Here is a 71,067-nt window from a genome sequence, read left to right on the forward strand (position 1 = left end):
GCCCCTTCTTCTATCCTGCTTTAACTGGACTCTGAAACAGGGAATAGCCCCACCATCATGGGGAGAAGCCATCATCACAATTTTACCTAAAGAAGGCAAGAACAAAGAGTATTGCAAGAACTATAGACCCATTTCCCTTCTTAATAATGATTACAAACTGTACGCCTCGATTATTAGCAAAAGACTTGAAAACTTTGTACCGGACTTGATAGAAGTGGACCAAACTGGATTCATTGAAGGATGTCAGGCACAGGATAATATAAGGAGAGTCCTTCACATCATCGACAATGCAGAAAAGACCAATATCAGTACTGTGTTAATAAGTTTAGATCAAGAAAAGGCATTTGATAGTGTTAGTTGGCTCTTCCTTTTTGAAGTATTGAAAAAATTTGGGTTTAAGGACAGTTCAGTACAATGTATAAGGACAATTTATAATCAACCTACAGCCAGAATCAAGGCGAATGGTAGCCTGACGGACAGAATTCGGCGACATAGAGGTACAAAACAGGGCTGTGTCTTGTTACCAATTCTTTTTGCTTTATATGCCGAGCCACTAGCGCAAGCAGTGCAGCAGCATCCAAATCTGGAGGGGGTAACTCTTGCCGGACAAAAACATCTTATTGGATTATTTGCTGACGATGTCATTGTTTTCTTACGAGATCCTGACAAGTGCTTTCCAATTTTGATGCAACTATTCCATACCTTCGAACACTTGTCGGGCTACAAAATTAATGTATCCAAAACACAAATTTTATCATTCAATTATACACCTTCTCAAAAGATTAGAGATGAATATAAACTAAATTGCCACTTGAATACCATGAAATATTTGGGCGTAACCTTGACAAAATCATTATCTGCTATGTTTAACACAAACTACAATCAGATGGAGGGTAACATAAAAAAAGACCTAGAACGGTGGTCAACAACACCTACAAATTTTTACTCTAGAATTCAAATAATAAAGATGAACATTCTCCCAAGATTGCTATACACTTCCTAAACCTCAAAGAAAATTTAAAATATGGGACAAGATGATCTCAAGGTTTATATGGGATGGGAAGAAGCCCAGAACAAGGCTAACAACATTGCAACTCCCGAAGTGTAAGGGAGGGATGGCTTTGCCTAACCTAAGGGAATACTTTTACGCAGCCCAATGAGGAGCTCTTGTTGGTGGGTGTAGACCAGAATATGAGGCACGGTGGAAGGAAATTGAGAAAGAAATTGAGGGAAACAAAATTCAAATTTTTATCTCTGACAAACAATTAATGACCTCTTACAAAAGTAGAATGAATCAAATTGTGAAATTTACATTAGACATATGGCACACAGTAATAGAAAAACATCACTTAAAAGAACAATTATTTTTGCTGAGATGGTTTAGACATGATAAAAAATTTAAGCCAGGACAATTGGACCAAACATTCAAACGGTGGGAGTTAAAAGGGATTACAGCAGTTTGTACTCTAATGAAAAATGGAACACTAATGAGTTTCCAACAACTAAAAAATAAATACAAATTGGAAAATAGAGATTTTTTTTAGATATCTGCAAGTTAGGGATTGTTACGTAAAGCAAATAAAGTCTGACTGGCTTGAAAAACCATTGGGTGTTATTGGAATAGTAAAAAATTGCTACGAACATAAACAATTCAAAGCAATTTCCACTTTCTATAGATCATTAGAAGAAGATAGACAGGACGCAACCTTTTACCTTAAAAAGAAATGGGAAGCTGAACTGGCCATAACTATAACAGAGAAGGAATGGGTCAGTATGTGTGAAATACAACACAGCACAACGAATTCGCCATTGTGGAGGGAACTTTGCTGGAAAAATTTGACACGTTTTTTCATTACACCCAAAATTAAAAGTAAACAGACCTCAAGTCCACAGAAATGTTGGAGACTGTGTGGAGAAACAGAAGCAGATCATTCACATGTATTCTGGAAGTGCATAAAAATTAAAAAGTACTGGGAAGACCTTAAAATGACCATGGATAATATTCTGGGTTATGCACTTCCAAACACCTGCCAAGTGATGTATCTTGGAAACATAAAGGAACAGATACAAAAGGAGGACTTATATCTAGCAAAAATAATTCTAGCCGCAACCAAAAAAGCAATCACAAAGAAGTGGTTACACCCAGACCCTCCCACTCAACGAGATTGGATTAGTATTGTAGAGGGTATCTCAGAGATGGAAAAAATAACATTCAGTATTAGACTGATGGGATGTAAATACAATAGACAATGGAGGAAGTGGAAAGCATTCCGAAGTGGCACCAAAAACACAACTTAACAGGAAATTTGCATGTGACATTAGGAAAAAGAAAAGGTAAACTCCAGACTGTTTGTATGTTTGTTTGTTTGTAATTTTCTTTACTGTATGGTTTTCAATGTTAACTAAAACTAATAAAAATTAAAGTTGAAAAAAAAAATCGTCAATTCATTGTATTTTGAATGATGATCATACCTTAATGATGTTCTGAATATCACCAGGGAGGTTTACTGCTGAGCCTGTTGGTTCTGTTGGTTGCTGTTGGTTGCGTTTATCTGGTGAGTATCATCATCGGCGCTAAGCCCTATTTTCCAATGCTTTCGGATCTCTCTGACACCTCTTTTATTCTGTTTTAGCTATTCTGGTCTTTTATGTCATTGGATAATGTTTGCATGTGTATGCACGTATACATGTATTGTTCAGCACTTTGGCCCACACTTGATGTCTTTTAAATATGCTATATAAATAAAGATGACTTGACTTGACTTGACTTGACTACACCCCTTTACTCCCTGCTGATCTTTCATACATTTGGTCATCATAATGGCAAATATCTTATAAGTTATCTTCTGTTTGCTAAAGGGAGTTTTCATTCTGCACTTCTGGAATCGGCTGTACGCTGCCTGGATTAAACCAGTAAGCATCCTCATGAGTATCATGCTCGGTATCCCTCAATATTCAACATAAACATATTAAGGAAGCCCTGTCTTCTTATGTTAAATAGACATATTTATTTCTGCAGATTTCTCTTCTCAAAAAACCTGTTGATGCTGAACACTCAGGTAAGACTCATGACATCACAACAGCAGAGCGACGTCCTGAAATCAGGTTTCTAGCACAATCTCCAACCAGTGAGAAGGCTAAATTTATAATGAAGGGTGATATATGCATGTGAATCTCCAAAAGTTGAATCTGTTCATCTGGACGTAGCGTTTTGTGGGAGAAACGTTTCGTCACTCATTCAAGTGACTTCTTCAGTCTCAGCTGACTGCAGGTTTCCCCAAACCTTATAAACAGTACATTTGCATAATGACTGAAACCAGCCCACTGAAGGAACAATGGGCTGTGAGGTCAGTTCCTTAATCATAATTATGCAAATTCCCATGACCATTGATCAACAATCACTGACCAAAACCTGCAGTCAGCTGAGACTGAAGAAGTCACTTGGATGAGTGACGAAACGTTTCTCCCACAAAACACTACGTCCAGATGAACAGATTCAACTTTTGGAGATTTACTTTCCTGGATGATTGAGAATGCATCAAGACGATATGCATGTGAATATATATTTAATGCTGCACATTTTCAAATAAAATAAAGCAACTGAAGATTTCTTTTATCAAGATTTTCATAAAGTAACACTTCAAACATTTATTTTCTCTCTGATCCTAAAACCTGATTTTTGTTACATTTCCCTACAGGAGTTGGGTCAGATGAGATTACAGCTGAAACAGAGGTAAAATGAAATCTTTGGTGGTTATTCTCGCAAAGATGAATTCTATTAATTTTTTAAAAATAATATATTTAATGCACATGTTCATAACCAAGCAAACAAACAAAAGACAAGACAAACTCATGACTGATTCCACTCATTACAACTCACATCCCTCAAAACAAACCCTCCAGCCAGAAAAAAAGGTCAGTGAAACTACAGAAAATTTACTACACAAATAATTAAATAAATAAACAAACCATCATCCGCTTTTCTTTCTTTCTTTCTTTTTTGTATTTCACTATTTTTTTTGTTGCCCTTTTTAGTATTCTTTCAAGTTTTGGGTTGGATCATTTCTCTTATCCAGTGTTTACCCTTTGGTTGCTGCTAGTTGGCACAGGACCATGCCAACAAAAAATACTAATATTTTATTAATTTATAAGAAGTCATCTGTTTTCCAATAAAGGAGATTGGAACCTTTTGGGTAGGAAGTACTGTCTAGGAGTGTCTTTTGATAACTTGCCATTCCTCATCCTCCAAAAAGTAAACAACCTGGCACGTGATTTTGAAATTACACTACAGTGACAGTAACAGTTCTATATCTTAACCTTTATTCCTGTAGCAAAATGCATGTAAAGCCACACCTTTAAACAAAAGGCATGAGTCTTTGGCCAATTTACTGAACTCCAATACTTTTCATGATAGAAAAACACACAAGTCCCACAATTCTTAGCAGAGAGTGTGTATACAAAAGGAAAAAACTGCATCAAATGAAGATGTTGGAAGATTTTACCCAGATCAGAACGGATGAGCAAATCAATGCTTAAACTTAGAGAACACATAAAATGTTTTGGTAGTGATAAAGGGAGTATGTGGGTTTGAAAATCAGGTTAACAATAAAACAAAATAAAGATAATAGAAATTTAGAAAGATTAAATTATTTCTAATTAATACAGACTGGTTCTGATTATTTACAGATGTTAAAAGCACCATCAACCATGCAGCTTGTGTTACGTTTGATTGACTATCGCTGCAGTCAGAGGCTGTCTTTTGACAAACTCTCTCTAACAATTACAATGTTGTCAGTTTTATTAAATATAAAACTAAAATTCCTTAAAATAAAGAAAAAAAAACCTGTGGTCATATTTATGCTGGAACAGTAGGCATCACTGGACGACTGAAGTTATATGTTATTTGTTCATTACTAATAAGTACTCACTCACGGCATAATAGTGAATAAAAACTTCAGCTTTTCTACAGTTTCTGCTTTTTAAATTCACAGTTTAACAGATGAATTCATCAAATATTTGTAAGGATGCACACAGAAACTCTAACATCATCCATTTTGGCAGCTCATTTGTTTGTTGTCATCTTTTTTCAGAGTGATCCTCTGTCCTTTGACAGCAAAATGTATTTCACTAGCAGGGACCACATCCTTGGTAACGATGGGAGATGAGGGATGAGGAAGCGTGAAATAGTGCTGCGGTTTGGGGAAGGCCTTGAAGGGGACTGGCGACGGCTCTCGGGCCGGGCAGATCCCCATGTACTAACGAGAAATGAATGGAGGAAAGGAAGAGAGGAGAGGAGAAGAGAGGGAAAAATAGGGGGGAAGGGTGGGGCATGAAAATGAGAACAGCAGGTATTGGAGAAGGGTTTTTTTTTATAGGCTGAGGCCGGAGGGGGCGTGAAGGAGGAGTGGTCCCGCTCCTGAAATTCAGATGATATCTCCACTTCACTAGCAGGGACCACATCCTTCGTAACGATGGGCGATGAGGGATGAGGAAGTGTGAAATAGTGCTGCGGTTTGGGGAAGGCCCTGAAGGGGACTGGTGATGGCTCTCGGGCCGGGCAGATCCCCCAAAGAAGGCATCCCCTACAGGAGCAAAGACTGGGCATTACAGAGGTCTTGGAGATTGTTGCAAATGTATAACAGGTAGGCTTGTGATGACCATCGACCCAGGAGCTTGATTAAGTGGTCGGGGATTCCTTTGCGGGAGGCAGAAGTCACGGCGCCGATGCGAAAGGAATGGCCAGAGAAGAGATTTGGAGGAATCCCAGAAGACGAGAGTACTTGGCGAAAGTATGAGAGGAACCATGACCTGGTAGGGGCGTGGCCAGATTTGTTGATGAACAGAGGATCTGAAGGTAAGGCGCGCTGAGATTTTCTGAGGTCGAGGTAATGGGTAAGTGATTTGAAGGGACTTAAAAGTCAGTTTATTTTGAAGTAGTATATTGGCGTGGGGCTGCCCAATTGATTGGTTTTGCTTCATTTGAGGGTGAAAATGAGGCAGTCTTCGGAGACTGGGTGGATGTCACTCAAGCACGGGTGAAGAGTCGGGTGGGATTTCGAACATGAGGAGGTGAATTCGGAACAGCGTAAAAAGCCGAAGAAGGAACATAGTTTCGAGTGTGCGTGCCAGGAAGTAGTCACTATACCTTTGGTGAGTAGTGATATCTGGGATGACGTAATGGTTGGGCATGGTGAACCTGTGAGCCCGCTGAGGTATGTCTTTATGGTGGGAATTTTGATGCTCAGAAACCGGCAGGCATGAGATATGAAGCTGGAAACTGTTGCAATGTCGAATGACGGGAAGGGCAGGTTGACGTTATGATGGAATGAATGGAACGCGTTCCAAGCATGCTTGCTGCAAGGCTATTTATAATCACTTCTTGGGAGGTGCTGATGAGTTCTGCAATGCTAGGGTTTAGATCTCGAACGTCGTGGCTGAAAATGGAGGGACTGGGGTCGGAGCTGCCTCTGCGTGGGGCGCCAAGGTCCTGAATGTCTGGAGGGAGAGACGAGACAGGGAGTCAGCAATGGAATTGAAGTGGCCTGGAATGTGTTCTGCTCTGATTAGGAACTGATGGGTGACTGATAGCCATGTGAGCCGCCGCATGAAGGGCATTATGGAGGGAGAATTGCTTTGGCCTTTGTTGATAATGTCGACTACGGTGAAGTTGTCGGACCGAATGAGGATGGATTTTTTTGACCATTTGTGGCCCCACAGTAAGGCTGCGATGACTACCAAGTAGATTTCGTAAACAGCTGATGAAGGCAGGAACCAATCGTGGATATATTTACGGAACTCGGAGGGCAAGCTCAAGAGAACCACCTTCGGCCGTAATAGCCCCCAAAGCCGGCAGAAGGGGCGGCATCTGTGAAGAGCTGAACGTCATCGGGGTGGGCCAGCTGATCGTCATAGAAGAAGGTGATGCCGTTCCAGTTAGCGAGCAGGAGTTGCCAAAGACGCAGTTCGGCCCTGGAAGAGCTATCCAGCGTGATGGAGTTGAGGAGTGACGGTTTAGATGCAGCGAGTGAAAGCAAGTGAGAGATAAAGGAGCGGCCTTGAGGGATTATGCGTAGAGCAAAGTTTAAGTGTCCCAAAAGGGAGAGCAGCTGTTGTTTGGACCAAGTGGGAGCGAGGAGAAAGTTTTGGAGGAGAAGGGTGACGCGATTGAGCTTTTCGATGGGCAGGGAGGCCTGGAAACGTTTGGCGTCGAGGGTTATCCCAAGGAACTCCAGGGATGTTGAAGGTCCCTCTGTTTTCTCTTCCAACAAAGGAATGCCGAGTTCGGAGAAGAGTGACCTCAGAGTGGATAACCCGTGAGCTGGTGGTGACGTGGGAGGGGAGATGACTAGGAAGTCGTCGAGGATGTGTACCAAAAAAGGCAGCTTATGGTTGTTAGAGAGGATCCAACATAGAGCTTCGGAGAGGGAATCGAAAAGCTTGGGGCTGCTTTTGCAACCGAAGGTCAGCCTGACGGCGAAATAATAGGCATCCCTCCACTTGATTCCGAACAGGTGCCAGAAGTCGGGGTGAATAAGCAAGACCTTACAGGCACTTGTGATGTTGGCTTTAGAAAGCCATACGCCTCTGCCGGCGAGTTTAATGAGAGAAATGGCATGGTTGACTGTTGAGTATTTAAGAGAGTAGTCGTCGCTGGGGATGAGGCTATTTATGCTTGGAATCTGACTGCTGTGGGGAGCAGAAAGATCAATGATGATGTGCTTTTTGCCTGAATATTTTCTGGTGCCAATGCCCAGAGGGTTGATGCAAAAGAGGGGGAAGGGAGGTTCGGGGAAGGGTCCGATCATGAAACCCTCCCTGACTTCCTTGGCGAGCAGGCTGTCGATGGTTTCTGGGTCTTTGAGTGCTGACTGCAGGATTTTGCAAGCACAAGAAACCGATGGCTGGGCGACGATCCCTGGGTGGAAGCCTTCTGAAAAACCTTTTACTAAGAAGTTGACGAAGTCTGGGTTAGGGTGATTTGTTAAAGCATCTTTTAGTGCCGGAATGTGGATGGGTGTGGAGGCTGACAAAGCTAGTCATGGCTTGGTGGGGTCGTGGGGACATGCGGGGCGGGAATGGCCACTGCCGCAAAAGGAGCAGCAGTGAAGATAGCGCATTGGGACATGGAACAGCCGGAGTCGTTAAAGTTATTGCAAATGGTACGGCCTCCAAGGTGCATGATGGGCCTGCCCCGCTTGTCTGAACCTTGAGGCAAAGGCATGCTGGGGGTGGAGATTGTGGGTTTAGAAGGTTCTGGAACGGGAGCTGGGATCAAGCGGGTGAGAACAGAAGGACGGCGCAAGGGCTGTGGATCGTTTTGGGCTGGGACTAAGCAGGCAGAAGCAGGATGTGACGGGGCGCCGCACGACTTATAGGGGAGAGAAGAACGGGCGGGGAAGACGTGACAGTAGATTTCCTGATCAAGGCTGCCCCAGAAGGTGTCTTGATTAAACTGCTGAAGGCGAGCAGCTGCCTGAGAAGCAAACTGGATGTGGTACTGATAGAAGCCAGTGTCGCCAAATCGAAATGCGAGATTGAGAATAATAGTCAGATAGGAGTCGAACTCTTGTCTTCGGGAGGGAAAGGTATAACAGTATAACGAGAAGGCAAGAGCAAACTCGATCGGAGTGAGCTCTTTTGACCGAGAAGGGGCCGCACCACGTATAATAATGGAACTGTCATGGGCATCAATCACCCTAGGAAGAGCAGGCTGCGTGAGAGGAGGAAGAATGAGCTCAGCTAAATCTACGTATTTACCGGCGATGATTTGTTGGCGAAGGTTAGCAGATACAGGAGAAGGCTTTGGGTCCCTGGGTTGGGAGCATTGACTGTAGAAAAGATGGACGACGCGACACCGCCTCCTCCCATTGTGCAAAAATGAAGCCAAAATACCCCGCTTGTGGAGGCTGCCATCTTGCAAATTTGGAGCCAGAGTCTGCGCAGTACTGACTTGAGGTGGAGCGACTGTCTAATGCTCCTGCCCACACACCCGCTGGACGTGACCGCAAACACGCCCCCGTACACTTTTTACATAGCCCGGCTGCTTGAGTTCTTTTGCTGGTTTACCGCGACTGTTGACTCGTTTAAGGTAAATACAACCATGTCACTGTTATAAAAAAGACACACAGCTTATCATCTTATAGTTCTAAAATCACTCTGTTGTTAATTTGTTAGTTAGATTAGCCGCTAACTGTGTTGGAGGCTTGTTGCTAGCTAGTTAGCGATGCTACACACCTAATACTCTAAATACTCTGTGTTATTGAAGGATTTATTCAGTCCTGTATAAAGTTATATATTTAAAAATATATGATCCTCTCTGGTTACTCTGGTATGAATAACTCTGAATCACTTTATGGTAAATAACACACTATGTGCAAAAAACTGTGAAAGAATTCCAGATGACAAGTTTGTAGTTCAACATACAAGTGACGACATTTGACCTTCATCAGGTTTTATTTAATTGTGTTAGAGAAACTCAAACGTGCTATTCATGCAGCTGAGTACATCAAGTGTTTAAAACGTAAGCTGTGCAGGTCTGAGATCAGCAGCTTTGTGAAACACCAAACTAAGGTCCTGTTAATGCTAATATATAGTGACACAGTTACATGAGTGATTAATCCTTAATCCTTTTGTTTTTTTGTCTTTAACCTTATCAATAAAGCTGCAGCTTTCACTACAGCACATGTGGTACTTTAACCTTTGTACTGTTTTCATCAGTTCATTTTGCAATTAACATGTGAACATGTTGGATGATCTGTCTGCTGTCACTGGGTGGTGCTGAGGTCTGAATCTGAGTGCAGCTCCTGTAATCACAATGAGAACAGAACCATCAAACTCAGATATAAATTGTATCTCTCAAAATTGAAATAAAGCTGATTCTTCTGTCCTCACACACTCAGGATCTGAAGTTCTTCTCTTACATTTTTTCAGTATTACAGTACACTACAGTACTTTAATCCATAGTTCCTGATTAATGAGGAGTTACTGAAGTACAAGCTTTTAAAAAAAGATGTTACTGTCTTTACAGATGTGGCAAGAGACTGAAAACATGCTGTTGTTTGCACATATTTAATAATCAGCTCTGCACAGGAGCTGAAGCAGGGTGCAGCCTGTTGCTTTTACAGTATAATACTTGTAATAAATGTACAGTAACAGTAATTAGTGACTGAGTAGCCCGGGGCGTTTCTCTTGATTTCTTTAGTAAATTTCTTTAGTAAATTCATTCACCTGCACAGATTAGCTAAACGAACCCTGCCAGCCAAGTGCTCATTTTAGCTAGCTAGGTCTCAGGAGCTAGCTAAGGATGGTAGTTACGGATTATCTTACAAACACGTTTAACTTACCGAAAAAGTGTAGCGGGGCCTCGGGTCCTTCTGTCGGGTAGTCCAGTTTACTGAAGAACACCTCAGGCTGTCAGGTTAAAACAGTCGGTCGTGTTTTCGTAGCGTAAATGCTGGCCCTCCTCTCAGAGCCTACGCTCTATCTGCTTTGTTATTGATAACAAAAGAAAGAATCTTTGGCAAAAAAAATTATCTAAGGAGAATTAATTTATTTTAGTCTGACCCCAGTCCCATCCGCTAACATGGAGGAGGCGGGGTTTATGACCTATACTGCAGCCAGACACCAGGGGGCGATAGAGCTTCATTTTTGGGGTGCTGTTGCGTCGTCCATCTTTTCTACAGTCAGTGGTTGGGAGGAGGAATTGCCGTGGCCAACGAAAACTGGGCAGTGTTAGCTTGAAGAAATGGAGCCTGGGCGAAAAGGCTAGGTCAGGTGCAGCTCTGAACTTCACCGATGGGAGGAAGAAAGGCTGCTGGGTTGGAAGGATGAACGGTCAGACGGCTGGTTGTAGGAAAGTTAGCTGAATTACGGTGGGAAGGAGCGAAGGTGAGAGGACCTGGCAACCCGGTGCCAAGGTTAGCTGTGGTGTTTATCAGAGGACGAATGAGTGGCTGAGAACCTAGCATCCCGGTGCTGAGGTTACCTGTAGTGTTTAGCAGAAGAGGAAAAGGTGGCTGAAAACCTGGCATCCCGGTGCCGAGGTTAGCGGCAGAGTTTAGCAATGGAGGAATATGTGGCAGAGGGCCTGGCAACGCAGTGTCGAGAGGGTTTGTTGGGGCGAGTTGCGAAGGGGGGATTGGAGCACGCATAACTGGCAACCCTAGATGAGTGTCACAAGGAGCAAGGAAGTGTTGTTAATGGAGGCACTAGCTTTATTTGAGCCCGGAGGAATATTAACTCTGTTCGGTGAATGAGAGCGGGAGCGCTGAGGTGTTAAGAAGAAACAGAATAATTTAGCCTTGTTATCGGATCGACGAACGTGAATGCCTCTCTCTTTCAGAACTCGTTGGAGACGGGCAACGGTCCAGTTGGAGATCTTCATCGGCAAAGAATTTTCGGGAGACCTCACGTGGGAACGGTGGCGCAACCTCGGTGTTGAACGCTGAAATGGATCGTGTTTCCGCAGGGCTGGAGACGCGCCTCAGGGCCTCAGGGTGATCCAGAGTGGAGCTCTGCCCAGAGCTTTTACTGGGAGGGGATCGTCCTCTAGTAGTATTTTGGAGGTTGTAGTTTTGTGGGGAAGGGGAAGCGACCGAAGCCACTGTATTGTTGAATGGAGCAGAGAGAGGAGTTCCGGGGAATGCGAATGGCAGACCTGATGGCTGTGCGTCGAGGACGGCTGCTGGAAGGTGCGCCGGATGGGCCGGCTATAATTGGGCACTCTGTGGTGGCTCCACTAGAAAGATCAGTTTGTTGATCCCGAACTGCCTGGGGAAAATCAGGTGGAGATGGACTGAGGTCTTGGTCCGATGGGCTGAGCGACGTTGGATCCATGGTGATGAGCCGAAGGATGAGTAGGAATCAAGCTCTTAGAATTACTGACGAGGCATGTTCGCATGAAAATGAGAACAGCAGGTATCAGAGAAAGGGGGGGTTATAGGCTGAGGGGGCGTGAAGGAGGAGTGGTCCCGCTCCTCAAATTCAGATGATATCTCCACTTAAGGCATAGGTGTAAAACTCTGGCCCGCAGCCTAATTGCATTTGGCCCGCGAGGCCATACCAAATTACTATTAGAGCTGGCCTACTGGTATTATACAACTAATATATGTATTGTTTAGTATTAAGCTTTGCTTGTTCCATATTCAGTTTTTCAGCAAAACTTATTTGAGTCCATAAGAAAAGATTCATTCTTATATCTGGAGGAAGATTTTTTTTTCTTAATAAATATTAACGTTAGCCCGTGACTTTGTTCCAGTTTTGAATTTTGGCCCACCGTGTATTTGAGTTTGACACCCCTGACTTAAGGGTTGCGATCACACACGTTATTAGAAAATTCAGCACAGGTCTTATACAGTTGATGAACTGCTTTGAGTGGTCGATAAGACTAGAAATATGTTATAGTATATAAATGTCAGTCAAATCATTTCTAAAATAGTTTACTGTCTTCTCACTAAAATACAAAGCAAGACCTTTTCAATCTGTTATTATATATGTCAGTGGTATTGACCTGATAAGCTAAATTTTAGGGTAATGCATTTACTCTTTCAGAGTGGTCCAGTGGGTGAACACATTGATGACCAGGAGAGAAAACCAGGCGATAAATCTTTAGAATCATCCAAAACTAATGACAACGGTAACATTTTTCATTATACAGTAACACAAAAATCTTAAAAATATAAACAGCTGAGTTAATGTTTTTGAAATAATTTGCAGCAACATGCATGGAGTATAATGCATTTGAATCTGGTTTATGCTGTCCTGCAGAAACCACAGATGGTTACACGAGTGGAAACAAGAAGGTAGGAGAATAAACGTTTATTCAAAAGATCAAAATTAGTATTTACTCTGTTCTGCCATATGACAATGAAATTTGATTACATATAGTACCTCTTTATTTGTTATTTGTAGAAGCCGAGTCAGACAGAAACTGAGACGCTGCTTGAGACACTTCACCTTCAAGATAAAGTTCAACAGAAGTTGTCACCAGCAAATTTTCTTCAAATACATGTACCTGGGAAACACATGGACCATGTGAAATCTGAAAAAGATCTAGCTCATACTTTTCTCCATAGTTTGATAATGTTGGACTACAGGGCCAGATATATTGCTGTAAGACCAGACAGTCCTGAGGTGACTACAGTGTCTGATGACACTGAGATAGATTACAATGATCTGGAGTATTTCTTGAAAACCAGTGCAGACACAAATGACAAAGAGAGGGAAGAGAATGCTCTTGTACATCCAATGGACGTTCAGATGGCAGTATTTCACTGTTCAGACAGCTTCCTGAAACAGATGATGATTACAAAGCTCTCTCAGTGTCAGTATGCCTTACCTTTGCTTGTTCCTGATCCAGTTACAATGGAGATCGAGTGTCCTCTGTGGACTTTCAGAGAAATAACAAAAACCTGGAAGGTAACTCAAATCAAAGATGGCTCAACAATCATCACCATGAAGAGTGTTCCAGTCTACAAAGCTGAAACACCCTTGGTGTCATTTTTCCGCCTGGGTTCTTTGTCAGTGTCTAAATCTCAGCTGATGAATAATTTGATCAACGACCGTCACGACACCTTCTTCCACAGAAACTTTAAAGGAAACAGCCAGTCTTGCTGTTTGATGGATGGTGTGGCAGAGATTGCCTGGTACTGCCCTGCTGGAAAACCCAATGATGCCTTCAATGACTGCATTGCCTTTTGTAATCTTCATGGTGATGCTCTGTTGACGGAAAGACAGCGTGACATACTGATTCAAAAATCCTCCATCAATATTTTTGTTTTTGAATCTCTGCCATGCAATGAAGAAAGTCGATCACTTATTTCTTCTCATTTTAAGTCTCATAAACCTCTCATTTGTTTAACTGTTGATGACAGTCGTGATGTTGTCAAGATAAAAAATGGGAAGTACACAATAGGCCTTAAAGCTAAAAACCACTCAGATGTATCTGAACAGCTAAAAAAGATCATCAGAGAAGTTTTGTCTTCTCTCGATGGTCCCATCTTGAAACCATCCTTCCAGCTTGAAACCATGGCTGAGCTCTCTGGAATCAGAGTGGATGAAACTGACCCAGCCTGTCAAAGAGGGAAATCTGCTGCTATGGAAATAATCAATCTGCTTAAAAAGGATAACATGGATGTCTCAAAGATCAAAGATGAATTTCTTCCTTGTCAAGGCAAACTGTGGCATCAGTGGAGCAAAATACACAGAGAACTGTTTCACCTCAGAGGAGACATTGAAATGGAGAAAAGTATAAAGCAACAAGAACTGATGAACATACGTCAGAAACAATGTGCTGCTTCCTGCAGTAAACTGATGGAGTTGTTCACTGGAAGTCTCTCATCATTGCCACCAACAGACAGAGAGTATTTCCTAAAATGGACTCAGATCTTCATAGATGACCTCTCCACTGATGGTCTTTCTTCAATTCTACAAAGTTATGATGAAAAGTGGTCTGAGGTCTTGGCTTTGAAGAACAAACATGACAAAGCAGATCTGTTATTAAAAACACAAACTGAGCTTGATGACATATCAAAAAAACTTCAGTCTGCAACTTTTCGTTTGGAGCACATCTTCAGAGAAATGGGACAGATCTATGAAGCCCATAAAACAACACACAGAGAGAGCAGACACACTGACTGGTCTAAATACCCTGAGCTGGCTGCACAGCTGATGATATCAGGACACCCGATGGAGCTGATGGATGGTGATGTAGGTCATGTGCCTTTAACATGGATCTCCAGTCTTTTAGAAGAAGTCATCAAGAAACTGGGGGACCAGAGAGTTTTTGTGTTGTCAGTTTTGGGCCTACAAAGCAGTGGAAAATCAACAATGCTGAACACCATGTTTGGGCTGCAGTTTGCAGTGAGTGCTGGCAGGTGCACCAAAGGTGCCTTCATGCAGCTGCTCAAAGTATCAGAGGAGATGAAGAAAGACTTGAAGTTTGACTATGTTCTAGTGGTGGACACTGAAGGACTGCGTGCTCATGAGGTAGAAGGTAACAACACTCTTCATCATGACAATGAACTGGCAACATTTGTTGTTGGTCTGGGAAACCTGACACTGATCAACATCTTTGGAGAGAATCCTTCTGATATGCAGGACATTCTGCAGATTGTTGTTCAGGCTTTCATGAGGATGAAGGAAATTAAACTTTCTCCCAGTTGTGTGTTTGTTCACCAGAATGTCACAGATGTTGCAGCAGCAGAGAGAAACATGGATGGAAAGAGACGCCTGCAGGAAAAACTGGACCAGATGGCCAAACTAGCAGCTGAAGAGGAAGTTTGTGATGCAGAGTGCTTCAGTGATGTCATTGAATTTGATGTTCAGAAAGATGTGAAATACTGTGCCCAGCTGTGGGAGGGCAGTCCACCCATGGCTCCTCCAAATCCAGGTTACAGTGAGAGCATCCAGGAAGTGAAGAACACCATCCTCTCTAAAGCTGCAAAGTCTGCTGGGATCACTCTCTCACAGTTCAAAACAAACATCCAGGACCTGTGGACTGCACTGCTGACTGAAAGTTTTGTTTTCAGTTTTAAAAACACACTTGAAATTGCAGTGTACAGAAAACTGGAAGTCCAGTATGGGAGCTGGACCTGGACCCTGAGAAGCAACATGTTGACCATTGAAAACCAACTTCATAACAGAATTGAAAATGGAAAACTTGATGAGGTTGAACAATCTTATATTTTTAAAGAAACAAGGAAAGCATATGAAGAAGTCATAAAAGAAATGACAAAGTACTTTGAGGATGACAAAGACAGAGAGATCTTGACGCAGTGGAGAGGACGATTTGAAATCAAAATTAAAGAGTTTCATGATGAACAGGTGAACAAAGTGAAAAGAAAACTGGATGGAGTTATCCAACAGAGGAAAGCTCGTAAAATCATTGATGATAAGAAATTAGAGTTTGAGAACAAACTGCTACAGAAGAGCAAAGAGCTCGCTCAGAAACTGAAGGATAAAGCCAAAGATGAAGAAGAGCTTCAACGACAGTTCAGCTCTTTTTGGAGTGGCTGGGTTACTGAATTAACAGCAGATATAAAACCTGCTGAAGAAATTAACTTGGAAAAAGATCAGTTTATAATCCTAAAAGAACTTGGTTTTGAGCCAGCTCTCATAGATAAATGTAAAAGAAGTGGCAGATACAAGAAAATATTAACGCTTGGTGATTATTGGGATTATATCATTACAAGTGGACAAAAATATCTCAGAACATTAGCTAATATTTATCAAAAATACACATCACTTGGTGCTTTCTCTTATGAAGAGCAACAACAGATCCGTTGGCTCATTAGCAAGGCTGAAAAAGACTCACTTGATGCAATCAAAAGCAAACCTGTAGTTACAAGAGGCTACTCAACAACTTATTTGCGTGAAATGGCCAATCACGTAAAAATAGAATTGCAGAAATTTCAGTCAGAGAAGAAATACACCTTGAGGAAAGAATTTAGAGTTGATCTCTTGCTGTATGTGTTCTACAGAGCAGAAAGTTGGCTTGAGGAGTCACACAAGAAATCTAAAATGAATAATGATCCACTCACTTATTTAGAAAGCAAGAAAACACAGTATTACACAACTTTTAGAAGCTTTTGTAAAGAAAACTCATCTGCTGTTGTACTTGGAGAACTGATCTGTGAGAAGCTGAAAGCGTCCACTCTTGAGGCTGTCTGTAACAAGACTGCCATTGATCTCGCTGGAAAGATGAGGTGTAATTTCCCAGCATTCAATGGGAACAGACTGAACTTGGAGAAACATATGTTGAAGTCGCTCGCTGAGAAAGAAGACTTTGACGATTTCATCCTGTACATCACAAATCCAAGGAGACAAACAGAAGCTTTCATCAAAACAGAGGTTGAGAAGTACATCTTCAAAGATCACACAGATGTAGCTGTGAATGTACTCAAGAAAAATGTTGATGACATCAAAACAACCTTGAGTCAGGCTTTATTTACTGCAACACAAAAGGTCAAAAATCAGAGAGGAAACACAGACATGTGGATGAAGGAATTTTCTAATGTCCTAAAGCATGAGCTGAAATTTGACAACATTTGTTTTGAAAACTTCAGTGACATAAATGATTTGTATTTCCTCAATGAAGAGATTAAAAAAGGAGTTATATCCATCACTGAGCAGATGAGCAGCCTCTCCCTGGATAAGCTGAAGGAATTCAGACTGAGGGCTGATGAAATCCTCATAGATCAGCTTTGTAACTGCTGCTGGGTAAAGTGTCCATTCTGTGCAGCTGTTTGTACCAACACCATGAAAGATCACGGTCCTTATGACCACAGCACTCCTTTTCATCGTCCCTCCGTGATCAGTGAGGAGCACTGGAGACATACAGGCGAGTTTGGCATGCACTTCTGTGCAGAACTGGTTTCAAGTAATTACTGGTTTTACCCTCATCATTACTCAGGGAAGTCCATTCCGTGTAAACAGTACAAAAGTGCTGGCTCACAGTATTGTACCTGGAGAATCACCCCTAATGGATCTAATCTGGCATACTGGAAATGGTTTGTGTGTCGATTTCAGCATGAACTCGAGAGGCACTATAACTTTAAATTCCAGGGCAGACGAGAGATTCCTCATCAGTGGAAAACAGTCTCTAAATATGATGCCATTAAAAGTCTGGGTGAAATGTATTGAGTTAAAGAAACTACAAACTTATAGAAAATGACCAAACTGGTTTCTTTGCAAATCATAACTAAAGCAGCTTTATCTTGCTTTTATAAATGTTCATTGATTTTGTCTGTGATTGAGAAAGTGAGTGAAAGTGAGTAAAGATGCTGAACTGACTGTTACACAAATTGTAGACTTAAACATAAAAAAAGAACAAGTGAAAATTGGACTCCACAAGTTTTTTACCATCTGTACGATTTGTTGACACAACAGTATTTCATGAAAAATGCTTTGTGACCAGTGGCGGTCCTAGCCTGTTTGGCACCCTGGGCGAACACTCCCCCCCCCCCACCCACACACACACACACACACACACAAACAAACACATAAAACATATTAAGGATTGTACATAAACATAAAACTGTTGTTGGAACCATACTGATTTTCACCCAAGAAACACACACACATATGAAGAGAGAGAGCGTATGCATAGTATGCAAACAGCTACCAAACAGCCATCATAATTCGTCATACACTGAGAATAGGACAAATCAACAATTGACAATGACTAATTAATATTAAAATCTGTAACATAATGTATTGTTTTGAGTTTAGTCTGTTACTGTTGCTATTTTTACCATTTCTTCTTGGAGCAACTGTAATCCACATAATTTCCTTAGGGGTTAATAAAGTATTCTGATTCTGATTGTTTCAGGATGACCTGCCATTATCCAGTGACACATCTGCTTACCTGTATCTTTTGCTAATTTCTCCTTCTCTTCTTTTCTCTTTTTTCTAAATTGAGGACTTGATGGCTTTGAACTTTTCTTGTCCATCTTCCATTGGTTTTAATTTTGCACTCCAGTAATAACACCTATCTCCCGACTCGAGAATCGCCACAGCATAACCTAATAGACCTACACCTTAGTTCACAGATTGACTTTGTCTAAGGTTTATTTTTGGGATTTCACACAACCCAGGATTCAAAACATGAATACATAATGGGCTTGGATTTACAACATTATGAATGAAATGCGCTCTATTTGGAAGCAGCTGCCCCCTCCCCTTTCGACGGGTTGTGTGTGAGACTTTAAATCATCGAACTTTAAATTATAAATTTTAAATTGTTATTGATCCCTTTACCCCCAGTCCTAAAGTGTATATTTATTTTCTTACTCTTCTTAAATATATTGTTTGTTTACTTGCACTGCTGTAACAGGAGCCTGCTACAAACAGTACTGTATGTAGCAGAGATGACAATAAAGTTTACTTTGTGTCACACACGCAGAAAGGACTAGTGCAAACTGAAATCACAAGAGTAGGCAGTTTATTCCTTCCACAGTCACCAAGTGCAATATCTACAAGTGCGGGGACGGGTCCAGGGGTTCCAAGGATCTCGAGGGCAGTATAGGGAAAACACACCAACTCCTCCTCACAGCTCGCACCAGGCCGACTCACCCGCTCACAACTAAGCAGGGGTAGGTAGTCCTCAGGCAGGCGGTTGAATCTAACACAGAGACAAGAGAGTGATATGAGAATAATTTGCAAAAGTTACACGAAGAGGCTAGAGAATCGGCGGAACACTAACAAGAGTTACACAATAATCCAATTCAATTCAATTCAATTTTATTTATATAGCGCCAAATCACAACAAAAGTCGCCTGAAGGCGCTTTATATTGTACAGTAGATAGCACAATAATAAATACAGAGAAAAACCCAACAATCATATGACCCCCTATGAGCAAGCACTTTGGCGACAGTGGGAAGGAAAAACTCCCTTTTAACAGGAAGAAACCTCCGGCAGAACCAGGCTCAGGGAGGGGCGGGGCCATCTGCTGCGACCGGTTGGGGTGAAAGAAGGAAAACAGGATGAAAGACATGCTGTGGAAGAGAGACAGAGATTAATAACAGATATGATTCGATGCAGAGAGGTCTATTAACACATAGTGAGTGAGAAAGGTGACTGGAAAGGAAAAACTCAATGCATCATGGGAATCCCCGGCAGCCTACGTCTATTGCAGCATAACTAAGGGAGGATTCAGGGTCACCTGGTCCAGCCCTAACTATATGCTTTAGCAAAAAGGAAAATTTTAAGCCTAATCTTGAAAGTAGAGATAGTGTCTGTCTCCCGAATCCAAACTGGAAGCTGGTTCCACAGAAAAGGAGCCTGAAAACTGAAGGCTCTCCCTCCCATTCTACTTTTAAATACTCTAGGAACAACAAGTAAGCCTGCAGAGCGAGAGCGAAGTGCTCTAATAGGGTGATATGGTACTACAAGGTCATTAAGATAAGATGGGGCCTGATTATTTAAGACCTTGTATGTGAGGAGCAGGATTTTGAATTCAATTCTGCAGGAAGCCAATGAAGGGAAGCCAAAACAGGAGAAATATGCTCTCTCTTTCTAGTCCCTGTCAGAACCCTTGCTGCAGCATTTTGGATCAGCTGACGGCTTTTCAGGGAGTTTTTAGGACAGCCTGATAATAATGAATTACAGTAGTCCAGCCTGGAAGTAATAAATGCATGAACTAGTTTTTCAGCATCACTCTGAGACAGGATATTTCTAATTTTAGAGATGTTGCGCAAATGGAAGAAAGCAGTCTTACATATTTGTTTAATATGTGCGTTGAAGGACATGTCCTGGTCAAAAATGACTCCAAGGTTCCTCACAGCATTACTGGAGGCCAAGGTAATGCCATCCAGAGTAAGAATCTGGTTAGATACCATATTTCTAAGATTTTCAGGGCCAAGTACAATGACCTCAGTTTTATCTGAATTAAGAAGCAGAAAGTTAGCGGCCATCCAGGTCTTTATGTCTTTAAGACATTCCTGCAGTTTAACTAATTGGTCTGTGATACCTGGCTTCATGGATAGATAGAGCTGCGTGTCATCTGCATAGCAGTGAAAATTTATGCTATGTCTTCTAATGATGCTGCCTAAGGGAAGCATGTATAATGTAAATAGAATTGGTCCTAGCACTGAACCCTGTGGAACACCATAATTGACCTTAGTGTGTGAAGACGACTCTCCATTTACTTGAATAAATTGGAGTCTATTAGATAGATATGATACAAACCACTGCAGTACAGTACCTGTAATACCTACAGCATGTTCTAATCGCTCTAATAGGATATTATGGTCAACAGTATCGAACGCAGCACTGAGGTCTAACAGGACAAGCACAGAGATGAGTCCACTGTCAGAGGCCATAAGAAGATCATTTGTAACCTTCACTAAAGCTGTTTCTGTTCTGTGTTGAGCTCTGAAACCTGACTGAAACGCTTCAAATAAGCCATTCCTCTGCAGATGATCTGTTAGCTGTTTGACAACTACTCTTTCAAGGATTTTTGATATGAAAGGAAGGTTGGAGATTGGCCTATAATTAGCTAAGACTGCTGGGTCTAGAGATGGCTTTTTAAGTAAAGGTTTAACTACAGCCAGCTTGAAGGCCTGTGGTACATAGCCGATTATTAGAGATAGGTTGATCATATTTAAGATCGAAGAATTAATTAATGGCAGGACTTCTTTGAGCAGTTTTGTAGGAATGGGGTCTAAAAGACATGTTGATGGTTTGGAGGAAGTAATTATTGAAGTTAACTCAGAAAGATCAATTGGAGAAAAAGAGTCTAACTTAACATCAATGGTACTAAAAGTAGCTGTAGATAATATTACATCTGTGGGGTGATTATTGGTAATTTTTTCTCTAATGATAAAAATTTTATTTGTGAAGAAGTTCATGAAGTCATTACTAGTTAACGTTAAAGGGATTGTTGGCTCAGTAGAGCTCTGACTTTTTGTCAGCCTGGCTACAGTGCTGAAGAGAAACCTGGGGTTGTTCTTATTTTCTTCAATCAGTGACGAATAGTAAGATCTTCTGGCTTTGCGGAGGGCTTTCTTATATAGCAGCAAACTATTTCTCCAGGCTAAATGATGATCCTCTAAATTTGTGACACGCCATTTCCTCTCCAGCTTACGAGTTATCTACTTTAGGCTACGTGTTTGAGAATTATACCACGGAGTCAGGTACTTCGGATTTGAGGCCTTAGTTTTCACAGGAGCTACAGTATCCAGAGTCGTACGTAGTGAGGAGGTAAAATTACCACGGCACCACCATTTTTAATCCAGCGACAAGGCACCTTCAGCCACCTCCTTAAGTACCGAGCCAGAGTGAGTGCTGATCACAAGCAGTGTTGCCAACTCCTCAGTAAGGAAAATCGCTATTGGCTGTCCTAAAAGTCGCTAGAAGTCGCTAAATGACGTCATCACCTAATTTGCATAATTGGTCACGCTAATATAATTGTAACCTATGTTGTTGGAGAGAGAAATAACATCGTGGAAGAGACATAAAGTGAGTAAAAAACGTCCTAAATGCATTTAGAGTTTATTTAGAACTACAAATTAAATTTCTTTTAGCAATTATTGTTTTTTTTAATGTCACAATTCCAACCCTGCTCCTTTACCCGGGCTTGGACCGGCAAAAGTGACCCGAAATAGGCACTCTGGTGGAGTTACTTTGTGTTTGTGTGTGTTTATAAGTAGTTTTAAACCTTGTGATCCACAAAACAGCATAAGAGTAAAAGATTAAAAGAAGAACTGACTGCGTTACAGCACCCGCTGCTTGTTGAGAGTAAAAGCGATACGCGCTTTCACGTCTTTTTTTAGGGGGTCTGAAAACTCGCTAAATATAGCGACAAAGTCGCTAAGTTGGCAACACTGATCACAAGAGATTTGCGGGAGCCAGGGGCAGGAGCTCACAGAGAACTCCGCCCCGGTGGTGCGCTGAGCGCGAGAGGGAAGAGAGGAGGGACAAAAGAGGCAAAAAAACACTTGTAGCCAGACTGGGCTAGCCGGGGAGGCACAGGGCCATGACACTTTGACTTCAGCAGCAAGCAGGCGCACCGAGGGCTCTCGTGCTAACTTTATAGAATTTCGAAAAAACATCGGTGCAAATTATAAGTCTGTATCATAATGTCTGGTGTTTTCGTGTTTGTTGGTTTGATTTTATTTTGTTTTATTTTGGGAGTTGGTTATTAGATGCTGCTCCAGCCAGCTGGAGAATCCCCCGCCGCCCCGCCCTCTCCTCCCTGTGCCGCAAGCAGCAGGCGCACCTCGCAAACGGAGGGCGCCCTTACTCCCAGCAAACTGTCTAATAATGGGTTAAATAGATGCACTTGTAAATGCAGAGAATGATGCATGTTATTAAGCAATAAGTTTTGCATGAAATATTTATAGTATGATTATTTTAATTAGAATATTTTAAAAGTCATTAGAATTTGGATTACTGACTGTAATCTTTGTACAACCTTTGATTTATTTACACTGTATTTTATTTCCTTGTTATTACATTAAAACACAATAAATCCGAGGTTTTATTGTCATTGAAAGATTTTTCAGAGATTCTGTGATATATATACAATAAGTATGTAAACCATATAGAATTTTAAAGAACATTTCTGAGCATGCCCTACAAAAAATGCGTTCTCTAATTTTAAGGTGCTAAAAAACAACTAAGTTGTTTCAGAAATAATTTAGATCACTTCACTTGTAGCACAGCACCAGTCTGCATAAAAGTCTATTAGAAACAAAAAAAAGTTCAGTGTGTTGATGATGATGATTTTAATGTGCGCAGACTTACTACCTCCATAGTCATGCATCAGAAGACATAACTGCCCCGTAGCAGCTGCACTAAAGCACCTAATCTAATGATGAGATAAAGGACTTTATGGAAGTGTATATATAACACTGTATTTTGCGTGTTGGGGCATGAGCACACATCAGTGTGTTTCATCCAAACTGTGAAACTCTTTGCAACTATGTGGTTTAAAAACTGTTCTACAAATCTATTTATTTTTACATTATTATTATCATTACTATTATTATTGCATACTCTGCGGTGGTCTTCCAGTTCTTCCTGTTGGCAGTGTGGATGCCCGGGTATTTGTACTCCACCACATTAGCATCCACGATAGACGCATCCTCTTTTTTCTCAACCAATTATCAGGTCATCAGTATTAAAACATTAGTTTAGACCTTGATTGAATGTGAATAACACGCTGATTCAAGTAAATGTTTAAAAGACTGTTTCACATTCATGCTACACTTAAGCTTTATTTTATTTGCTTTTATTTTGCTTAGTTGAAGTCTGTGGCAACATATTCCAGATATAATTTTCCTCAGGAGCATTTCGCAGCCTCTACATCTTCCTAACTGAAGGAAGCTGTAATTCCTTTAATTTAATGTTTGTTCTTTGTTGGAATCAAGTCACCGTGTTGGTGTAAAGAAGCAAAACTACAAAAATTGTCTTTTTCTCATATTATTGGCCAAACTGTATTAGTAGTATTTATTTTAAACGTCAGTAAAGCATCTCTTTGGCTTGTGTGGACCCAAGTGAGCAATGGCTGGTACATCTGGATTAATCTTGTAATAGAGAAAACAAAAAATCTGCTTCCTGTTCTCAATGGAAAGCTGGCTACACTGGAATCTAACTTTTGGGTTATATTTAATCTAAATGTTATTACTACTTGTATAATCTACGGTCTACTGGTCTATATTTGCAAATACATTTCCTTTTAATTTTCCCTCATTTAAATAAATAAAAAAACACACACGCACAGACTTGAGTCTGAAACCTTTAAAATGTATTTACATTATATTGTCTTACACAGGAAAACCTTACAGGGCTGTTGGGAGGAAATAGTGATTACTGTCATTAAATAATTAGCATTGATTATTATGATAGTGTTGAGTTTTCAGGCTCTCTATGTGACCGCAAACAGCCTCACATGTCTGAAAATGAGATGAAATACATATAAAATAAACAGCTTTTGAATAACAGCAATATTTGGCATGAAAAAAAGAAAATCTAAGATTATAGTCCCTTAAACATTTCATGGTCATTATGTACGGCCATGATAATATACTTCAAAACAGGCGTGACATGCAGACAAAGTAAAGAAATAAACATTCAATAAGCTGAACAGACGCAAAGGTCTCAGTTTTCTGTTTGAGGACTGCTCGTTCTCCCTTGGATTCACTAAGGTAGTAACTGAACGACAGAACGAGCACGCTTTGTTACAGCTGCTTTCACCTTCTGACCAGCCATAAAAAATAAAAACACCAAACATCGGGGATTGTGATTGTCTAAGCGATGCTAAATGTTTCACAGCAAAAGAAAAAACATCTGAACGCCGAACTTTAAATTTCTTTAAACACTGAGCCGCAGTGCATGTGGAGTTTTCTACGAGACCTTTCAGTTGCAGTGCAGACAGAACAATCAAGTCAAAAAAGTCGAACTCAGTAACAAAAGAAAATCTCGACAGTACTTAAAAAGTATTGAGATAAAAATAAAGTAAAATAACACTTTGGAGAATAACAATGCAGAGATACATGTATCAAACATAAAAAGAGATTTCCCTTTGAGATTAAGCAGACAGATGATGGTTAAAGGCACAATATAAATATGCACACGGGACACAAACAAAACGACACACAAATACACATTCTTAACGGTCAAGCTGCATGTGTGTGAAAATCTTCTTCAGGCTCAGTTATTGTTCAGTCTTAATCTCACTCAGACCGGGGAAGGTCCATCCCTCTGCGCTCCTCGCCGTCTACATAACAAACAAACCCCTCGATATACAGTTAATGAGCAAAGTAGAAGTTTATTGCACTGTCATCCTTTATTTTTGTTTCCCTCCTATATGATTTAGAAAGACTTTGGGTTGTTGTGAGGCTGAGTGACGATAACTCAAAGTAACTGAGGAGGTGTGTAAAACCATTTCTCGTTTACTTCTTTTTTCCCCCTTTATTATAATCATATTTGGGTCTTAGACTGCCTTCTGTAGCACTTTCTGACATTCACAGACAAAATTATGACTGCATCCAATTATTAATCATCTTCCTAATTAGTAATTTGATGCACATCATATCTACGACTCGAATAAGACCAACAGAGCCTCAAAAAGCCAAAAATATTCAGCTGCAAGTTTTCTGGTACTTTGAAAAACAATGAAAAAATACTTTTATGAAAGAAAATAAAATAAACAGAAAGAAAGAAAATCAACAAACAACAACGACGATGAAAGAAAAACAACACTCCAGAATATTTTATGCTTTCATCTGAAAGTCAGCAAGTTTCCCAGATTATAAGAATAACTGATGATCACTGAAGAACAAAGTTTCATGATCGGGGACTTTGATTAATCCATGTGTGAGAAACTCAGCCATCAAGTTTACACATGAACCCTGGACTATGTCCTCCCTGCACACCAGGAAGTAATCTGCTTCAGACGCGTTCTCATTTGTGGGAATATGTTCGGTTTAAGTTTGTGTGCAGAAAGCAGAGCAAACAAAGCTTCTCCGTTCTCGTGTATTTGTTTTAGAGAGGCGCAGGTTATTGACCCCAATGGACCGAATCAGACAAGGTACCGCCTAAAACATTTCAGGGCTACGGCACATGTATGAAAGCGTCTGGTTTAGTCTCATGTGTCCCTGCTGGGTCGTCTCAGTAATCCAGCCATGGATGCTCATATTTTCCTACTCAAACACTCTGAAAACGTGGATCAGGCTGTGACTTGGTTACTTGGGTCATCGAAGAAATAAAAATGCTACATGATCTTCGGGTGTGTAACATTTCTCTAAAACCACAGATAGGCTCAGTTTTTCTTTAAATAGAAGGAAAGTGAAAAAAAGATTTCTACTTTGTGATTAGCTTATGAACAAAAAATAAACTCCCATTAATCGGGTGTTCACTTGTACTGGAACGATTTTGGAAAGACCAAACCAGCACACTTTAACCAGGCATCAACAGATCCACATCACAGTGAAATGAATATGATAGTGCGGACGTTTGAATCACGGTTTCGTTCTGGTTACAGATTTGTCACGCCACCTCTCTTCTGGGAATTCAAGGACACTTGGGACTGCGCTCTGAGGAGCCCAAAGGACACAAACAATGTTGATTATCATTGGCATAGGGTGGAAAAAATGTTTTTAAGTCCTTATATGACAAAACTTCAGCTTTCGCTTAGTGAACACGCTTCAGTTAAAGAAGCTCTTTACAGCCACAAGAGGAAAAAGGATAACTACACCAACGTCAGATATTTAAGTCTCACTAGGATGTAGTTCTACGTATGTAGTCCAGCCCTGGAATGTAACTGGAGGCTATTATAATATTTATTATTTATCATTTATTAAACTTTTATTACTTATTTTTTCAGTATTCTGTTAAGTCACATATTTGTTTTCTTGCCTTATAAAACATCAAATGAAGCCACGAGTCTGAAAACCAAACAATGGGGGAAAAATAATAATAAAATTGTGATCCTTCTGCCCAGTCATCCATGAAACTGATGATGCTCTGTGCATTTTTTCCCACACTTATTACCACTTCCTGCAGTTTGCATCTCTTATTCTTAGCACACGCTCAGTGACCACGGATCACACACAGTGGAGAGGTCAGAACTGATGGTGCTGACTGATGGTGTGGTTTGGTCTTGTCATGATAGTCAGAGATTAATGGCCCCTGCCGCCCTCCATCACTGAGTACCTTTTGTTTAATAACGCTCTGGCTACATGAGAGGCAATACATAAAAGTGGGATTAATTGGTACCTGATGACTGTCAGGAACATGATGAAAAAAAATAAAGGCAAAATTATGCTTTCAAGTCACCCCAGAAAGAGATTTTTCAAAATAAAAAGCTATAACAACCTCCACAGACAAAGCCACCAACAAACAACAACGTCTCTTTAGCCGTTTAAACTCAGTGAAAGTTGAGGGGTGATGTTCGCTGCAGGACATTTGGATGCTTATGTGAAAACAAAAGCCAAAAACCGTGAAGAAGCTGGATAATAGAAGTCATCCCTTCCGTGTCCAAATCAGTGCCAGTTTCAGCCGCAGTGAGCTTAGCTGCCGTAGAGGAGGGGGTGCTGGGCAAGAGGAACCTTACTTCTGATGACTGACGCGTCCAGTTTGTTTCTCGCAGGCGGCTCCGACCCAAAGTCCGCCTCAAAACGTTCACCAACACACAGCGAGATGCAAGTCGTCGGACAGCGAGAGCAGATTTCTAACAGGTGAGTGTGGATTGTTGGGCTTGTGGAGAATTTTTCACACACACAGTTTCACTCCACAAGTCACCAGTACGACGACAACATTTTCCCTTTGAGTGAACAACATTCAACAGCATCCTCGTTACAAGAAGTCCAGTTCCAGCGCTTGGTGAAGGGACACGAGGTCGCCATGACTGGAGATCCGCCAGAAAGGCATGTTGTGCTGCAGAGGGAGGGAGACAAAAAATTAGGCACAAGAAAGCAGAGTGTGTAATTGTAAAGAGCAGAGTCTGACAAAGTGTTTTGTTCACATGAGACTTTATGTTTGTGGGTCTCCCGTCTACATACGGCAATTTTATTTAGTTTTATTGTAGAAAAAGTGTTTTGTGGCCATAATTTATTTATTTTTTGGACCATGTCATCAGAGGGACTCCGTATTTCTCAGAGAGGATCTAGGATGAACCTGCTCTGGAGATTCAAGTCAGTCTAAACAGTAACTTCAGCAGATGGAAAAATGGCTCATGTATCTTTTTTGTTTATTGGTTATAAACCATCTTCTTTCATGCCACACTGTAAATAACAGTTTAAGTCAATGTCGTCCAGGATCAGGTTCTCCTAGTAAACCCTGCCTTGTTTCTTTTTCCTGGTACATGGTCTCATGATCAGGAAGAAAAATGATAACAAAAACCATGTGGACCGTGTACCTGCATCTTTTTTCCTAAAAATCTGAAATTCTGCCTTTCCACACAAAAACACAATCTAAGAATTTTCCCATTAAAATGGGTCAAAATCATAAAATGCTGCAGATCATCCAATTTGAAATGAAATAGCTTAAGGAAAAATAAGGCAAAAATTGAGTTTTACCTGTTTTGCTGCAAATTCCTCATCTCGGCCGTCACCTATCACCACATAAGTCACTTTTTTCCCAAAGCGAGAGACGATCCTCTCAAAGCAGCTCTCTTTCCCTACATGACAGGAAACCACAGGGAAAAGGAAAATAAAGAATCACATAAAGATATAAATAGATCTTTTCTTTTTCTTTTTTTTCCAAACAGAGTAATCAGGTTTCATACGTACCTATTTTTGTGGCACTGTAGATGTTTTCGATGGGGAAGACGTCTCCCAGGCCGTAGAGCAGCACTTTGGCCAAAGCTGGAACCAGCTGAGTCGTGGTGACTAACACATTCATACACTTCCCCCTGTTGGTGGGTGTCACACACACACACACACACACACACACACACACACACACAGATTTATAACATTATCATTCAATTCAATTGTATTTGATTTGATTTATACAGCGCCAAATCACAGCAACAGCTGCCTCAAGGCGCTTTACATTGTAAGATAAAGACCCTACAATAACTCAGGGTTAAGGGTGAATCTCAAATATGCAAACAAAATATTTTAACAAGGAGTAACTAATCTACGACATACTACCTACGAGCTAAAACGATAACCTGAGGTGCTCAAACCTGGACTGGATGAGCAGCAGAGACTTGAGCGCAGTGCTGAGCCAGGAGTCTGTAACATTCTCGATCTCGGACTGAAGCCTCAACAGCAGCTCCCTCTTCATGGGATTCAACAGGCCTGGAAGACCAAAAGAAACAAAGCAGACGTCTATGCTTAGCCTTTGAGCCTCTTCACCGCAAGGTCTAAACTCCATTAGGAGCAACACAGAAATGCACTCCTTTTATAAAGTGTTTACAATGATCCACCTACTGTGGCTCAAACTCCAAAGTCTGAGTGCAGCTCAGCTCTTTAACAGTTTGCTGTTTATTTTTGGCTGCTGCACTGAAACATTAATTTGTTTAACAAGAGCAGGAAAACAAAGAGCTTAAGTTCCAGTCTCTGCTGGTTTCTGGGAGCTGGGAAGAAAAGTCTGGTGTTTTAATGTGAGAATGGTTTTTCCTTTGTCTGAGCTTCTTTCACTTAAACCTTCAGAAGATGCTGCTTTGCAAACTCACCCCCGACATTTCCTTTGTAACTATTGTAGATCTCTTTTAGCCGGCGGTAGCGAAAGGCCAGTTTACGCATCCACTCCACCCCTCCCTGAACTCCTGTGGTGGTTCCTGATGCAGCTCCACCGCTGGGGCCATTAAATCCATCCGCCATGAAGTTGTAGTTGCTGAAGCAAAGAAAAAGCACCTGTGATCATTCAGAACGACACAAAGCATTTTGTAGTGGCTGGGTTAGTTAGCGGGGCAGCGTGTAACACACCTCAGGTCCTGTCCATTGTCATCAGAGGCCACATCCTCAACATGGACTTGATCACACTCCTTGAAGAAAACACAAGTAGAGCGATTCTTTTCCTCGTTTTGTTAGGAACTATTTAAATATGAAACTAAAACATGTATGACAAGTAATTGTGGGGCTTTTGAACACCTTCAACCTGTTAAAACTCAAGGAGGTGGAACCAGAAAAAACACTCACCAGTTACCTGATTATTATTCACATGTATAATAAGATGCCTTTTGATTGGTTGTAAGTTTAGAAGTGCTCATGTCAGGAAACAGCGCTGCATTTGTTTGTTTAATGCAGTTCAACCAGTTTTTGACAGTCAGCCTTTTGTCTATCTGCCTTCTTCCATCAGACATGCAGCTCAGTGAGTTTGTAAAAGATAAAATTAAATAAAATCTGGAATTCTGGTTTGTACCAGCTGCTGTGAAGGAGCAAAAGCTGCTCGTCTCTCATATTCAGTCTAAACAAACTTCACTGTACCTCAAGGTCATTGAAGAAAAGATGGGTGTCTGCCAGCTCAAAGATCAGCTCCTCCATCTGTAAGCCCAAGTTCAACACAGTTGCCGGGTCCTGAACAAAAGAAAACAGACCCACAATAAGCATGTTACACAATTCAATGGGTCTAATTTTGTCCATTGTAAGCTCAAAGGTTTAATCTTTGGAAAAACCAACCTTGCCAAACTTCTGAGCGTAAGAGCCGGTGAGCAAAGAGTGGAATATAATGATGGTTTCATCCAGATCCCATAAAAAAATGCGCTGAAAAGAACAAAAGAACAAGATTACCTGTTGGACTGCACTCCATATTACAGTGAACTTTTTCCTGCACCTCTAACTTTCCAAATTATATTTCAAAAAGCATGAAAAAAACCCAATAAACATAACTTGGGTTTGGACTTGACACAGAAATAGTTCAGTTCCTTTAATGGTTAATTAATATATCTATCGTTGTAAAGATTTTACAAATGTCAAAACAAACTTACTGCTATTAATTATATCCACTATAGCTTAATAAGTAAATTAACTGGTTACCTCCAGGTCACTCTCAGCAGGTGGAGAGTTATCAGACTTCTTGCCCTTCCCTTTGGCTTTGCCCACCGAGTTCCTGCGGCCGACCTCGTCCTGATCTCGAGCTCCAGCGGGCACTGCCACAGCTGTAGGAAGAGCCGCACAAACAGGCAAGTTTTCTGGCGGGGACGCATCTAAAACGAGACGAAGAACATGAGCGTGGCAGCCAGCATAAACAACAACCTTTGAATAACAGAGCAGCCAAAAGAAGATTCTTATTTTAGTAATTTAGATTTTCCACTTAAATTCTTTTTTAATTCCATAACACGTAATGGGATTAAAAAGGAGAATTGGCTGCAGACTTTTTCACTTGTTTACTGAGTAATATTAGAGAATATTAGCTGCTCTCTTCACACTTCAGTGTAACCTGGTCTAAAGCTGACAGTTTAATGTCTGATCCAACTACTTTAGATCTTAAATTTCTCATCTGCATCTCTGAAATGTCTGGAGCCATTCAGGGCTGCAGTGGATATCTAAAAAGAGCTCCAGACAAAAAACAAAAAACAGAAGAGTTCTGCTGTAGAACAAATTGCATCTTGAAAATGAAATTGTAGCCAAGCGCACAGGAGAACTGACAAAAAATAAATTAAAATAAATTAAAGTACACTATACTTCATCCTAACTGTTCAACTAGTTTGTTAAATATTTCTACACAATAACACAAGTACCTTAACAGTGTGTGCAGTATTCATTTAGTTATTTTTCAGGTTTTTATTTATGTAAAGTTAACTTAGAGAAAGACAGTGCCATGAGAAGTTTTTGTTTAAGTATTCTTACTGTGCTTTTTCCTGCTTTAAATGTAGGTACAGCAATGTGTGTTTATGTTACACAGCTATTTAACATGTGCTGTAGAACAAAGTGCTGACAGTTATTTAAGGTAAAGAAACCAAAGGCAGAAAAAAGGTAAAAGGCAAAAGATAACGAAAAGCCAAAAACCTCTAGGAGGCAGTCCAGCTGAGGCGGCCTCCTCTGATTTCACTGCTGAATATCCGGCGACGCCTGCACCGCCACCGTGGTCATCACTGTTAGGTAGCCCAGCAGGCACGTAGCTGGGAGGAAGAGTGTAGTACTGAGAGAACTGACTCTGCCCCAGAGAGTTATAGCTGCTAAAATCCTGGAGAGAAGTGAAACAACAAACAAACGTGATCAGCAGAATGATGGGAAAGGACTCCACGCAGGGCTGAGTAACAATACGCGGGAACAATCTCATCTTTTCAAGAAGTTCTAATATCACTGAACATAACACAAACTCAGGTTCAGTGTCAGACAGTAAGATGAACCCTCTGTGATCAAAACTTGATCCCAAAAGCATCCACTTCCTGTGGATTTCTGCTCTCACTCAAAGACAAAAATACTGAAGTAAGTTTGAGCTGAACTTTTGCTCACATTGGAAATGCTTTTAATATCCTTTTATAGATCACTACGTCTAGCATTCTAGTCTGCTACCACAGCACAGAGTAAACATGTTGAGCACACACATGCAAGACTTCTGCATTTCTTGCTTGAGATTTGTGCCATATTAACACTTTGCTTGCATATATTCACAGCTTGAAAGGAATTTTTTCCTTTCAATTTTTGGTCATTTTATTGACAATTTTCCACTCCTACAGTGCACCGACTGCTCTTAAAAACACACACAAAGACAATTTTATTCTTTATCTTACTGGAGAATCACTCATTCTCACCTGATGGGCCACCGCCGAGGCGGTTGTAGTCGCAGCTGTAGCTGAAGGGATGTTGGAATACACACTGGATGTTGTGAAGCTTGAGCCTGGAGACAGAAACACTCGCATTAAAACAGATGCAAAGACTAAAAAATAAAAATAAAAATACTTCTACATGATGTTATAATGGCAAGAGAGGAAATCAAAGCTGTGCCACTGCAGGTTCTCCTTTACTGTGTTCTTCAGGTATTTGCAGACAGTGAGACAGAGTGAGATGGCAGCTTGCCTTGGCTGGGGTATGAGTAGTGCAGCTGGCCTGGCTGGGTTGAGGTATATGTGGAGCTGAAACTGAGAAACCCAGGCTGGCCACCAGAGGGCGCATCAGGCAGCCCTGTCTCTGTTTTTATGCCTGGCCACATAGCACCTGAAGATGAAAGAGAGCAATGGAAGCTGAAGATGAAAGAGGCAGCAGGGGAGAAAGTGGGTCACTGAAGATGCAGCAAAGTTAGTAAACCGGGTACTCCCGTCAAGATTTGTGTTTGTGTGTAAAAGCAGGGTTTAAAAGCAGACTGGTTCAGCGCCAAAGCACAGTGAGGCTTTAAAAGCAAAGTCATGAAGTGTGATGCTTGGATTTTAGAGAGCAGACTGTCCTTAAAAAGGGTCGTCCGAAAAGAGCAGGCACTAACCAAAAGGTGGGAGACCGTAGGTCTGGCCTGTCTGGGGGAAGGATGAGTACACAGTGGACTGGGCCAGAGGAGGAAACGCCACCTGACTGGTGTATGACGTTACTGCTGGGCTGAAAGAGAGAGAGAGAGAGAGAGAGAGAGAGAGAGAGAGAGAGAGAGAGAGAGAGAGAGAGAGAATGACTACCTATAACAAAAGTGAGTACACCTGCAGCAGGTGCATTATACAAAACAAAAGAGACAGGCTTTGTCTTGATGTAAGAAAGAAAAAAAAGAAAAGAAAAAAAAACACACAAAGAAGTTGGATTTTTCATCACCACATTTACATACAAACACCTACTTTATCACTGTTACATTCGTAAAAGCACATTAGTAATCTAATCTGGTGGTCTGACAAACCTGCAACGTGGTGAGAGTAAAAGCTGCTGTACAAACAGAGAAAACTGCAGCCATCAATAAAAGTCTTCTTCAGAACATCTCAACAAAATTAAAACGAGGTCCAAAGGTTGCAGGTAAAGTCAGGATGCCACAAATCGTGCACCAAGGTCACTGTGGTTAACTAAAACTACACTAAAAAATAAAACTAGATTTTAAAAAAAAAACATTTTAATTAACTAAAATAACTGAAACTACTCTTTTAGGAGTTGGTGAACCTGGAAAACTGACAACAATAAATAATAATTTTACCAAAATAAGATAATAGTTCAGTAAAATTTAGTTCAGTAAAACAAAACTTCCCTGATGAGACTTTGTATCAGTGAGACTGCGAGTCAACCACGTTCCAAAAATTCTGTGTTTTTCTTGTAATACCTGTACTGATTTTTCTAAATTTAACCAAATAAAAATAAAACCTAATCAGAAAATACAAAACTATAATAACTGTCTCAAACAGATCTATACATTTCCACCACAGTGATCTTCTGATAAATTAATAACTCTGAGTGGAAACTGATTAGTGTGCTTTGTTTGAAAACTTATTGCATATGTGATTGAGAATGTTGCAATTTTCCCTCTATAAATCTAAAGTGATTCATAAAGTTTAATGTCTCACTTCCATGCAGCATACTCACTTGCTTCCCTGATAAACCTGTTGGGTGTATTCAGCTGTGGCTGTGGCATCGGTGGCTGCAGAAAAAGAGACTATTTTAGCTACAATTGCACTTACAAGAGTAACATCACTGTGAACTGATTCGAGCCGAGTCTGTTTCTGTTCGTACCAGAATGACCGTACGAGTTAATTGAGTCACCACATGGTTGAGATGCAGCTCCCCTCTCTGCGCTGGACTGCTCCTGTTCACCTGCGACCACACATGAAATGTCAATAAACTACAGCAACACCTTTGGACATTATGAGCCTTTGATTTTTAAACATATTCTACTGACCTGGATCAATTTGGGCTGTGGACAGGGCAGAATATGAGTTCTCCTGCTCTGATGAACCTAAAACAGCAGCTGGGCTCCCATCATCCCCCAAATTACTGAAAGAGCAGGAAAAATGTTATTGTAATTAAACAGTAATTTAAAAAAGGTGAGCCCATATAAGCAGATACCAACCCCGACTCTTTCTTCAGTTCACCATCTACGTCAATCTTGGCCTTCTTTGCCTGCACATGCACAAAAATGCAGATACACAAGTCAGACAGCTCACACAATTTAAACAAAAAGCAGAATACAGTCAGTTTTATTTATTTATGTAGTTTTAATTAAGAAAAAAAGGTGCATGGGTTGACATTTATCAGCCACTGTGATATCAGCAAGAATAGTAAATGACAACCTTCTGGGTAATAGAACAGTTCTTTACTGCACTGAAAACGAACAATATATAACATTAAACATAATGTATAACAAATTAGCATAAATAAAGTAGAATAAGTCAATAAAATAAAGGTAAACTAACAAATCAAAACTGCTCAGTTAGAGAGATTAGAGGGAAAGGGCTAAATTAAATAGAAATCTATAGTTTAAAAAAAAATACAGGAGTCCAATATGTAAGTAAAATATAATAAAGGTAAAATAACTTTAATAAAACTCAAACTGAATGTTGAATATAGAACTCTAAAAAGTAAAACAGCTCACCACACTGACATGAGAAAACAGCTGTACACCGCTGTAAATAATTCTTGTGTATACACAGAATTGTAATACTTTAATAGACGTATTGTGCTGGTAGCAGATGAAGAATCTGCATATCATCAATTGTTTCAATTAACCATCAATTTTTTTAGACAGAGAGCAAAAGCCTTTTAATGTGCCACAAAAAATGATACACTGTGAGAGGTTTTCCTGTATCAAAACAGGCCTTTGGTGGTGACCATGCAGGTAATCATGATTGGTCTATATACAGATAAGGCAAAAAAGTCTGTATAATCTAATTATCATATCATATCATATCATACCATAAGTATATATACTTTCTGATCATTTTATCAGAAAACTTGACTGAATTGAGTGATTAAGACCTTTAGAAAAAACAACAACAGTTAAACGGTGGGTATGCTTGGGTATAATGACATTTTCTTTGGCATCTCTCATAGAGATGAACACAAAAACAGAAAATAAAGATAAAGACTGACTGAAGCTGTCTCCTAAAATCCAACTTTGCGTTGGCTAAGATAGAAAATGTGAACAGAAAATGAGATTCTATCTTAAATATTTGCATGAACTTTAAGCCACATCTTTGTTTTCATACACAAAAACAACAGTTACAGGAAATCAGTAAAGTTACTATGCAAATGACTCCATGCAGACTCACCGGCAGCTCCTGCGAGTCATCCATCTCTGCAGCGGAGCGGCCCGACATGTCTGCACACTCAGCCTACTCTCTGTACCTGGAGAGCCTGGCGGGACCCTGCTTCACACCACCACAGAAGCAAAAACAAACAGGCACAGAGTCAGTGGCGGGAGCATAGTCTTATATAGTACCCCATATGTGACTCCCCCCTCCCCTTGTCCCATAAAGTGAATCCCTCTCCTGCCCCTATCACGGTTCGATCAGTGGGAAGGCAGTGGCGATGAAAGAAGTGGGGCACCCTGCTCTAATCTCCAGCACAAGACTCGCAGGTGAGGCACGTGTGGCATTGACGCTCACCAACGTCCTCGCCACTCTGTTTTTACTGCAGGATTAAGGATGCGTGCCACCTTACATGCGAACTAACCTACATTCAACGAAAACATACCCTCTGGGAGCATTAGTTGCTCAGGTGCACGCTCTCATATCAATAGATGCCCCGGGGGGATAAGATCTAACCACGTTTTGTCCACTGCTCACTTTAACGGGCCTCTGCCCACAGCTGGAGGGATGAGCATTTACTCAACTGACATTGTGTGAAAGTGATCAGAGAAAATAGGTCAGTCTGCAAATTAACACCACATCAATGTGTCAGGTAGGTGTTGTTCTTAGACGTGTGATATTAAGTGGTTCATTAAAGAACATGCAGACTTGTGCGAGATTTAGATAAGTGAATTAAAAAAAAAAAATATGCCAATGTGACATTTTTAAAGTTAACTGAATTAAAACGAGAAAAAATATTTTGGAGGTCTCTCATTTAACCTGTAAATGTGGAGTATGAAGATTAAGGGGATACCACAGCTCAAGGAAAATTAATTATTAATCTATTCATTTCTGTGATCTTTGAATTACCAAACATCTTTATTATATGAGTTTTCAGTCTAATGAATGCCTTCTGAAAAAACAAAAAGTTTACATCTTAATAGGACTAGAGATGGCACGGTACCACTTTTTTATGTCCGATACCGATATCATAAATTTGGATATCTGCCGATACCGATATGAATCCGATATAGTGTGTTTTTTAATCAATAAAACTGTTTTTTTAATATCTTGCTGCATTTTGTATAAGTTCATACTCAAGTTTAAATAAACAACAACACTAAAGCTATTCTGTTATACCTGTATGTAAAAAATACACTGCACCCAAAATATTTCATAGTTCAGCAACACTGATCAATCTAATAAACTTAAACCTACTCCATCCTCCCTATTCTGGTATTTTAAAGAGTACTTCGCAGAAATATTAAGCAACCTAACTAATAGGGTTGCCAACTCCCAGCAAAAAAAAAATAGGGAACCACCCCCCACCCTCCACCTCATGATGCTTAATCGATGTAATCAACTTTAATTTGATGCAGGGTGAAAAAAAAATGCACAGAAATAAATTATTTTTCAAGAATAATTAAATAGATTCAACATCTTTCTTCAACAGAATCGCAGAATTCACAGATGGTACCTTCCCAAAGGAAAAAGTACTATAGCTTACTAGGGTATATTAGACTTAACAGTTACTACATACAGTAATGGACTTCTATACATTTTACATCAGATTAAAACTTTGGGTGTAAGATTTAGATAATTATTTATTAAAAGCTAGACATTTTAAATGAGAATAAGAAAGAAAAGTATGTCTTTGTGCCCCCCTTTTCCCTGTTCATGCCCTATCGGCCCCCCTGGCTAAACTTTGCTAGATCCGCCCCTGCACAGTTACCAGCCATCAGCTACGTAGAAAAGGATCCTGGTGTAGAAAGTAATATTAAATAAATTCTAACAACAGCTTATCAAGCTTAAACGTGCTGCTGTTGTTCAGCCGCTGGGTTCCTCTTTCTGGTGCAAAGTGGGCCAAATACAAAGAAGAGAGACGGACTCGCGACAGAAAAGCCGATCAGCTGATCATTAAGCAGTTTCACGATTGAAGTAGCAACAGGAAGAGGCAGTCGCTCCATATATCAGTTGTTAAGCTTAACATGGGAACACTTTACAAACATTCAGAGATGAACTTACACACTTGCTTTACTTCTCTCTGGGATAACTTCCTCGGAGATGAAATGCTGGTTTGGTAGGAGGCTACAAATACACACAGCCGCTCTATCAGGTGAGGCATACTGCTCCGACATGCTACGGTTATGAGCCGACTTACGCCGTGTAGCAAGTTTTGTGAGGTGTTTTTTGGTATTTAATGGATCGGATTACATTTTTATTTCTCGCCGATATCCGATCCAGTAATTTAGGTCAGTATCGGACCGATACCAATACGTAATATCGGATCGGTCCATCTCTAAATAGGACCCACTTAAACCAACAGATATAAATACTTATATAATGTAGCTGCAACATTAGTTGGTTAATTAATAATAAAATAATAATTGTAGTTGTTTATATGTAAAACCTGGAGTCAGCTTTTTAAATGGGAAGATCTGATTTAATTTTTAAAATAACAGAGTAAAAACTGAGTACCTTTGAGTTTGTTGTTTGCTGGTCAGACAAAACAAAACATTTAAAAAACTAAAGAAAAATAAAAAACAAAAAAGAGCTTTCTTTCTTATTTTACGTCCACTTGACAGAGAAAAGCAAAATAATTATTTGATTGTTTGATGGATTTAAAAAAGTAATTGAAATGTATTATTCATGTTTACAGAGTCATCAGCCCATTTGTCTGTGAGGATAAAAGTCATCTGAGCATTTTTAACATAACTTGTGTATAATGGCAAAAATGTTCTGGGTTACAAGCAGTTACATTAAATACATATATGAGTGAGCCTTGTTGACCGCTATCAGTCTGTCAGCAAACAACATACTTATCTGGTAGCATTTTATCTGAGTCCAATTATGTTTTGGCTGACAGTTAAAAAACCTTTTTAAAGTATAATTTTATTACATTATGATGATGGTACCCCGCCTCTCGCCCTATGACAGCTGGGATAGGCTCCAGCGCCCCCCGCGACCCTGGAAAGGATAAGCGGAAGCGAATGGATGGATGGATGGATGGATGATGATGGTAATAAATAAAGGTAAAACAGAACATACAGGGATCAAACACTGGGCTAACTGTAAACATTGGTATCAAAACCACTGAATTCCATGTACTGCGTAGCTATGCGTAATAGACATTTTTTGGATAAGAAAATGAAATCCCACCAACAAAACTCTTAATAACATTTTGATAATGCAGCTAATTTTAATGCAGCAAATTGTCTTGTTTAACCCTGGAGAACCCATGGGGTCAGAGCCGACCCCATTGGTTTTCTATGGAAACCATGGGGTCAAATGTGACCCCATGGGTTCTCCAGGGTTAAATAATTGTCTGTCAGAAATCAAACAATGGTTAAATGACAATTTCCTCCAGTTAAATGCAGATAAAACAGAAACCTTGATTATTGCACCTGATCACATGCTCTCAGAAATTCAGCAGCATATCAGTTTTTTAGACCCTTCATTTCAGTCGAGTCTCAGAAACTTAGGTGTTATATTTGACAGTTCAATGTCTCTTGAGAAACACTCTAAACAACTGGTCCGGAACTGTTTTTATCATTTAAGAAACATTTCTAAACTCAGACTACTGGTGTCAAAGGCAGAACTTGAGATGATTATTCATGCTTTTATCTCTTCTCGTTTGGATTATTGTAACAGTCTTTTTACTTGTCTCAACAAATCAGCTCTGGATCGCCTTCAGTCTGTACAGAATGCAGCGGCAAGACTTTTAACTGGTACAAACAAGAGGTCATACATTACTCCAGTTTTGGCTTCTCTTCATTGGTTGCCAGTAAATTTTAGGGTTCATTTTAAAATTTTAGTTGTAACTTTTAGAGCTCTGCACGGTGAAGCTCCCCAGTATATCTCTGACCTGTTGAAACCTCATGCTTCATCCCGAGCACTTAGGTCTTCAGGTCAGAGGCTACTGGTGGTCCCACGTACTAGGTTTAAAACACGTGGGGATCGGGCTTTTCAGGCACTGGCACCTAGGCTGTGGAACTCCCTGCCGTTGTCTTTACGCTGCCTAGACTCTACTGACTCCTTTAAAAAGAAGCTGAAGACATTTTTATACAAACGGGCTTTTAATTAATTTTAACTTGTATGTCTGATCTTATTGTGAAGCACTTTGTGATTTTTATCTGTGAAATGTGCTATATAAATAAATTTTACTTACTTACTTAATTTGGCACTGGGTGCGCCAAAATTAGTGAATTGCACTTCAGAATAGGGCTGTGCCAAGTACAATACTATAAATATAGTATGAAGTAATATAACATAATAAAATGATTAAAATATACAAGGCTAGACAGTACTAGGAAAGTTAAAAATTAAATTAAATTTAAAAAAATATTTACTACTGAACCACAAATTTGCTATTGAAAAGCTTCACACGCCTTCTGCTAGCTGCAGACAAGCGATCTTCCAGGAATTTTCAGGAGATCTGACTGGTCAGTAGGTGGTGATTTCATGCATGCTACAGAGCAAGTTAGGTTTGCAGCACATGTTACCATGGCAATATAAGATGTAAACTGCCTTCCTAGTACAGAAAAACTAATGGTTAACCCTGAAGTTACCTGGATAAGCCCAAATCCTGCTTCATAAAACAGGCTTCTGATGGCGTCCTTTCAATTGCTGTGGTTTGTTTTATTTAAAAAGGCCAGGCCATATTTTAATATGAATATTCTATGAATACGAATAAGAAAAACACGTAAAGGAAGTGTACAAAGTACACAAAAAAGTAATAAAGCACTAAAAAAAAAACCACACATATGCAGAGACAAATAACAGAATGACAAAACCATTACTACAAATTTTAAAACCCTTACTACATATTTTTAATATATACATTTAAATGACTAAAGCAATATGTGGTTAACACGGATTTATTATTACTAATTCACAACTCCCTCCTTACTAATAATTACTAATAACGGGTATCGCTCCTTAAAAATGTGATATAGGTGTACGGATTGGCGTGTGCAGGCTGCAAATCATGTGTGGACTGTGATTATTAAATGCGTTTGCTCTAGTGCACATGCCACCAGAGTTGTTTCTCCTGTATGTTATTCTAGCAGTAATCCTGGAACGACAGATTACATCTAGTCATGCGAAAAGTTCCCATCCATGACATCTCCAAATGCTAACAGACTACCGTTAGGTTAGCTGAATTTAGCACCCGGGAACAGTTTACTGTGAAGGTGAAGCCAGACATCGGTCTACTTCCTGGAGACCAGTAACTCGTCAGTTCTATCCGGGTACAATTGAAACATTAATTCGCAAAACATACTAAGTCAGACGTGACTAAATAATTTAAAGTGACTGGCACAAACTAATAAAAGAAACAAACAGACCCAAGTGAAAAGCACGAACTCACCAGCATTTAGACTACACCGGAACGCTAGCATCCCAACGTTAGCAGACAACGTCGATTATCACTTATTCTTTAGTGGCAACTTAATTACGGTGAATTTTGCCATCAGCTGCTCAATTTGCATGCACTGCAGTCTTCCCAACCCTATACACTGGGGAATTAATCACTAGCTGTACTTGTTTTCCCCCGGGCATAAAGTTTCCCCTTCCAGAGATTAGTCGGGACCAGCAGCCATTGGAGTGGTTACTGAAATGGCAGCGTGTGAAAGCATCTCACTTCTGCTGCATTCAGCTGCAAAGCTGATTGCAAAACAAACACCCGAAACACAACAAAAGCATCGAGACACGTCTTACCATTGAAGGAGTGATGGAGGAACGCTTTTAATTAAGCGCTTTTGGTTGAAACCACCATATGAAGCTTTGTCTGTTGTTAGGGAGCACTATTTTGCAGGAAGTGGTCGTTGCGGACTGTTCTGCGCATGTGCGAAGGGCTGATTCACAGTGAGACGAGAGCATCGTACAGACACAGGTGAGAGTAAAATGCAAACAGCTGATATTTGAACAGGTGAGCATGCTTTGAATGTGTCCAGTTTTACCTCGGGGTTTGTTTTATCGCATGAAAGCTCGTTTATATCAAACAAATTGTTAAAAAATGGTACAGTAAGTTCAGACTTTACTGATTTAAACTAGCTCAGTCTAAGATTTAAAGTTCATTTTCAGCCTTACTGTGCCGTTCAAAGTACTGGACACAATAGTAGCACATAAATAAATTAACAGTATATGAGCAATAATTCTGTTATAATCAGCAATTATTTTAAAATTTAAGACAATCTAAATGTTGAAAGATTTTTAAAACAGTAGACCATCCATCCATCCATCCATCTTCTTCCACTTATCCAGGGCCGGGTCATAGGGGCAGCAGCCTAAGCAGAGAAGCCCAGACCTTACAGTAGTGTTCTAGTTTATCTATTTTCTCATTAAAATGTCTTTATTTTATTTTATTTCATGTTTAGTTGCCACCTGCACATTTTTTAAAATCCTTTTTAATGTCTTCTCATACCTCAAGTAACCAACTGAACAATGAAAAGCACTGTTAGTTGCCTTAGAGTGGAAATATATATGACTATGCACTTAACCCTAGAACACTATCGCTGGGTGATTTACACCCGAGCAAATACATTTACATGATTTCTCTCTCCTGCAGCTGTTTGCGTGTCGAGGAGCCTGTGCCTTCACCAGGGAAGTCTCAAATTTCCCAGGAATGGGTGGACCAAAGACCAGCTTTCCAGAGTCATTATTTTGTTTTAGGAGGGGTTTTTTTTTTTCATTTTGTTAGACATGGCACAGTTGAAAGTAAAAGAAGACCACTCTAATTTGTCATGTGTTGTCATATTTTGATATATTTGATTACTTTTTATTGGTTATATTATATCGGGTAAAAATCACCCGGCATTAGTGATTGTGTTACTATTTATAGCGATAGTGTTCTAGGGTTAAGAGTGAGTGAACAGTATATAATTGTGTAATGTGATCTGTAGTGAGAGTAGTTAGTAGGTGGAAGAGAGTCTGGAGAGAAGAGGAATGAAAGGAGAGGGAAAGCTCAGGTTGAGAGGTTTGGAGACAGGTTCGGTTGAGACGGACATGTGCAGAGGAGGGAAAGTGGATACGCTGAACATGGAGCTCCAGGCACCTCAGAGGAGGAGGTGGTGAGGGAGGGGAGCAGCCGAAAGAAGTCTATTTTTCTCTAATTTCTGGCCATCTGATCAATCTGAGTCTTTTCTCTTCTTGAGGAAATTATGCCCCTCATTTAAAAACTGATTAGAAAGCCTGGAAATACTTTTGTCAAAATTCTTGTGATTCTCCTTTGGGAAAAAGCTAAAAGCACTCAGGTGGAAAGGTTAAACTCAACCCATGACCCCATGGCTCAGGGTAAATAAAAAGGTGTGTCTGGCCAGCTGCTGACCTGTTTAGCCATTGATGGTGTTTCCAACGATCAATTTGCCTGTGAAGCAAACTGGAGGAAATGGGGCTTGAGTATTTTTCCTTCATCAGAACACCTGCTGACATAGTTTAAATGTAAGGAAGAGATACCTGTTCACCTGCTGCTATCCACAACCTGTTTATATCATCACAGCACAACTGAATTAAAAAGGAGCTAAAGTAAAAACTGTCAGTATGTAGAAAAAATATTCATTTAGCTTCCACAATTTCATAATAATAAAATATAAATACATCTGGAAGATTTGCTGTAAACTTTAACCTCTGTCTTTCTAGCAAAGATACCTGCAGCATGCAATCATTTGCAAGCTTCAGTTAATAATTACTTTGTAGATTTAGGTCATTAATACAAACAAAATTATCAGTAGACGAGACTCAGATTTAGAGACTTTATTTGCCATTTCTGACACAGATTACACTTCAGTTTTTTTCAGTTGATCATGTAAATAGTCTTGTTTGTACAGTAGCAGTGGCATGAAAATAAATATACATAAAAAATACAAAACAGAAACTTAATGCTTCCAAATATGGAAGAAAATGATCTAGAACTGTGTGCTGCCTTGTTTTTTTAGTATTATTATTTTCAGCAGGCTTTAAAATTCTTTTCTGGGGATGGAGAAACCTGAAATATGGAGATTTAAAAATGGAGTAAAGATATCATGAGTAATCCGTGCTCAAGTGACAAGCCTCTCTTAATAATGACTATCAGAGCATAAAGTTGCCTTACACTTTTGATAAAAAGAGATAAAATATTTAATTATTCTTTCCGTGTTAACAATATTTTATTGCACTTTCCAGAACCATCTTACGCAGGAGGCCCGAGGCTCAACAACGCCAGTGCCTACTCCACCCAGCGGGTTCCTCACCATTAAGCTTGAAAAAGCTTGAAAAAAGGGACGAACGGGTTTAGGGGCAAGAGATATGTACATACGTTATACACGGATCAGGCCGCCTTGGACAGGCACAAGACATTCACAGTTCTTCTCTACATGATGCATAAATACACAGACATTTGTGATCATAGACTGTAGAGTTTGTCTGGAGTGTTTGCAATAAAACAGCAATCACTTTTAAGTTAAAATAGGATTGATATACAGTATCCATGTGCTATCATTGATGTGGGGCTGTTATTGCTGGTTGAACTCTTCCTTAGTCCTTTGTAAAGTTTGCAAACAGCAGATATAAACTAATGTGGTCGCCAGATGAAGATGACAAGGAATTGAAAACCCAAAAATAAATTATATTGCTATGGATGAAATAAATCTACTTGGATATTTTGATACGCTAATCGACATTTAGAAATTTATAATCTAGTAAACAGTGAATGTTTGTGGTTAATAAAATATATGTAACTTCTTTTCTTTTTCTACACAGTACAATAAAAGTTCAGTTCATGAGGACAAACGGGTCAAAAATAAAGTCTTAATGAGTCTGTTTGGTCCAAGAATTACTAGCAGGTGCGTAATATCGAGATACTGTCGTTTCTTTTTTGTTCAGAGCAAAGATATGAAGCTAAATAAGAGATATACAGCTGTCTAATCCAAAGTTGCTGATGCTTCAAGCAAAATAAGCTTCACTTTTCGTGACCCTTGTTTCCTCGAGTGCAATTGAGCATTCACATGAAGACAAAACACAGTGTGAACATTAAGAAAAACACAGAGCTTGGACAAATGTAGAAATGAAATGAAGGCATCACCTTTAAACGGCTAGCGTTCTCGTCAAAAGTCCAAACAAAAGAAACTGCCTCGATGTTTTTGTTTTTTTCGATAAAGCTGGCTCTGCTGTTGCCGTCCAAACTGCCTTTTGAACTTCAGGCACTTCTCTTCATGTCACTTCACCGGAGCCATCAGAGATGTTTTAGGGCCACGACGTGCATCCATACTTGGCACATATGTATTGCAGTTTGATGGTTGAGGCAGAAGTCTGTAGGGCCGGCGGTGTTGTAACATGAGAGTCCTCCATCTGTACACTGGTCATGCACAAGCTAACTCAAGATCTGACCCTCATCCCTCAACGCTCTTGTCAGTTAGATCCTCTTATAACGTCCTCCTAGACAAGCCGCTCCAGTTTGGTCCATGTGTCAAAGCAACACTCAGTCTGGAGCTTTTGTCCTGCTTCCTGTTCATTCTCAGGACAGACGGGAAGAAATGTTGGCGATCACATGAAGGAGAGTTCGGCCGGAGGCCCGTAAGAGAAGCCGGGAAAGGCTCCGGCTGCTTCCTTGACGCTGCTGGTCACAGTCAGCGTGTCTGTGCAAAGAGAGGAGGACACTGGCAGGTGGGTGAACTCGGGGTCAAAGTGTCGCAGGTCTGTGGGACCAGACTGTAAAACAAAGATGGGGAAGATGTTAGAAAAATTGCATGTATAATAATGAATTTGCCACTGATATCAGGGTGTTTCATGGCATAAGCACAATGTCCACATTCACTAGATCTATGAGTTTCATTCTATTTCTGACTATTTCATTAACAAAAAGGCTTTGGATTTCTAGCAGATTTCAATAAAGCAGATGTAATAATATTGTAAATATTGTGTAACTGTTCTTTTTATATGCTTTTGTACAGTTATGGTTAAAGCCTCTCATGCACTTCCAATTAATATTGCATTAACATCATATTAATGTAGTTCGCTATAATCGTGAAGTGAAACATGAAAGTGATACTGTGATAGCCGTGTTCTGGGACAACAAATCATTCTGATTAAATTATAATGAGTAATACATACCACTGATGGAACAAATGGAGGTGTGATCTTCTTGGCCATCAGGTCCTCCCAGTTGATTGGAGAGAAGAACGAATGGCACTTCAGTTCAAGCTGAAGGGAAAAAGAGAAACTGGATGAGCACAGTGATGGAAACCAAGTGTCACGATCTGTTACAGTCCTGTGTGTTAGCCATTCACAAACTTGAGAGGTCTGTGGCACATTTCAATATGTGAAAATCCTTTTTGGACCACCCAAAACTTTAATCACAGCTTCGATCATCACGCAAGCCTAAGATCAAGTATTTCCTTGTTTTTCTGCTTTCTTTGTTTAATTTTGGACGAGTTCAGGTTCAAAAGTAGGTCAGAAAATTAGCAATGATTGTGTAATTATTTTAATTCCAACCCTTTGTTTGACTTGGTCTATTTCTTTCAAAAATACAAACCCTTAACTGCAACTTTATACTAAATTATACTGTTGAAGATTAATGGTTTTAATTTACAGCAGGTGACTTCTTGCAGCCCAGTTGCAGTACTTGCAAAGGCCACTAGGGGACTGCAGCCCACATTCTGGGAATCAGGGCTCTATGCCATGTGTGCACTTACAAAGTCATCCTTTCCTCCCAGCCTCTTGGTGCGGTCCTTCTGCAAAAGCCCCTCGAGCAGGTCCCTGCCTGCATTCGACACGTTGGGCTTGAGCACCGGAGCCTTGTGCAAGATGTTATTGTACATCTCAGCCGTGTTGCGACTGTAGAATGGGGGCTGTTTCAAAGAAAAGAAAGGAGTTGTGTTAATCTTGTATAAACAATCAGGAGATTTAAAAAGGCATAAAGTCACCAGTTTTCACTTACAAGTCCATAGAGCATTTCATAGAGCACCGATCCCAGGCACCACCAGTCGACAGTGCGGTCATACGCCTGCTTCTGGAGAACCTCAGGAGCCAAATACTGCGAGAAAAACAGAGAGAAAACATGAATGCATGAAGTCCAACATTATTCCTCAGAAGTCTTGCTGAGTTCCTACTGATGATGAACAAATGTCTAAAGATGTATCTTGTACCTCAGGCGTCCCGCAGAAGGTTGTCGTGGTACCGTTGGGCTCAAGGCCTTCTTTGCAGAGGCCAAAGTCTGTTAGGACAATGTGGCCCTGTGAGTCTAGCAGGATGTTCTCTGGCTTCAGGTCCCTGTCAAAAACAAGACAAAGAAATTGTTACTCTAAATGCATCAGGGCAAAGGTTTACAGATGTCCACTAGGGGGAGCTGTGGCATCACTCTTTACCTGTACACTATATGCAGAGAGTGGAGGTAGCCAAGTGCACTTGCAATTTCAGCAGCGTAGAACCTGGCTCTGGGCTCCAGGAAGATTCTCTCTCTCTGGAGATGGTAGAACAGCTGGAGTAGAAAAAAGGCAAACATCTGTCAGCATCTGTTTCAAACAAGGTTAAATATTCTGTCCTCATTCTGCCGGACTGTGGCTTACCTCTCCACCGTTGACGTAGTCCAGCACAAAGTACAGCTTGTCAGTAGTCTGGAAGGAGTAGTGCAGCCCCACCAGGAAGGGATGCTTGATGTTCTTCATCAGCACACTGCGCTCAGCCATGATATGCTTTTGCTGGAGGAGAGAAGATGGATTATAACATGCCGTTTTCATTGCATTTCACATTACCAGCAGAGAGAAAATAGATAGAGGAGGGGTCCTACCTCTTTCTTCTTCAGGATGATTTTCTTCTGTAACACTTTGACAGCGTAGTACTTGGTGGTCTCCTTGTGCCGAGCCAGTAAAACCTGTTTGCCATCAAACATTTGCATTAGTAATGTAGTCGCAGAGATGACCTATAAGTGTGCAGGAGAGCAGTTACATAAAAGGCTGCACGCAAGGACAGACTCACCTTTCCAAAGCTGCCTTTTCCAATGATTTTAAGGTAGTCAAAATCACAGGGCTTGATCCTAAAGAAGAGAAAAAGATAGAAAATTTCATTTATAATTTGTTTTCATTTATGTTTGTCAAAATTGTGGCATAGAGATTTCTTTGAAGTATACTTACTGAGTGTCTTCAGCCAGTGAACTTTGAGAATTTAGGCACATCTGAAAGAGACAACACGGGGAAGATCACAATGGTGCCACATTTTACAGATAAAATGAGTCAGACTGTGATGGAAGTAAACAGTTTCTGCTTACATCACTATCAGGAAGTTCATTTTCAACCTCCTCGTTCTGATTCTCATCAATCTTCAGGAAGTTGTTAACTTCGACACTGAAAACAGAGAACAAAGACTCATTCATACGGAGGATTTTGACTTCACCTATTTTTTGTTCAGCACAGATGATTGGATTTGAGATTTCTTAAGAGGTTTCTGAAACTGAGAAGCTGAATGGATGTCCTCTGCGTGGGTGCGACTCCAATGACTGTCTGAAACTTCCAGACAGGTCAAGTTCACCAAGGCTTGTCAAAGCTCAACCTGTCTGAGAAAACCTTAAGCTGCTGATCCGCAAAGACAGGGTTCAGCCTGCTCTGCAGGACTCAGGGGTCCAGCTCAGATGCCCTCCTGGAGCATCTGGAGAGGTCAGATGCAACACCTGAGGTTTTTTTTGTCTTTTTCCCACCCCACCCCACTCTGACCTGTGTCACGGGCCAAGCCATGTATCATGTAATAATTGAATTACAGGTTTATCCTTGTCAAGGGAACACAGGGGATTTGCTTGAGAGGTGATTATGCAGTGGTGAGATTGTTAGCAAGCCTGTCATGAAAGAACTATTCTTAACCTGGCTTCTTGGACCCAGATTATGCTTTTAACAGAATGTCCTGCTAAACCCAGGTGGCTGATTGGATTGGTTGGGACCTGTGCACACTAATCATGAATGGGATAGCAGTCAGAAATAAACACTAGAAGCTCTGAAATCCAGGAAGTAACTGGAGCCAAGAGAGATGCTCTTTGTGCCCTCACTTAAAGGTCAATTTTCCAATCCAAAATCTTACACTTCCAACCATCTCTATTTTTTTTTAAATTTTATTTGTAAATATGAATACTCACTGTTGGCAGATATGTGGAGTAGACACCAGCTTCTGGATGAAGTCATTCAGACCCATTTTTCTCTCCTTGATGAAAGCTGCAGAAAAAGAGGGAACCCCTTTATGTTAGTATGACACAAACAATCAAACACACACAGGCTGAATCGTGATCCAAACACTTCTCTCTAATTAGAGAGAAAAAAAAATCTGTGTTTGAGTCCTAATCCGCAATTTGTGAGTTTTAAATGTCGCATTTCCAGTGTAGGCTTGCGTGTAGTGTGTATAGACCTCTTATGCCGCGGGCTTATAGGTTATGCAACCACTTGGGTCATTCATTCAGATACCAACAGTGGCAGCCAACAAAGCATTTTCCATCACAAATCCTTATTACAACACAAATAACCCGATTTGACATATTTATTCAGATTTCCACACAGCTATCGTCTATGTCCAGGTTTGAATTTTCTACCATTTAAATGCAGAACAAAATAAATAAAAACACTCTTTGTAATTTGTTTATTTATTTATATCAGATTTTTTTTTACTAAAAATAATTTAAAAGACAGGCCTAATTTGTTGCAATTTACAGCTTGATTTAGTGATGAATATTCGGGTAGCGTTGTAAATAAAAGTGTAATTTTTTTAGGCTCACCAGTGAGAACGGCTACAATTCCCCTCATTTTGCAGTAAGTTAGATCACATCCAGCTTCAGTCACGGCCATGTTCAGCGATAAATAAATATCCAAAAGTTCAAAAATATGAAGCAAAAAGATGCAGTGATATTTCCTCTGTGGTCCTGGTCCTCTAACCGTTAGCTATCGTTGGTTTTTTATGTGGCATCAAACGCGTAAACTGAACTCCAATCGTCCGCGCTCCGCTCTGAACTGCCGCCGCTCGAGCCAGCCAATGTAGCTTATAGGGGGACCACGTGGTATCAGGAGGTGACGCCCCGTTTTCGTCACCGTCGTATCCACGGCAACAGTCTCGTGACGTCACGGGATTCCGCTGCAGCCATATTCTGCCTGCAGGAGGCGAGGTGGGGGAATGACGAGAGAGCTCACCGCATAGGACGAGGAGGAAGAGGAGGAGGTGGGTGAAAGCACCCCCTACCACACTCCCACCACCAGCACCTCCTCCTCCAACCCCCCCACCCCCCTCCTTGTTTTCTCTCAATGGAAAATCTCCAAACTGGCTGTTAGCACCACAGGCACAAAAGGGATTATCGCCAGTTATTATGGAGAAGGAGAGGAAGAAGTGCAATCCCAGGAATGGTCTTGTTAAATCATGTGGCAGCAGCTCCCGTTTTTTCCCCCTGCTGCAACGCTTTCATCTTCTGAGGGTATGCAGAAATGTATGTCACGACTGCTGCATTTCACCCTCAGCCTGCAACAGCTGCAGTGCCTGATCCCAATAACCCACAAAAAGGTCATAAAGCCATAAAGTGCACAGGGAAAAAAAGGAGGAAAAATACTGCATGCTCTGCAGACATTCCTCTATTTAAAGCAAAGAAGTTTCCAGAAATCTCCCTGCCTCTTCGTTCTAAGTAATTCACTCCAAGTGAAAAGCGTAGCCACGACCTTGCGCACGGCACACACACAAGGTTAGGGTTATGCAGGTGACTTAGCACGATAATTATATAAATTCAGAGAAATAACATTTGACATCATGCTCATCTGAGCTTACGCAGTGATGGGTCCAGCTGTCACAGATGTGGTCCACTAACCCTGTTATATAAGTTACATAACCGTGCCATAATGCAGATGGGTGTACACTGCCCAGCAAGGAAGGTGAGTGCATGCAAATGTTCCAGGAAGTGTTGACGTTAATAGGTATCTGCTGATTCAAAGTGTTATTTAATCTCTCACTGAGTGATAGCAATGATGTGGCAGTGCAAAACAGCATTTATTCAAACGCATATGAGAGGCACTTCTTTCTAGCCCCTCTGCATTTATTCATCACCATACTTATTTCACAGAATAACTGATTCATATTTTGCATAGAAAATATGCTTTGCAGCTGATATTCAAGCCACTGTGACCATTTTACTGGATTTTCAAGAAAAAATATTCTTTAAAAAGCACATTTTTTCTCAGTTTCTCGGGTTTATACAAGAATATTCAATACAGGAAAGTACTAGCAGTGGTGTGATGACCAGAGACCACAGAAAAAAAGATTCAGAAGCTCATAAGAAAAATAACTTGGGTTAAACATTTCTCAACTTTGAGGTAAGTGACTGAAGAGACTACCAATGAAACTGAAGGATACCATTTAATATTATAATAGAACAATATTATTCATAAGTACACTCTTATGACTTGACATACTATTTAGGAGGTTGGGTAGGAGCAAGGTGCTGCTAATCAATGGATCATCATCTAGTTTGAGCAATTTTTTTATTTTGGTGGTTTTGAGTTTCAGGCATCCTAACACAACGCCACAATCGTCCCAGGAGAGGGAAGTCTCAGCAAATTCACCCCAAGGTCAGACTGTGCAATGCTCAGAGAAATTGTAGGGAAAAACAAGTCCTCAGTTAACATGTTAAATGTCAAAGTTCTTCACAGCACAATTAGAAAAAGACTGAACAAGTGTGGCTTGTTTGGAAGGGTTGCCGGGAGAACATCTCTCGAGGAAGAACATGGCAGCAGGGCTTACGTTTGCAAAGCTGCATCTGAATGAGACTTTCAGAACAATGTCCTTTGGTCAGACAAGATCAAAGTGGAGATGTAAGGCACTAATGCACAGAACCATATTTGGTGAAAACAAAACACCTCATACAAGCTGTGGAGTATGGCGGTGGAGGGGTGATGATTTGGACTTGTTTTAAAGCCACAGGACTTGGGAACCTTCCATTCATCCAGTTGACCACAAACTCCTTGGAATACCAAAGTATTCTTGAGGCCATCTGTCTGTCAATTGAAACACGGATGAAATTGGATGATGCAACTAGACAAAGGTCCTAAGCACAGCAGAAAATCAAAACAAAATTACTGAAAAAGAAAAGACTCAACGTGATGCAATGATCCCGTCAAAGTCCAGACCTGAATCTGACTGAAGTGCTGCAGTGGGAGCTGTGCATAAATGAATGCCTGCTGACCTCAATGAGCTGAAGTAGAGTGGGCTAAAATTTCTCCACAACAATGTGAGAGACTGATAAAGTCATACAGAAAAATGCAAATGTGCACTGTAGCTCCGGGCTTCGAATGGAAATGCATAGCTGAGGCGGACATTAAACGTTGTTGTTTTTAACCTGCCACTGCAAAGTCTGTGTGACGTCCGATTGCACCCATGTGAGAGTAAAGAGCGTAATTGTGCAGTGAATTCACAGTATGTGAGTGGGTGTAATGTGTGCAGGAAGCCCCTAACTAAACCGCACTGAGTATTTTCAGTACTGTGAACGTGTCTGATGAGGCCATCTCCTGTTGTGTTCATGTGTAAAAATGACTTTACTTCTACTTGAGTGACATTTCTATCGTGAGGAGTAGTTTACACTCTGGTACTGATTAACACCACGAGATGTAAGTCATCATCAACGGTAGTCAAGCATGCGAACCTTGGATCCAATCAGAATATAATTCGTGGCTTTTGAACTAATCATTGCTGTTAACACCAAAAACATCCCTTTCTCTTACCAAATGAAATAACCCTGAGATGTGTTAGCTCTCACAGGTTAATCTGCAAATTAGTATTTATTAGAAAATACTGATTAAGTATCCTTTTTCAATTTCCTGCAGTCCAAGTGGACCATTTGGGTTTTTTATTATCAAAAAAATAACAAACTAAACCATCAAGCTTTCAGTTTTGAACAGCATATTCACAGAAAATTGACTAAAACTATGATTTTATGATCAGAATTTAAAATTTTCTGTTGATTAACTGTTCACTTTTTAGGCTGCTGGCCAGATACTTGTACTTCACTTTAAGACTGTAAGCGCTTACTTCCCCTCAGCTGTGATAAACATCTGTTTTGGTAAGATTAGGATTCATTCAGCTGAGATGTGTCAGTGGGAAACTCCTCTGTTTATGTCCCTTTTGACAATGTGACAGTCATGCACCATTTAAAGGAAGTGAGACTCCTCAGGACCAGTTCATGTATTAAGAGAAAAGGGAAGTGGGGTGCTTTATTTGAAGGGGCCCAAATAGAAAGTAGCTCAGAGCCAGCTGGCAGTATGACAGATCAAATCCTGGATGGCTACCTAAGCAAACACACACAGCTCAGCTTCGGTTCTGTTTACACACAGAAACACAGTGGATCCGATTACGGGACACCAACACCTCTCCCTGGCTTGGAATGATGGGGTTCCCCTCCCCTCGTGTAGTCTTTCTGTGAATTATTCAAGTATATTATTTCATCATCTCTCTGCAAGGATTCATATGACTGAGTTTCTTTCTGTCTCTCCACCAGCGTTGCCTTCTGTCACATGACAGATTAATCAGGTTTTATTTAGCACTTTCACACAGGCTGCCCTGCTTTCCATCACTCTGTCCAATCGTGTGATTGATGCTGAGCAGACGGGCAAAATTTCCACTCGCTGACATGCAGTCGTGTGAGGCACCTGCCAGCCGTTCCACTAAAAGGCTTTCCAGCTCTCACGGGGTGGCATCGACGATAACTTCCCAGCCTCAGCGTGGTACTGCTTTTGTCACCCCTGAGGATGCCAAGTTGGCTTGTGCGCTGCATCAAACACCTGCCCCAGTTTGAGCCTCACATGGGACAAAATGAAACCAGATCTTTAGGGTAGAGGCCGAGTAGTAACCGAAACTCATTTAAAGTTACTTGAACGAAGGTAACTAAATAAAACATGACTTCGAGCATAACCTTATTGAACTCCATTCTTAGTGCTTCGCAAAGAGATAAAAAGTGTAATATCTTAAAGGTGCTGCATGTGAGAAAGTTATTTTGAGTGAGATAACCATTCAGGCCCGTATCTGGTGTGGTGCTCCTCTGTGTCATTCAGCTGACTTTCCAGAGATCAGGGCTGGAAGGTTAATTGAGTTTTAACTTAATTTGATGATTTTCACTTCCAGAAAACCACAAATAATGGAGGTAATTCACAGGAACTTCATACGCTCCGTTTCCAGTCATAAGTCTGCAAAATCCTTCCTGCCCCACAAATCTGTATGTTCTCATTCCCAGCCCAACCCTCCCTCTCTCTCACTTTGTCACTCTCTCTTACTGGCACCTACCTGACCTCTGAGCCACCACCGATTCTCGGTGAGGCCTAGGTTGGTGCTGGCCATCCACCCGTCATCTTCTATCCAAAAATGTTGTGTAATTGTGTTTGAGTTTGTGGTCCTTGCTGATGAAATTGTGATAAGATGAATATTCTTTTGCATTTTCTTAGTTTTTTCTCCTATTGTAAACAGTGGTGCACTTTTGCCCCGCCTCTAAAAGCTCATAATCACTGTTTAGTTTAGTTGCAGCCAAGAAGACTAAAAGAGAGCCTTCAGTCAATAAGATCATGAGGAATGAAAACTCAAGCTTTCTGTAGCTGAAGGATTATAATGGTTGCCTTTGTCTCCGCATTGCTCAAGCGCTCTCATCCAGTGCACTTGCAGAGGCTATCATACAGGTCACACAAGACACAAAGTTTGGTGTTGCCAAGGAGACCTATTCACCTCCATCTACAGACTTCCCATGTTGATAGTAGGTCAGCAGGGATGGGCTATTGTTCTTGCAAAATGGACTTTACAGTCAAAAACCCTCCTTAGAACTAAGAAGACATTGTTGAGTTCCTTAAATGCATGAAAAGACTTTTAAGTTCATATCCAATTGTGTTGAATAATCTGGATCACAGTATTTTAGCTTGTGCTGAGGTCTCAAAATAAAGTACTTGCAAACAGCTTCTGTAAAGTTAAATATATTCAGATTAAACATCTCAGAAAATCAAAGGAGGTGTGAGTATCGATGAGTTCAGGGGACACACTTAGTCCAGTTATTTCAGAAATAAGAGCAGGACTGTAAGAACTGAAGTCGAACAAAGCTAAAAAGTTAGAAATTTGACATTAGATGAGAGCTTCATGGAGTTTTATGGATAAAGGAGAAACTGTGTGTAGTTTTCTGTATGCTGACAGATGAGTAGTTAAAATAATCAAAAAGGAAGTGAACCCGAGACAGGCTTGGAGTTCGAGACGCTAATAGAACAAAGGGTAACTCAGAGAGTCCTTGTTTCACTCTCACAGTTACATCTGACTCACAATTCAAGACCTCAGAGCTTCTAAACTAAATAAATCTTTGTGAGTGCTCTTTCTGAGCATATTTTCATGTCCTTTAAAGAAGATTTAAACCACCAAAAAACATTGGATATTTTCCATCCACATGTAAATTGCAGTACATTTGAGCCTCGAAATTGGGAACATTTTCTTGTTTCCTTATTTTTCTATGATTGTGAATAAATCTCTGAATTTTTGAAATGTTGCCTGAGCCAAACAAGCAAACAAACATCAATCAGTCCAGAAAATCATTACAAATATATTTCAGTGCTTCAAATATAATAGTAAGGTTCAACCTGGACTCTCGGCTGGCTGCTTACTACCAGTGTAGTGGGTAGGAGGCAGCAGAAGGTGGATGAATGAGTCATAGAGGCAAGCAGGTCCTTGGTGACCACCCATAGGGCTGGCAGGAAGGCTAATGAGGATGGAGAACCCAAATTACAATCGCTGACCAGCTCTGAGGAGCAATCATGGCCTTGTGTTATTCACACCCACGCAGTCATGGCAGCCTTGGCACTCAGTTGAAAACAGATCTCTGCTTAAATCTCCTCTATCTCCTCCTCCAGTTCCTCTTTTCTGTTTTAATGTGTCATCTGCATCATTCTGGCACCTAGTATTACTCATACAGAGACCCGCAGAGAGGCAGACCGGAGGTGGCGGTCGAGCCCGACTGCGTCGCAGTGCAGCCCCCAGGCCCCTGCGAGTGGGAGCAGATTTTGGCTGATGAATCCGGAGTTAGAATTACTCGCTCTTTGTTTCGCGTTTGAATTCCCGGGCAGTAGATGAGAAGTGTTTTTTATTTTTCTACCCTCCATGGGGGATTAGATGGCTGCTCATGCGCCTGCTTCATCAGTTAAAAAAGAGAAATGTTTGCTCTCTTTTGCGATGACTCAGACACACAAACTGTTCCATAATACATTACTTTAATTTCCTGCCAAGCAAGTGGGAAGATCCAGCCTATTTGGAGCTGCAAAGCCTCTATTAATTTTCATAATGTGACTGCGGTTATTGCTGTAATTACTATAATGATAGCAGAAAGAGTTTTTTCATTATGTTCTCTCTTCTAACATGTGTTTTCTCACATGTTAGAAACACAATTTAGAAAGAAAAAAGGAAGCAGACAGAAATAAAGACCCAGGAGCCATTTTCATTCAGACCACCAGACTGTCATTCACTAACTGCAGCATCTGTGTGAGCCAAACATCATGAATCAGTGGTCGGTGGTGACTTCCGTTACTGTACGCAGTTCCCTTTTCTCTGTTTTGCCCTGGATCATAATAATATGAAACATACTATATAAAAAGCAGCCACGTTTTTACAAGAAGCTCTCAGCTCAGTTTGGCCAGTGATGGGTAACGTCTCTAGGATACCCCAGAAGCAAATAAAGCTTACTCACGGCTGTGGTATTCATTTGGTCCGGTTTATGATCAGTGGTTTATGGTTTTGTAAGTCCACTGTGACTCTCATGAGGTCAGTTATTCATTTGGAAGATATCTGGTGGAAATCAATCGAATGCGCGATCGAAACCAAAGCAATTAATTAAGTGAGTGAAGTGATTTAGATGGTGACGTTGGTCAGCGTCAGGCGTTTGAACCGGTGCCAGGACATGGATAATCTGAAAACAGTGTCTGTGTGACTGCATGATATGTTTGCTTTACCAATTTACTGAGCAGCTGACATTAAAGGACTTTCCAGATCGACTTGCATGTAGGCAAAGTGAAGCTCAATTGGTTTTATTTATTCAACAGAACAATTTTCAGTTACCTAAGAGCTGCTTTAAGCTCAATCCAGTCTGCTCTAAGGCTCCTGAAGATGCCTTTAAATCAAACACATTCTCACTGAGATGATCGAAACCACAAAGAGGGAAGTAAAATTTAGTGTCTGGGTTTGAAAATGGTTTTCACAGCACTATTAAAAAGTTTGCACCACGCTGCTTTAAAATGCCATTTGAAGTAGTGAGAATAGCATTAATCTAATATGTGACCCCTTCACTTTGTCCAAACAACAAACCTTTCTGAAGACGATGACAAAGTCACAGAGAGCCCGGTAGTAACTGGTTGTGTTTCTATGACTAAAGAAACCGTGTGCCGTGGCACAATGACACACTGCACTACAACTCAAAGCTGCCCGTCTGACCCCACGAGACAAATTATGCTGCACGATCGTTTGAATGTTTAAGAAAACAACGAGCATCCTCCCGGTCACACTCCCGACCCGTTACACCTTCTTCTTCCTCTGGATTGGACACTGTGGATTCTTTGTTTGAAAACTGATGGTCGTAGTCTGATTCCCAGCTCCGATCCACAACATGAAGGTTGGATCAGTTTGACACAGAATTTCATGTTTGCTCTTCATTTTCAGATCTGCAGTAAAATGGTAAATTTGACCACAAGTGGTCACAACCGGACTCCCAGATAGCAATCCAAGTGTCAGACGAACGCTAGAAGTTATGTGTCAGTACACAACAGCCACATTTCTGTCAGGTAGAGTTTCAGTCTCTTATAGGGACCATTTTTAGGGAGTTTTTGGTCACATCTGGAACATCCAGATTTTATGACAATGGAAGCTTTGAGAAAATTTCTGTATTCAATATTTTGTCCTGCTAGGTTCTTTCCAGATGTAACAAATGGTGCCTAACAGCAGCTTTGAAGCACACCTGTTAACACAATACATCTCATTTGTTTAGCTTGAACAAAAACCAAAGGGGGATTTCCTGGACTATATATTTTTTTGATGATATTGATGTCATAGTTGTGAATTTCGTGTCTCTTGTCTGTAGCTGATAAGCAACAAGTTGAGGTTTTCTGCATGCTGTGAGATCATAACTTACATTTTTATAGTTTGCTTTTGCGTAGATTAAACAGAGAAATGTAGTGTGTTATTGAGGGAGCTTTAGAGGTGCTTACAGGAAGATTTCATTACCTTTTGCCAGAGGCCTTCTGTCTCCTCTATTTTTTAGTCTTTATGCTAAACTAAACTAACCATCTGCCGCTTGCAGCTTCTTACATTACATCCAACTCTTAGGGGGAAAAAGGGTCTATTTTCTTATCCCTTTAAGGTTTAATAGCAGTGTGGGCCCCAAACTGTTTTTCAGGCTATCACAGAACACCTGAATCATCTGATCCTTAGTCCGAGTTACAAAACCAAGGCCCAGCAGCAGCTTTTATCCTCTCAGGTGACAAATGAGATGAGATGTACGGCTGTTGCAGAGAGAAGGTGAGAGACTCCGATGTGGGCATCGTGAAAATAAACCAGATAATGTGAGAAGTTATACAGAAGAGTGCAATACAGTGTCTTTGAATTTTTCATCTAATTTCTTATGTAACTGGAGATGGTGACGTCAAAGCACGCCGAGGGAATGCAAAAGGAGCAGAGATGGACGGAGTCAAAAGGATAAAACGGTGATTGAAAAAGCAGGGAGGACAGTATTTAGATGACTGAGCTGTAAAAGTTGCTTGTCTCATGGTGCATCCCCCCCCTCTCTCTGCTGTGCTGCTGAGAGACTGCACATTTTTCCCCAGATACTCTGAGACAGTGAATTAAAGGAGCACCTACCTATGAAGGATTTCTTGCCGGTCTTCATGTCCTCCTAAGTGTTTGATTAGATTTGATATCAGGCACAGAGAGTCTCTGATGAATGGCTGTCTGTCTGCTGCAGAGCGTCCAGGTGATTGAGAGAGATGCAGTGCTCCTGTAAATATTCCTCCCTCTCCGTATCTGTCTACTTTTCAACGGCTCCCACTGCAGCTGTGCTCACAAAAGTCATTGATTCACAGACAAATAACTTTCAGCGCTGCACTTCCCTCTTCTCTCTGCCTCTTGTGCTGTTTCTTCCTCTTATCGCACAGCCTGCAAACAGCTGTAACCAAAGATCTGTGACGCACCTTCCTTTCCTCTCCCTCTACACACATCCCCAACTCTAACCTCACCTCCTCCACCCTCGACTGTTCTTTTATCTACCTGAAGAGCATCGAACAACACAAAGGCAGGTGTCTGGTTACAGCTCCCGTGAGCACGGGAGTCCCACCGGAGGGGAAACCAGTCTCCATGACATGGGAACCACCTGAGGAATACAGAGCGAGGACAGAGAGGGGTTTAAACTTGCTTTTAATTGGCCACCACTGCAGGAGTGATGTATTCCCTCCCCATCAGCCTCCTCTGCCTCTGTCACTTACTGCCTCTCAGGATTTTGGGGGATAAAAAGACCTGGTTAGTCACACTGACAGCCACGATTGTTTTGTTAGCCTTGAGCTCTAGGTTATCATCACAAACAATGAGTGCTGTGTGGTGAGGAGTGAAGCATGTGGGGGTTGAGATACAGCAGCAACAACAGCATCACTGATGAGTAACACTGTTTCCCTGTCAGTAAAGTGCTGCGGTGAATTATGATTTGCTTTGGGAGGAGTGAGCTGCAGTCATACTGTAATAAATTTACACTCAACAAATCTCTTACTTTGGATCATTTAAGAAAGCGCTGCAGTTCAGTGAGCGTAACTGCTGCTAATTTTAAAAAACAAATAAACATCATGATAGAAACATGAGTACTAATAAACTAAAGTTGGTTTTAGCTTAAGGTGATCACATTCTGGTGGTTCTCTTTGAGTCAGTGAGCTAAAGAAGGTAATGGAAGAGTAAGAAAATGAAGAAATGTGGTTTTATTAGTGTCTTTATGTGCCTGGATCCAATTCTATGTTTTTTAAATGAGTCCTGCTAAGATTTAATTATGTTACAGGTAGACCTGCAGTATCAAAAGGTGGAGGTAAATACACATGGGTGAGAAAATAAAGTAAAAAACTTTCAGTATGTGTCTCCTAAACTCTCCTGGAACGATGAAATGGCATAATTCCAAAAACACATTCATTTGTTTGGACTTAATTCATGTCTGAGATGCTTTGGGAAAATCCTGCATAGGTGCCAACAAACAAATGGGTGAGATCAGGCGACTGTGAAGGTCACGGCATATCATTTGATTCTCATTAAGAACATCAACTGACATTGTGTTGTCTCTTCTCATTTTCTGACCACTGTTTTACTTTTACTCAAAATATATTTTTCAGTATAACATACATGACAGACACACATGTGTATGCAGTTAACAAACAGGTTCCTTAAACTTACAGCTCGGGAGCTCAGTTAACAAACAAGCTTATGAACACAGTGACTCTCTTGTTTCGTAAGACTAAGGAGGCCCCAGGGGGTTAATTTGTCACCTGTTTCTAGAAGCTACTTTGAATGGAGCTGCAGACCTGGGTCTTATAGATAAGTCAGTTGGTCACAAATACAAAGAGACCTCGAGATTAACCTACTTGTGACTTCACAGCAAAATCTTTCACTTGGATAAAAAATTGGCAAAAGTAAATGGATTCAGGATGAAGACCAGCTAAACATCACTTCCCTTTCCTTTTCTATTTGCATGAAGCTGATATTTCATCAGTCTGATCTCATATCTATTGATTCGTGTCCATGTGCAATAAAGCTGGAAGTTTTTCCAGTTTTAAAGGGCACAGAAACCCACATTTGCCGGAAGGAGGGGTCGATGACAAAAGAGATCACAGTTCATGTTCCACATGGAAATGATCATTTTTACATTTTCTTTGGTATTACTTGTACTTCTCTTTGTTTGGTTGGATTTAGACACCAAAACTTTTCAGTTAGGTTAAATTTCAGGCAATAAAACTTCTTGGTTTGGTTTAAGGAAAGAAAAGTGTTGCAGACATTCAAACACATCAGTGTTTCTGTTTGTCATGTGACAGCTGGTGTCTATGCTAATGAGTGAATACATTGCCTTGTTGTCGCTTTTTTACATTCTGCTGTGAGATTGGGCTGAAAATGTATTCAGGTGGAGTCCGGGGTACTGTAGCAGTGTTCTCCTGCAAAGAGATTTGACTGCAGCAAGTTGGAAGGAGCGCTAAGCTGGCTTAACCTGGAAAATACACGGTTTATCCTGTTAGTTATACGGCGCAGAGGAAGGAAAACTGTAATATTATTAAGTGAGATTACTAGAGGTACGGAGAAAGAGCTTCTTCTCTCTGATTCTGACACAAAGATCCTCATGCATATCAAATTTTACTTTTTGATACCCCCTCTGAGAAACTGTCGAAACCTTCACAGTCAGGAGGCGGGCGCGTGATGACTGTGTGAAAACAATCTGCATCGCTGTTAAAAAGAACCGCCGTCCAAAAACGAGGCTTAAAATGAAGTTGCATATTTATTATGTGAGACATTTCGCAGCTCGCTCATTCTGCCTCTAATGATACAGAACAGAAAGCATCTCATGCACAGATTCGTGCCCTGCTGCTGAACTCCGACTTCACGCAAACAAAAACTTCACCCACCACCAGCTGATGAGCGTCATTTAAATTTCAAAGCCATGAGAGGTCGGAGAAAGTTTACAAGTGTTCGCATTCAAATGATGTTCAAAAGAGAGAAGTGAGCTTTGCTTGACTCATTTTATATCCGCCGCCCTCTGCTCGAATGAATGCACTTTGCCAACAAACATATTTTCTCAGCCTGCTCATCACCTCCACAACATAGTTCACAGGGAAAGTGAAAATAAATACGGACTGGTATCATGTAGCTTGAGAAAAGGCCACATGGTTTCTGAATGCTTCATGATGATAAGTCTGAAATCGAGAATCATCACCGACACAGCGATTTTTGACTGGACAGATTCGCGTGTAATTTCTATTAGAGCAGAGTGTGAGCAGAGGAAGCATAATGATATGAGTCAGTGTGAAGGAACAGGCCGATTATGTGGCTGGATGTCAGACATGTGACTGTTTGTCACGGACAATCTTTGCTTTCATTGTCGAGGAGTCAAGTGTTTCACCAATGAGGAAAACAAAAGGTCTTTGTTTACTTGACTTTTCCAGAAAGACAGCATGATTTTCTGTGTTTGCTTGACTGGAAAACTCCATCAACATGGTCAAGTGTTTTTTAATGGTTTTGTGGATTTGTGGGTTGTGGCAGGGTTGGCAGTGCTGTCACAGTAAGGAGGTCTGGGAGTTGAACCCTCCAGCTGGCTATGAAAAGTCTCTCCCTGTGCCTGCGAGGGTTCTCCTCAGGGGCTCCAGCTTCCTCCCACAGTCCAAAGATAGCCAAGTTAGGTTAACTGGTGATTCTAGATTGGCTGTGGGTGTGAATGTGAGTGTGAATGGCTCTCAGTCTCTCTGTTAGCCTTGTGAGAGACTGGTGACGTGTGCAAGGCCTGCGCCCTATGACACCTAAGATAAGCTCCAGCCCCTCCCCAACCCCAGAGCGGAAAGAAAATGGATTTGTTTAGTACTATACAACAGCAGCTCTGTGTATCCAAAGCAAATTTACCTCTTATCATGGCTTAACTGTGACGCACTTTGTGAATTGAGGTTATCTGCTGGTACTAAGATAAAATCTCCATGAGAAATGTACACAGTAATGCGGGTCCTTAAAATGTCTTTAGTAAACATTTAGTGATAAAGCAAGGCTTTAAAGACCAGCTCCAAACCTCTGCTATCAGGATATATGATTTGAGGTTTTGGCTTTTTAAAAATCAGAGAACAAATAAATAAATAAATACAAAAATGTGCTTTGTTTTTCTTTAAAACACAAAGTTGGGGTTACTTTTCATCATGACTTACACCTCACAGGTTTAAAAGTAATGATCTTTCAGAAAAAGTACATAAGGAAAATAATTGGTTACCATCACATTTAGTCTACTGAATTGTTATTTTACAAGATGGGAAACAAGCAAGAGTTGGCTTGGAAATATCACAAAGTTTAAAACAATCCCTGCTGGTAAAGTTTCTGTGAAGCAACTCGTTTTTTTCTTGTTTGCTTCCATGTTTTCGAGGGGTGCAGTCAGTCTCGTCATCATTGGCATCACAAAGGATTTCTCTCCATCCACATGGAAATACAAAAACGGATGAAAGGTGCTATCAAGAGCAACAAGTGGTGTTTTTATAATTCTATCTAAAAGCAAATCTAAAACATCATTTAAAAAGCAGCAAAAAGCAAAAAAGGAAAGAAAAATCACCTTTTTCCCAAAATACCCATGTGCATGTAGACAAGGCCTAAGAAAATGAGATATAATCTGTTTTGTAGAGACATTGCATTGGCAGCAGCAGAACAGCCTCCTGGTTCACAGAGCTAGGCTAACTGTTTCCCCGTGTATACAGTCTTGACACTAAGCTAAGTTAGCCAGATTCATATTAGCTTCATAAATAACTGACAGGCATAAAAGTGAAATCAGATTTGTAATCTGCACAACGTTCATCTAATGTTAAATGTAATGCTGACTGATTAATATTTTGGCTTTTTACAAATACTTAGAATTAGCTTGCACCAGGTCCTCAAGTGTTTTCTCTTTTCTTCTGTTTCATCTTCTTCTTTCAGCCCCAACCATTAGGGGTCTTCACAGTGGATCATCTGCCTCCATCTCACCGTAAACCTAGCATCAACTTCTGTTACACCAACCCTCTCCATGTCCTCCTTCACTACATCTATAAATGTTCTCTTTTGTCTTCTTTTTTTCCTGTTGCCCGGGAGGATCATCTTCAGCATCATTTGTCCAATATATCAACTATCCCTCCTCTGCACATGTCTTTTTTTCTTCTTTTTAATATATATATATATATATATATATATATATATATATATATGAATACATTTATATTCTTTAGACCAGGGGTGGGGAACTCCAGGCCGGTGTTCTGCAGGTTTTAGATATCACCCTGGGTCAGCACACCTGAATCACATTATTAGTAGATTGCCAGGCCTCTGGAGAGTTTCAAGACTTATTGAGGAGGTAATTTCGCCATTTAAATCAGCTGTGTTGGACCAAGGACACATCTAAAATCTGCAGGACACCGGCCTTTGAGGCCTGGAGTTCCCCCACCCCTGCTTTAGACAATGGGTATTTATGAAACTATTATTATATTTTTATTTTGTGGGGGGTTTCCCAGGCTCATCTTTTACCCAGAATCATAATTAACACATTGAAAACATTAAACATACATTGAAAGATAAATAAATATAAAGTTTCTTGCAGCCCTGATGTATGCTGCAAAATCTCGCTTTCCTGCAGACCTGCAGACCTCCAGCCACGTTTGTCCTTCATTTTCCTGCTTCAGCAGTGTCCTGCAGCTTCATGATCACCAAGTCAGCTGTGGATGAGACAGACGAGTCACCTGTGAGCAGGAGGTGAGGGATTGAGATCACTCTGTCTGTACAGTGGGTCACTCAGCGAGCAGTCCTGGCTCACCTGTTGCTATCTTTAACCTGATTAGCAGCTAGGTCATGCTAGGAGAAGCTCTGACATTAGTCTGCATTAGTGTGTGTGTATGTGTGAGTGTTAGTATGTTGGGCTGTGCTCTGTCATTTTAAGAGTCACGGTAGGTTGTTTCCCATGAAAATTCAATCTGATACACGTGCCATACAAAGATCTGTGGAAAACAGAATCTTTGAAGAAGTGAAGCCTGAAGTCAGTCTCGGTTAGAAAGCCACCCACGGGTAAGGGCGGATTTATAGAGATACTCTCTAAACATGGAAGAGCTTATCAGTTGCTGCCATAAAAATAGAAACAGGCCAGGCTACTTTAGTCTTCTTAAGAACCGTGTGAGTCTAAAGTGTTGAGTCACACTTGGCATTGAAAGACAGGAATCAGGAAAGGTCCAATAAATAAATAAATCTTTGTCAGCGTGGCCTTATGCATACTTTGGTTTGTCACAGCAGGAAAAACACAGTGAAAATAATAACTTTTCATGGAAAATCACAGTGTCAACTAAGTTTACAAAACATATTAACTTCCACCTGAACCTGATATATTTGTATTTCATATTTGTGTGCATCCAAGAGTTACAAGACGGCAGTGACCACTGGTGCTTTAATGTAAAACAGTTAGAAGAAAACTGCTGTCCAAACCACAAATATTGCTGTTTTTGTTTAAATCAGCTGACATATCACATTTACACCCGGAGCTTTGCTGTGGGAAAAAATAGCTCGTGGCAACAGAGACAAAATTCTGTTCCTTTTTTTTTCTTTTTTAAATAAAAATCTGGATAATAGAAAAATGTAGAGACTAAAAATAAAGTAGAAACTAAAACTAGGTGGGTAAAATCATATGTTACCTATAAGAAACATTTTAAAAATCTACACTTTTGCTTAAACAAACAAACAAACAAATATAAATACTAGTTTACTCATTTTTAGTTTGTCAGCTTAGTCAAAATTACCAACACCAGCGGCTCCGGGGCCGTTTTTGCTTTGTTTGCTGTGACTCAGCTACCTTCAGGGACTTTTTAAAAAGTCTTGCTTCTGACAAATAAGCCACACATTTTAATATGTTGGTAGCATTTCTGGATCATGTTCACATGTAGCTTCTGGAAGTGTTCCTGAGCCCATGCAGTGATTTCCATGACAAAATCATACCTTGTATTGCAGTGATCTTTGGGCCCTGATCTGATAAACCTCTGCAAACACGAAGAGATGCCTCGCTAAGATGCTCTTTTCATGCCCAGTCATGTTACTGACCTGTTCCTAATTAACAAAATGTTCCTCTGGATGTTTCTCTTTAGCAGATTTTACTTTTCCAGCCTTTGTTGCTCCTGTCCCAACTTTTTTGAGATGTCTTGCTGCCATCAAATTCAAAAATTTATGAAATAGTAAAATATCTCAGTTGAAACATTTGATCTATTGTGAATAAAATCCAAGTTTATGAGATCTGCCAATCATTGCATTCTGTTCTTATGTACATTTTACACATTGGTTTTGTAGTTTGAAGTGTCTAAATCAAGAAAGGGAAAGTGAAAATTCAAAATCGGACAAAACAAACGAGCAGGTGAAAGGGGGCACAAAGCACATTCTCCTGGCTGGTAAACCTGTGACTTTTGCCAGGGCCACCTTCCAAACTGTCTAATGACATTGCGGGTCTCTAAAACGGGACTGTTATCGTGAACAAAGGGCCGCTGCCAGATGACACCTTGTACGTAACAATGAGAGGCAGGCAGCATCTGACCAAGCAGAGAGAACTCAATGACTCCTCATGCACCAACAGGGTTTGGCTACTTAGACAAACAAGGTAGGGTTTAAATAACTTAAACATTTTTGCTTTCAGTGCAGTGTAAATTTAGTGGACCCTGAGTAAGTAAGTAAGCACTATAAGATGTCAACACATCTTCATGCACAGACGTTCACAGGCACTCGACAGATACATGCTAAAAGGAGCCAGACAAGATAAGCGAGACTGAAAATCGCTTTGACATTTCCAGCCACTTAACTTTAGTATACAAACATCCAAGTTTGCAAAAGCACAGTCAAATGTTTTGTGAATGGACCTCTGCTTGGGTGTGTTGAGCCTACATGTGTCCTTCTACCAAATTTAATCAATTCAGCGCAGACTTTTCTCCAAGATACTGACCTACTTTGGCTCTCGCAAAGTCTTTGCAGTGGAAGGAAAGTTTAGGCTGAGCACCATTAAAAATGTGACAGCTTAATTTCTGTCAGTAATGAGGACACTGCACTGCTTGGACTATAGTAGGGCATTTGGCCAGTCTACCCTGAAGGACAGAGCAGGGTGGAAAATATAGCATACCAAAATAGCCCTTACGTCCTCGCTGGCATATAATTCTCAGAAGCCCCATGTCTGTTATTTTTACAGGTTAACAAAATGGTAATGACACACATTACATCATGCCTAAAGGTCGGGTTATTAATGCCATCACTCACTGTGGAGATACCCTGATATAATCTCTAACAGTGTCTTTCTCTGCCATCTCCTTGACACTCATTAGACTTTGTGTTTATATGTGTGCATGCAGTCATGCATGTGTAATTTGATGTGTATATGTGTGTGCATGTGTGCAGGGCTGCAGACCAGTGAGCAGGATGAGTTTAAATGTCTGTCATGAATACTCTGCGCAGAGGAAGTTACACAACACCTCTCATCGTCTTACCTAACTGCTGAACTGCCAGGGAGGATCACAGGAATGTGCTGGGACATTGGGAATAGTATGAATGATGCACTGGTCATGCTTCTACATGTTTAAGGATATTAATCAGTAAAGAAAGGCACAAAATGTTTATGTGTAGGCGTGCAGTGCGTACAGCACCACAGGCTTTATGCAGAGGTCGTGTTAGACTTTCTTGTTGTGTTTCATTTTGATATACAGGGTTGTAAAAAAATAATCCCTAAAATTATATTTTTAATTGTGATACTGAGACATAATTTGCTTGTATTTATGAGGTCATAGAGAGAAACACCAGCAATAATGAGTGCAGAGGCATGTAAATTTATTGTTCAAGCAGGTTAATAGAACTAAATGGATTTAAACTAGGTGCTTGTTGGAGTGTAATCAAAGGCATCAAGATTGTCTCACCCTGTTATTTAAAGCGGTCACACCCTTAGTTGTCAGTGTTGGGGAGTAACGGAATACATGTACCGCCGTTACATATTTAGAATACAAAATATGAGTAACTGTATTCCGTTACAGTTACCGTTTAAAAAGGTGGTATTCAGAATACAGTTACTTTGTTGAAATAAATGGATTACAGGGCGGTACTTCCCTGTTTCATATTGTAGCGGGTCCGGACTGTTTGGGTTTTTAAAAGTAACCTTCCCAACACTGTTAGTTGTGCATAACTTTAATTTAATCACGTTAGTCATAAATTCACACATCTCACGGTTGTCAAGAACACAGAAATAATCTATAAAGACCAAGAGCTTTTTTTGTCTTTCTGTGCCAGGCTATAAATATGTCCACATCCACCCTGTTCTCATCCCCGGGGCATCAATTTGTACTGCATTGTCAACGCTACCGGTGTGGTTAATTTAAAGGTGTCCTTTGGCATGTGTGCTGTGAGGCACTGAGTTATGGCATGAGTGAATCCTAATTTGTTCCTGCAGGATTACTGTTGTGAAAGGATATGTTTTTCAAATCGAAGGAAGTAGCTTTTAGCAAGTGAAAAAAGAAACTAACTGTGCAAAATGCAAAGGCTCCAGTGGGAATGTGAACAAAGGTCTCCTGGTTGTTAACCCTGGAAGTGATGTCACAACTACACCACCAACTTCCTGATGAGCTTCCTTATCCAGGCTGTTGTTTCTCAAATGCCTCAGGACACTGATGGTACAGAGCAACTCATTACAGGAGGCACCAGACAAACCTTCAGGATGAGAATGTGTTGCCATATCTGCATGGAACCAGCCTCAAGTGGCCACTAGAGGAACTGCAGTCTTTGGCACTTTCATTATACTCTGCTGTGGAGACAAACACGGCAGCGGGAGACACGGCGCTCTTATGCTTCTTGAAAGTCTGCATGAAGTGCATGAGTGTTTGTCATATTGTACTGTATTCTGGTTGGCTGGTACCACACAGACCCTCATGCTCACCGTCTGATGACATGAGGGGATCCTAGCAGAATAGTGGACATAGGAAAGAATGATCTCAGCTGTATGTGTTGGCTAAATTTACCCCTTAATTTTGCTGCTTGGACAGGCCTACCCACAGAAACAGTCTTGACCCCTATCCATTATTGTTCCATCTTTAGCTCAAATTCAGAGTACACCGGGAGCATTTAAGAAGCAAGCATTTACTCTGCAAGGGGTATTTAATTTTGAAAATTGGCCGTCATGCCTTTTCTTTTTTGAACTTCCTGCTTGCCACAACTTGTGCTCATTTTATGCTGGAGCGAGGGTAGAGCGAAGGCAGTCAACCTGCGCATCTACCTGCAGAGAGTGCCTGCTGTCGCTGGAGGGGGTGAATTCTGCTGTTGCCCACTTTTCATCCAATCAGAATCCCACATATGCACCCACCGATCTGCATTTGGGATTTTGGAGGAGTGCATGCGAGCATGTTTGCAGTTGGCAAAAAGCTGTCTCCGTCTGCTGTCCAAAAAGAAATATTTATACAGACCGACGCATTTGCAGTAACATAAATTATGCTTTATGTGAAAAAAAGACCTGTTGCTATTAAAAGACGTGGAGCCCGCGCCGAAAATGTGCTGCGTCTGGTGGAATCTGAAGCATGGTTGCAGGGTTGCAGCTCAGGGTGTAAGGTGTATGAGTCTAGCAGCTCAGTGAAGCTTTACTTTAGCAGACTGGTGCTAAATTAATACCAATAGATCCTAATGTCAGTCATTGCATGTATGATGTTTAGTAGGTGCAGTGTTGTATTTTTCGGTTTAACATGTTAATATACGAGAGTAATTGGCTCACTCTGTGTGTTAGCCCCCCTGCAGCCCTGAGTTGGACAAGCTGAAGACAATAACACACAATTCCCCATAAACACCTGTTGACGTAAATAATTTCTATTTTAAACATATTGTAAAAAATAAACATCTAAATGTATTTTATCAAATAAAAAAATCTGGATTGGGTCAGTTCCAGCTTGAAAATGCTTCTCATCAGTCGTGCGTCCCAGATATGTCCGATACCAGTTAATTTCCCTATTTTTGGATTATGTATTAAACTTCAGAAGCTCATCCAACATGTCAAGATTAAAGTTATAAGAATACTGAATACTTAATCTCCTGATCAATCAACAGATGTATTAACTGTAATTTATTAACCATATATCTAACAAACTTTCAGCTGAATAGGAGCTCCAGGCTTTTCTGTTTTAAATATTGTGGGTTTTTTGGATCTTTGGACTGAAGGTTAAAAAAAATCTTTGCAGTATGTGTTTTTTATCACCACATTTATGCAGTTAAATATAAATAATTCCAGAAAAATATTCTAAAAAAGTGAAAACACATAAGAATTTCCAGTCAAATTACAGCAGAAAATTTTAAAGCCTCTATTCAGGTATTTAGTCTTGCTTGTGGCAAAACATGAACCTCTGTGTCTACGTAGGTGCGCGCTCGGACACCCACCTGTCAGAGTTAGAACGATAAGTCTTCTCTCGAGCTGCTGGTATTTTACAGACTTTTCTTGGTTATTCTACACTTCAGCCTGGAGTTTACACTGTACAGTGTGTGTGTAGGAAGTTCCTCTCTGATCCTCCTCAGTCCTCTTCAGGCAAGGCCTCACATAACGTGCCATCCTGAGCTCAGCCAGTCACATCAGAGAAAGTTTATTTATTTAAAAAGAAACATGAAAAATCTTAAAGTTATTCTTAAAGACCGAACAAGAGCTCCTGCTGCCTCTGTGAGATAAGTTAGAGCTGTGTTTTTTGCTAGAGTAAGTGTTTTAGGGCAGCTTATTGGTATTTAGAAATGTGCATAAATTGCTTTTTACTTAAACCGCAATAAGGCAACTCTGATATTAAGATTTGTAATTTCCTTTGGTTTTAGTCGCCCCACAGAAGACCTAGTTTCTTATGTCATTCATGAATAAACAAAATCGCTGTAGCATCTATAATAAAGCAGCGATGGTTCTGGAGAGCAGGCATCTATTTTGGTGCCTGAGTGTGGGGTTTAATTATTTCTTGTTTTTTCCTGTTTGTGCAGAGATGACGTTTATGTGTTTATATAACTCCAGTAAATGAGTTTGATAGCTTTTCAGCCTTCAGTTAGATGAATATGCTGCAGATTCACGGCCAGCAGGAAGTAGACATGATGCGGCGATGCTGCCAAGAATCCATCCCGGCCATCCAAAAGTTGCTCGAGATAAATGTCAAAGAACATAATGCTGCGTCACCCCGCAGAGCTTTTAAATCCAGATGTACAGTTACATGTCAGCTGGGCAGAGGGAGGATTAGATGACATCAGTGGTCTTTAGTGGGCTGGAGAGAG

At 40.6% G+C, this 71,067-nt stretch overlaps 3 protein-coding genes, 2 long non-coding RNA genes and 1 pseudogene across 10 annotated transcripts in view; 3 read left to right on the forward strand and 3 right to left on the reverse strand.

Annotated features, from left to right (window-relative positions):
- Positions 1-6,414: 6,414 nt before the first annotated feature.
- LOC100705421 (uncharacterized) lies at positions 6,415-11,835 on the reverse strand (annotated as a pseudogene).
- Positions 11,836-12,546: 711 nt separating this feature from the next.
- Positions 12,547-13,029, forward strand: LOC112843608 (uncharacterized). Its single transcript, XR_003216072.1, has 3 exons — positions 12,547-12,634; positions 12,766-12,800; positions 12,910-13,029. It is a non-coding gene; the product is annotated as an uncharacterized LOC112843608 (long non-coding RNA).
- Positions 13,030-13,080: 51 nt separating this feature from the next.
- Positions 13,081-17,640, forward strand: LOC102077527 (interferon-induced very large GTPase 1-like). Its single transcript, XM_019350338.1, has one exon. It carries the CDS (start codon positions 13,081-13,083, stop codon positions 17,638-17,640), a length of 4,560 nt encoding a protein of 1,519 aa, XP_019205883.1.
- Positions 17,641-24,227: 6,587 nt separating this feature from the next.
- On the reverse strand, positions 24,228-41,959 carry eya3 (EYA transcriptional coactivator and phosphatase 3). Of its 3 annotated transcripts, none has more exons than XM_003447243.5 (19): positions 41,803-41,959; positions 36,067-36,162; positions 34,869-34,918; positions 34,698-34,792; positions 34,532-34,612; positions 34,385-34,439; positions 33,318-33,427; positions 32,918-33,055; positions 32,653-32,738; positions 31,904-32,081; positions 30,932-31,101; positions 30,575-30,658; positions 30,383-30,472; positions 29,882-29,940; positions 29,629-29,789; positions 29,137-29,251; positions 28,736-28,857; positions 28,523-28,623; positions 24,228-27,881 (listed from the first exon to the last, which is right to left on the reverse strand). In XM_003447243.5, the coding sequence occupies exons 2-19, from the start codon at positions 36,112-36,114 to the stop codon at positions 27,801-27,803; spliced, it is 1,824 nt and encodes a 607-aa protein (XP_003447291.1). In that variant the 5' UTR covers positions 36,115-36,162; positions 41,803-41,959; the 3' UTR covers positions 24,228-27,800. The 3 variants fall into 3 exon arrangements, with proteins under 3 accessions (XP_003447291.1, XP_005452843.1, XP_005452844.1); XM_005452786.4 differs by lacking the exon at positions 41,803-41,959 and adding an exon at positions 41,453-41,680; XM_005452787.4 differs by lacking the exon at positions 32,918-33,055.
- Positions 41,960-43,821: 1,862 nt separating this feature from the next.
- On the reverse strand, positions 43,822-59,363 carry si:ch211-195b13.1 (STKc_SGK domain-containing protein). 2 transcript variants are annotated; one of them, XM_005452785.4, is made up of 13 exons: positions 58,921-59,363; positions 49,178-49,253; positions 48,323-48,398; positions 48,189-48,229; positions 48,034-48,091; positions 47,846-47,929; positions 47,625-47,756; positions 47,424-47,536; positions 47,205-47,328; positions 46,997-47,092; positions 46,752-46,907; positions 46,171-46,260; positions 43,822-45,768 (listed from the first exon to the last, which is right to left on the reverse strand). In XM_005452785.4, exons 1-13 carry the CDS (start codon positions 58,946-58,948, stop codon positions 45,604-45,606), a joined length of 1,239 nt encoding a protein of 412 aa, XP_005452842.1. In that variant the 5' UTR covers positions 58,949-59,363; the 3' UTR covers positions 43,822-45,603. The 2 variants fall into 2 exon arrangements, with proteins under 2 accessions (XP_005452842.1, XP_003447239.1); XM_003447191.4 differs by lacking the exon at positions 58,921-59,363 and adding an exon at positions 49,808-50,059.
- A 4,839-nt stretch (positions 59,364-64,202) lies between these two features.
- Positions 64,203-71,067, forward strand: part of LOC112843607 (uncharacterized) — an 11,601-nt gene continuing 4,736 nt past the window's right edge. For 2 of the 3 annotated variants that reach the window (XR_003216069.1, XR_003216070.1), the window contains exons 1-2: positions 64,203-64,255; positions 64,391-64,542. This is a non-coding gene — a long non-coding RNA (uncharacterized LOC112843607). Of the gene's footprint in view, positions 64,256-64,390; positions 64,543-65,781; positions 65,939-71,067 lie in introns of those variants that run through there. The other variant, XR_003216071.1, reaches the window with a different exon arrangement.

This window comes from Oreochromis niloticus, linkage group LG22 (assembly GCF_001858045.2).
Source record: "Oreochromis niloticus isolate F11D_XX linkage group LG22, O_niloticus_UMD_NMBU, whole genome shotgun sequence".
Lineage (NCBI taxonomy): Eukaryota > Metazoa > Chordata > Actinopteri > Cichliformes > Cichlidae > Oreochromis > Oreochromis niloticus.

Bases quoted from the DNA above. Each gene is read 5' to 3' on its own strand.
- LOC102077527 (XM_019350338.1), top strand. From the start codon at position 13,081: ATGTTGGACTACAGGGCCAGATATATTGCTGTAAGACCAGACAGTCCT.
- eya3 (XM_003447243.5), bottom strand. From the start codon at position 36,114: ATGTCGGGCCGCTCCGCTGCAGAGATGGATGACTCGCAGGAGCTGCCG. The intron at 34,919-36,066 runs GTGAGTCTGCAT...GTGCATGTGCAG, and splicing joins ATGACTCGCAGGAGCTGCCG to GCAAAGAAGGCCAAGATTGA. The intron at 33,428-34,384 runs GTGAGTATGCTG...TCTCTCTTTCAG, and splicing joins CAGGTTTATCAGGGAAGCAA to CCCAGCAGTAACGTCATACA.
- si:ch211-195b13.1 (XM_003447191.4), bottom strand. From the start codon at position 49,877: ATGGCCGTGACTGAAGCTGGATGTGATCTAACTTACTGCAAAATGAGG. The intron at 49,254-49,807 runs GTGAGCCTAAAA...CTTTTTCTGCAG, and splicing joins AATTGTAGCCGTTCTCACTG to CTTTCATCAAGGAGAGAAAA. The intron at 47,537-47,624 runs GTAAGCCACAGT...TTTCTACTCCAG, and splicing joins ACTACGTCAACGGTGGAGAG to CTGTTCTACCATCTCCAGAG.